We start from the raw sequence: 72,089 nt of genomic DNA on the forward strand, positions 1-72,089 counted from the left end.
ATGATTTCAACAGGTTTCTTATGGAGGATTGACCGTATAATTTAAAACAACAGATATTCCCATTCAAGTCCAACATTCTCTGATGTGTGGACCTCCAACCGTCTTTGTGGTTCGATTTGGAAGTTGAAATGTACATTTTATGACCATTTTAGAACATTTTTCGACCAAAACATGACACCCATGAGAACAAGATTGGATTTGGAGCTCTACATAATTTGTTTTTAAAATCTCACCAAGTTTACTTTTAATGATGTAATGTTGTGAAAACTGACCACAGGTTATTGAGGGTTGTTGTCTAGATTAAACCTCATATGAAGACAGTTTTATCATGTGGAGGTTTTATTCAGGCCTCTGTTTAACTAAATAATCTGTTTATCTTTGGCAGTAGAGAGACCAGACTCTCCCTCTGACAGCGGGAAGAGTCCTTTAGGGGAACCAGACCCAGAGACACCCAAACCAGCCAAACGACATCACTGCTCGCACTGCGGAAAGAGTTTTACTAAGTTACGAAACCTAAAAGAGCATGAGAGGACACACACAGGAGAAAAGCCGTTCCAATGCTCCCAGTGTGGAAACAGTTTTAGTCAGTTAGGGAGCCTGAAAATACACAAGAGAATACACTCTGGAGAGAAGCCTTACCACTGCTCCCATTGTGGATTGACTTTTACCTGGTTAGGGAGCCTGAAGTCACATGAGAGAATACACACAGGAGAAAAGCCCTACCACTGTTCCCACTGTGGAAAGAGTTTTAGGTGGTTAGAAGGCCTGACAAAGCATGAGAGGACACACACAGGAGAAAAGCCCTACCAATGCTCCCACTGTGGAAAGAGTTTTACTCAGTTGGGGAACCTGAAATCACATCAGAGGATACATACACAGGAGAAGAAGACATACCACTGCTCTAATTGTGGAAAGACATTTTCCCGGGCAGAGGACCTGAAATCACATGAGAGAATAGAGAGGCTGTGTTCTGACTTGTGTTTTTGATTGAGAATTTGTGTTTTTGTTCATGCCAAATGAAATCGTAATGTTTATATGAAATCATTTTAAAAAAGAGCTTTACTTTTGTTTTAGTTTTTTCATCTGGAGACCTGATCATGTCTAAAATAAAATAAAATATTTTAAAAAGTGTAAAAAAATAAATCTTATTAGCTTCGATTGATTGGATGCAGAATGTCAACCCTATGATGTTGTTTATTATATTATTTGCAAAATGTAAATTATTATATACATAAGTAGCCTTCCAGAACAGCTCATAGAAACAGGAGCCTTGTCTTGTATGATCCAGAACAAATCAAATCAAAGTTTATTTGTCACGTGCTCAGAATACAACAGGTGTAGTAGACCTTACAGTGAAATGCTGAATACAACAGGTGTAGTAGACCTTACAGTGAAATGCTGAATACAACAGGTGTAGTAGACCTCACAGTGAAATGCTGACTACAACAGGTGTAGTAGACCTTACAGTGAAATGCTGACTACAACAGGTGTATTAGACCTTACAGTGAAATGCTGACTACAACAGGTGTAGTAGACCTCACAGTGAAATGCTGACTACAACAGGTGTAGTAGACCTCACAGTGAAATGCTGACTACAACAGGTGTAGTAGACCTCACAGTGAAATGCTGACTACAACAGGTGTAGTAGACCTCACAGTGAAATGCTGACTACAACAGGTGTAGTAGACATTACAGTGAAATGCTGACTACAACAGGTGTAGTAGACCTTACAGTGAAATGCTGAATACAACAGGTGTAGTAGACCTCACAGTGAAATGCTTACGTACAGGCTCTAAACAACAGTGTGATTTTTAAGTGAAAAATATGTATTAGGTGAACAATAGATAAGTAAAGAAATAAATACAACAGTAAAAAATAACAGTGGCGAGGCTACATACAGGCACTGGTTAGTCGGGCTAATTGAGGTAGTATCATTATGGGGTATTGTGTTGTCATGGGGTATTGTGTCGTCATGGGGTATTGTGTCGTTATGGGGTATTGTGTCATCATGGGGTATTGTGTCATCATGGGGTATTGTGTCATCATGGGGTATTGTGTCGTCATGGGGTATTGTGTCGTCATGGGGTATTGTGTCGTCATGGGGTATTGTGTCGTTATGGGGTATTGTGTCGTCATGGGGTATTGTGTCATCATGGGGTATTGTGTCATTATGGGGTATTGTGTCGTCATGGGGTATTGTGTCGTCATGGGGTATTGTGTCGTCATGGGGTATTGTGTCGTCACGGGGTATTGTGTCGTCACGGGGTATTGTGTCGTCACGGGGTATTGTGTCGTCACGGGGTATTGTGTCGTCACGGGGTATTGTGTCGTCACGGGGTATTGTGTCGTCACGGGGTATTGTGTCATCACGGGGTATTGTGTCATCATGGGGTATTGTGTCATCATGGGGTATGTTGAAACAATGTCGAAATAAACGAGTCTTCATTTTCACACAGTCAGAAACTATAAATAGATGTCTACATTTTACAATCATTTAGTAAAAAGAGATCCTCAAATATCACATTCATTAGTAACTATCCATTGTTTTGCAAAGTTGGTTCCTGTTGAAGTGTTTGGTCCTGTTCGTATTTGGTCCAACAGAAACACTCTGATGATTGGTTGACCCAATAGAACCTTCCACAATTACAGCCAATGGCTGCAAGTTACAGCTGGGGATGAGGAACTGTCTGCAATTGACTTTATGATCTTTGATCAAATGGTTGTTTTTTAATGTTCATGTAGTCGACATGTAGGCGCAAGATGGACACTTTTTATCCCCATAATGCATCACAATTTGAAAAAGTGGTGACTTGAACCCACTGTTCCTAGGCCGTCATTGAAAATAAGAATATGTTCTTAACTGACTTGCCTAATTAAATAAAGGTAAAATAAAAAAAATGGCATTGTTTCTAATGGGAACAAAGTTGTATCGTGCCTCACATAGTTATCATCTTGCTCTTTCAGCACTTCAGCAAATCTTTCTCAAACTTCACTTTTGTGACCCTCCCTTCTCTTTATTTTCAACTCTCCATTTCGCAGATTTTCTTAATAAATTAATAAACAATTATCTGTTTGTTTGATTGAATGACAAAATATTGCTGATGTGAAGTAGTATAATTTTATTTAACAAGGCAAGTCAGTTAAGAACAAATTCTTATTTACAATGACGGCCTACCAAAAAGGCAAAATGCAGGACGGGGGACAGAAAAAATATGTAGGACCAAACACATCACGGCAAGAGAGAAACACAATCCAACAACACAACACTACATAAAGAGAGACCTAAGACGACAACATGGCATGGCAGCAACACATGACAACAACATGACAGCAGCACAAGGCATTGTACAAACATTATTGTGCACAGACAACAGCACAAAGAGGAAGAAGGTCGAGACAACAATACATCAAGCAAAGCAGCCATAACACTGACAATTGACATTATATTGTCAAGACTGGAGTTAAATCCCCAACGAGGTATTAATTTATGAACATTTTATTCATTAAGCAGACTCATATCAAGCCAACAACCCTGGTGTTGCGTGCGCCATGCTTTATCAACTGAGCTACACGGAACTATTCTGTCATATTATTTATTCATAATGTACATATTCACATGTAGCTACAGGTCTGCATTAAACTATTCTACCAGTATATATTCCTAATGTACATATTCACATGTAGCTATAGATCTGCATATACGAATGTTTTGGCTGTAAGAAGTCAGACAAAACATATTTGCTCATCTTTAAATACATAAACAATGTTTTGAATATTTTTCTAAACTGCGTCACCCATTCCAGTCAGCTCACGGCGATGCGCGACCTTCATATGGTGACGTCATATCTAGTGGACCAACACGACACCGGAAGCTGTTTCAACAACACGGATACTGACTCATTCAACCACCCCTTTAGCCTTGTAGCCAACATACAACCGACATTTTTAAAGCTCTTTAGAGCATTTTTTTTGTGTAAATTGATCTCGGTGTTTTTAACACACCGATCTACTATTTAACTTAAACGTAACTTACTTGTTCAATTTACAAATGTGTTGATTACACTTAACCTAAGCTAATCGTCAATCCTAGCTAGCCCACCATGAGCTCTCCAAGCTACTCTCCTCCTGCTAAAGAAGAGGTCTGCTGGACGGAGAAAGAGGGTCTGTGGCTGAACATTGTCGTGAAAGAAGAGGGGGAAGAGGAGGTTTCAGTAAAAGGAGAGGAAGAAGCTTTCAGAATGAAAGAGGAGGAAGAGGAGGCTATCAGTATCACATTGAAAGAAGAGGAAGAACCCTTTGGAGTGGAAGAGGAGGCGATCTTAATAAAAGAGGAGGAAGAAGCTTGGAGAGAAGAAGAGGAGACTGGAGATCTGATTAACACCAGTGAGTACTGTCTTAAAAACACGGCCATAAACTCTGCAGTTGTTGAACTAATGTGTGGTTTTAAAGCCAAAGGGACATTGCACTGAAATGTGCACCTCACCAGAACCCCAAATATAAGCTTGTAAAGCTCCGTTGTGTGTAAACAATGAACATGTAAACAAACACTGTATTTGACTCAACGTGTTTAAAACCATCATTTTGATCTCATGGTGGGTCCTTGCATCCACAGCTCTGTCTATGAATTAGAGATGGTCCGTTTGTTCAAACCCTCAGCTACTCTCCCCTATCTGTTTATTAGGACAGCGGAGATATAAAACGTTTAAGTACCAATAAGGAGTATGGTATTTATGGCTCTACCTTTCTCACTCATTATTATTCATGATTCTTTGATGATTATCCCTAATCATGTTAGCATCCACATTAATATACAAGTGTTCAGAAACATTTTCTATTATTGTGTGACTCGTATGATACGATACATTACTTACTGTTAATTTCTATTGGGTACAACATCATCTGAAACACAACCAAAACAAAACTTATCAATGTGATCGCCTCACTGCACTCAGTCTTCCAATAGGATCCCTGATATAATGTAAACGTTATACATCACCATCTCACCATTAATTTCTGTTGGGAACAACATCATCTGAAACACAACCAAAACAAACTGCAAATGTATCCAACAAGTTTGCTGAGTCACAAGCTTGATGTAGTCATTGTGTTCTAAGAATATGGGACCAAATACTTCAATACACATATAAATGAATTTTGTCCAAATACTTCTGACGCATTCAAATGGGGGCACAAGATACATGAAGTGATGTTATTTCTAAATGGTAAAAAATATATACCCTCAACTAAAAGGTGACGTTCTGTACTGTCTCATATGAAACATTTGATCTCCAATCTAAAATGCTGGAGTATGGAGCCACATTTAACTGTTATCTTCCATGTCCAGATAAATTGGTAGGGGAGTATATTTAGTTTATTTAAGCAATGAAGCCCGTATACCACAGGTATGACAAAACATATATTTTTACTGCTTTAATTACATTGATAACCAGTTTATAACAGCAATAAGGCACCTCGGGGGGTTGTGGTATATGACCAATATACCACGGCTAAGGGATGTTCTTAGGCACAATCCAACTCCCATATTACCTGACTTCTTTACTAACCTATAGGAGTAGGAGTTACCCAATCACAGGGATGGAAAACTCTGGAAATTCCAGCTGCTGCTACAGATTTAGGAAAAACAGCTGAGGCATTCCATGTCATTTCAGCAACTTGAAATGTAATTTGATCTTTGAGGAAATAAAAGCTAGTTGATTTGCCCCTTTTGATTTAGAGGACTCACATAATAGTCAATAAATATAGTGTCCAACATCCAATTAGGACCAAACACTTCTTCTTCCTACCTTTTGAGTGGACATGAGGAATCCAACAACCAGTATATATATTTTTAATAGACAGCAACTATCTTATCTACTTAAATTTGGAATCCAAAGGTCCCACGGTTGCGTAAAGCGTTTTTGGAGAGACAGAAAGAGGAAACCCTCGTCCTCCATTACTACTGTACTACTAATGTTCACAAGAATAAACAGAGAGACGGAAAGGAGAGACCCTCGTCCTCCATTACTACTGTACTACTAATAATCACAAGAATTGGGGTTTTTACATTTAAAAAAAAATATATATATTTCAGACAATGACGGCGAGGAACGTTCATAGAGGAGGAAGGACCGGTGTGTTCCTTTATGGAAAAGAACTCATGTCAAACATCACCCCTGTGCTCCACTACCATCCCTGGTCTCCTTAGTCTGCCACTACCATCCCTGGTCTCCTTAGTCTGTGCCACTACCATCCCTGGTCTCCTTAGTCTGCCACTACCATCCCTGGTCTCCTTAGTCTGTGCCACTACCATCCCTGGTCTCCTTAGTCTGCCACTACCATCCCTGGTCTCCTTAGTCTGCCACTACAATCCCTGGTCTCCTTAGTCTGCCACTACCATCCCTGGGCTCCTTAGTCTGTGCCCCTACCATCACTGGTCTCCTTAGTCTGCCACTACCATCCCTGGTCTCCTTAGTTTGTGCCACTACCATCCCTGGTCTCCTTAGTCTGTGCCACTACCATCCCTGGTCTCCATAGTCTGTGCCACTACCATCCCTGGTCTCCTTAGTTTGTGCCACTACCATCCCTGGTCTCCTTAGTCTGTGCCACTACCATCCCTGGTCTAATTAGTCTACCACTACAATCCCTGGTCTCCTTAGTCTGCCACTACCATCCCTGGTCTCCTTAGTCTGCCACTACCATCCCTGGTCTCCTTAGTCTGTGCCACTACCATCCCTGGTCTCCTTAGTCTGTGCCACTACCATCCCTGGTCTCCTTAGTCTGTTCTCCACTACCATCACTGGTCTCCTTAGTGTGTGCCACTACCATCCCTGGTCTCCTTAGTCTGCCACTACAATCCCTGGTCTCCTTAGTCTGCCACTACCATCCCTGGTCTCCTTAGTCTGCCACTACCATCCCTGGTATCCATAGTCTGTGCCACTACCATCCCTGGTCTCTTTAGTCTGCCACTACCATCCCTGGTCTCCTTAGTCTGTGCCACTACCATCCCTGGTCTCCTTAGTCTGTGCCACTACCATCCCTGGTCTCCTTAGTCTGCCACTACAATCCCTGGTCTCCTTAGTCTGCCACTACCATCCCTGGTCTCCTTAGTCTGCCACTACCATCCCTGGTCTCCTTAGTCTGCCACTACCATCCCTGGTCTCCTTAGTCTGCCACTACCATCCCTGGTCTCCTTAGTCTGCCACTACCATCCCTGGTCTCCTTAGTCTGCCACTACCATCACTGGTCTCCTTAGTCTGTGCTCCACTACCATCCCTGGTCTCCTTAGTCTGTGCCACTACCATCCCTGGTCTCCTTAGTCTGCCACTACCATCCCTGGTCTCCTTAGTCTGCCACTACCATCCCTGGTCTCCTTAGTCTGTGCCACTACCATCCCTGGTCTCCTTAGTCTGTGCCACTACCATCCCTGGTCTCCTTAGTCTGTGCCACTACCATCCCTGGTCTCCTTAGTCTGTGCCACTACCATCCCTGGTCTCCTTAGTCTGCCACTACCATCCCTGGTCTCCTTCGTCTGTGCCACTACCATCCCTGGTCTCCTTAGTCTGTGCCACTACCATCCCTGGTCTCGTTAGTCAGCCACTACCATCCCTGGTCTCCTTAGTCTGTGCCACTACCATCCCTGGTCTCCTTAGTCTACCACTACCATCCCTGGTCTCCTTAGTCTGCCACTACGATCCCTGGTCCTGGTCTCCTTAGTCTGTGCCACTACCATCCCTGGTCTCCTTAGTCTGTTCCACTGCCATCCCTGGTCTCCTTAGTCTGCCACTACCATCCCTGGTCTCCTTAGTCTGTGCCACTACCATCACTGGTCTCCTTAGTCTGCCACTACCATCACTGGTCTCCTTCGTCTGTGCCACTACCATCCCTGGTCTCCTTAGTCTGCCACTACCATCACTGGTCTCCTTCGTCTGTGCCACTACCATCCCTGGTCTCCTTAGTCTGCCACTACCATCACTGGTCTCCTTAGTCTGTGCCACTACCATCCCTGGTATCCATAGTCTGTGCCACTACCATCCCTGGTCTCCTTAGTCTGTGCCACTACCATCCCTGGTCTCCTTAGTCTGTGCCACTACCATCCCTGGGCTCCTTAGTCTGCCACTACAATCCCTGGTCTCCTTAGTCTGCCACTACCATCCCTGGTCTCCTTAGTCTGCCACTACCATCCCTGGTCTCCTTAGTCTGCCACTACCATCCCTGGTCTCCTTAGTCTGCCACTACCATCCCTGGTCTCCTTAGTCTGCCACTACCATCCCTGGTCTCCTTAGTCTGCCACTACCATCCCTGGTCTCCTTAGTCTGCCACTACCATCACTGGTCTCCTTAGTCTGTGCTCCACTACCATCCCTGGTCTCCTTAGTCTGTGCCACTACCATCCCTGGTCTCCTTAGTCTGCCACTACCATCCCTGGTCTCCTTAGTCTGCCACTACCATCCCTGGTCTCCTTAGTCTGCCACTACCATCCCTGGTCTCCTTAGTCTGCCACTACCATCACTGGTCTCCTTAGTCTGTGCTCCACTACCATCCCTGGTCTCCTTAGTCTGTGCCACTACCATCCCTGGTCTCCTTAGTCTGCCACTACCATCCCTGGTCTCCTTAGTCTGTGCCACTACCATCCCTGGTCTCCTTAGTCTGTGCAGCTAGCATCCCTGGTCTCCTTAGTCTGCCACTACCATCCCTGGTCTCCTTAGTCTGCCACTACCATCCCTGGTCTCCTTAGTCTGTGCCACTACCATCCCTGGTCTCCTTAGTCTGTGCCACTACCATCCCTGGTCTCCTTAGTCTGTGCCACTACCATCCCTGGTCTCCTTAGTCTGTGCCACTACCATCCCTGGTCTCCTTAGTCTGCCACTACCATCCCTGGTCTCCTTCGTCTGTGCCACTACCATCCCTGGTCTCCTTAGTCTGTGCCACTACCATCCCTGGTCTCGTTAGTCAGCCACTACCATCCCTGGTCTCCTTAGTCTGTGCCACTACCATCCCTGGTCTCCTTAGTCTACCACTACCATCCCTGGTCTCCTTAGTCTGCCACTACGATCCCTGGTCCTGGTCTCCTTAGTCTGTGCCACTACCATCCCTGGTCTCCTTAGTCTGTTCCACTGCCATCCCTGGTCTCCTTAGTCTGCCACTACCATCCCTGGTCTCCTTAGTCTGTGCTCCACTACCATCCCTGGTCTCCTTAGTCTGTGCCACTACCATCCCTGGTCTCCTTCATCTGTGCCACTACCATCACTGGTCTCCTTAGTCTGTGCTCCACTACCATCCCTGGTCTCCTTAGTCTGTGCCACTACCATCCCTGGTCTCCTTAGTCTGCCACTACCATCCCTGGTCTCCTTAGTCTGTGCCACTACCATCCCTGGTCTCCTTAGTCTGTGCAGCTAGCATCCCTGGTCTCCTTAGTCTGCCACTACCATCCCTGGTCTCCTTAGTCTGCCACTACCATCCCTGGTCTCCTTAGTCTGTGCCACTACCATCCCTGGTCTCCTTAGTCTGTGCCACTACCATCCCTGGTCTCCTTAGTCTGTGCCACTACCATCCCTGGTCTCCTTAGTCTGTGCCACTACCATCCCTGGTCTCCTTAGTCTGCCACTACCATCCCTGGTCTCCTTCGTCTGTGCCACTACCATCCCTGGTCTCCTTAGTCTGTGCCACTACCATCCCTGGTCTCGTTAGTCAGCCACTACCATCCCTGGTCTCCTTAGTCTGTGCCACTACCATCCCTGGTCTCCTTAGTCTACCACTACCATCCCTGGTCTCCTTAGTCTGCCACTACGATCCCTGGTCCTGGTCTCCTTAGTCTGTGCCACTACCATCCCTGGTCTCCTTAGTCTGTTCCACTGCCATCCCTGGTCTCCTTAGTCTGCCACTACCATCCCTGGTCTCCTTAGTCTGTGCCACTACCATCACTGGTCTCCTTAGTCTGCCACTACCATCCCTGGTCTCCTTAGTCTGCCACTACCATCACTGGTCTCCTTAGTCTGCCACTACCATCACTGGTCTCCTTAGTCTGCCACTACCATCACTGGTCTCCTTCGTCTGTGCCACTACCATCCCTGGTCTCCTTAGTCTGCCACTACCATCACTGGTCTCCTTCGTCTGTGCCACTACCATACCTGGTCTCCTTAGTCTGCCACTACCATCACTGGTCTCCTTAGTCTGTGCCACTACCATCACTGGTCTCCTTAGTCTGCCACTACCATCACTGGTCTCCTTCGTCTGTGCCACTACCATCCCTGGTCTCCTTAGTCTGCCACTACCATCCCTGGTCTCCTTAGTCTGCCACTACCATCCCTGGTCTCCTTAGTCTGCCACTACCATCCCTGGGCTCCTTAGTCTGCCACTACCATCCCTGGTCTCCTTAGTCTGCCACTACCATCCCTGGTCTCCTTAGTCTGCCACTACCATCCCTGGTCTCCTTAGTCTGCCACTACCATCCCTGGTCTCCTTAGTCTGTGCCACTACCATCCCTGGTCTCCTTAGTCTGCCACTACCATCCCTGGTCTCCTTAGTCTGTGCCACTACCATCCCTGGTCTCCTTAGTCTGCCACTACCATCCCTGGTCTCCTTAGTCTGTGCCACTACCATCCCTGGTCTCCTTAGTCTGTGCCACTACCATCCCTGGTCTCCTTAGTCTGTGCCACTACCATCCCTGGTCTCCTTAGTCTGTGCCACTACCATCCCTGGTCTCCTTAGTCTGTGCCACTACCATCCCTGGTCTCCTTAGTCTGCCACTACCATCCCTGGTCTCCTTAGTCTGTGCCACTACCAACCCTGGTCTCCTTAGTCTGCCACTACCATCCCTGGTCTCCTTAGTCTGTGCCACTACCATCCCTGGTCTCCTTCATCTGTGCCACTACCATCCCTGGTCTCCTTCATCTGTGCCACTACCATCCCTGGTCTCCTTAGTCTGCCACTACCATCCCTGGTCTCCTTAGTCTGTGCCACTACCATCCCTGGTCTCCTTCATCTGTGCCACTACCATCCCTGGTCTCCTTCATCTGTGCCACTACCATCCCTGGTCTCCTTAGTCTGCCACTACCATCCCTGGTCTCCATAGTCTGTGCCACTACCATCCCTGGTCTCCTTAGTCTGCCACTACCATCCCTGGTCTCCTTAGTCTGTGCCACTACCATCCCTGGTGTCCTTAGTCTGTGCCACTACGATCCCTGGTCTCCTTAGTCTACCACTACCATCCCTGGTGTCCTTAGTCTCAACAGATTCACAGTAAACCCCAGACACACTTCTTCAGGTACCAACAGATTCACAGTAAACCCCAGACAAACATCTTCAGGTACCAACAGATTCACAGTAAACCCCAGACAAACATCTTCAGGTACCTGCAGATTCACAGTAAACCCCAGACAAACATCTTCAGGTACCTGCAGATTCACAGTAAACCCCAGACAAACATCTTCAGCTACCAACAGATTCACAGTAAACCCCAGACACACATCTTCAGCTACCAACAGATTCACAGTAAACCACAGACACACATCTTCAGGTACCAATAGATTCACAGTAAACCCCAGACACACTTCTTCAGGTACCAACAGATTCACAGTAAACCCCAGACACACATCTTCATGGACCAATAGATTCACAGTAAACCCCAGACACACTTCTTCAGGTACCTGCAGATTCACAGTAAACCCCAGACAAACATCTTCAGGTACCAACAGATTCACAGTAAACCCCAGACAAACATCTTCAGGTACCAACAGATTCACAGTAAACCCCAGACACACATCTTCAGGTACCAACAGATTCACAGTAAACCCCAGACAAACATCTTCAGGTACCAACAGATTCACAGTAAACCCCAGACAAACATCTTCAGGTACCTGCAGATTCACAGTAAACCCCAGACACACATCTTCAGGTACCAACAGATTCACAGTAAACCCCAGACAAACATCTTCAGGTACCAACAGATTCACAGTAAACCCCAGACAAACATCTTCAGGTACCTGCAGATTCACAGTAATCCCCAGACAAACATCTTCAGGTACCTGCAGATTCACAGTAAACCCCAGACACACATCTTCAGGTACCTGCAGATTCACAGTAAACCCCAGACAAACATCTTCAGGTACCAACAGATTCACAGTAAACCCCAGACAAACATCTTCAGGTACCTGCAGATTCACAGTAAACCCCAGACAAACATCTTCAGGTACCTGCAGATTCACAGTAAACCCCAGACACACTTCTTCAGCTACCAACAGATTCACAGTAAACCCCAGACACACATCTTCAGGTACCAACAGATTCACAGTAAACCCCAGACACACATCTTCAGGTACCAACAGATTCACAGTAAACCCCAGACACACATCTTCAGGTACCAACAGATTCACAGTAAACCCCAGACAAACATCTTCAGGTACCAACAGATTCACAGTAAACCCCAGACACACATCTTCAGGTACCAACAGATTCACAGTAAACCCCAGATACACATCTTCAGGTACCAACAGATTCACAGTAAACCCCAGACACACATCTTCAGGTACCAACAGATTCACAGTAAACCCCAGACACACTTCTTCAGGTACCAACAGATTCACAGTAAACCCCAGACAAACATCTTCAGGTACCAACAGATTCACAGTAAACCCCAGACAAACATCTTCAGGTACCGACAGATTCACAGTAAACCCCAGACACACTTCTTCAGGTACCGACAGATTCACAGTAAACCATTTACATACATTTACATTTAAGTCATTTAGCAGACGCTCTTATCCAGAGCGACTTACAAATTGGTGAATTCACCTTCTGACATCCAGTGGAACAGCCACTTTACAATAGTGCATCTAAATCATTAAGGGGGGGTGGTGAGAAGGATTACTTTATCCTATCCTAGGTATTCCTTGAAGAGGTGGGGTTTCAGGTGTCTCCGGAAGGTGGTGATTAACTCCGCTGTCCTGGCGTCGTGAGGGAGTTTGTTCCACCATTGGGGGGCCAGAGCAGCGAACAGTTTTGACTGGGCTGAGCGGGAACTGTACTTCCTCAATGGTAGGGAGGCGAGCAGGCCAGAGGTGGATGAACGCAGTGTCCTTGTTTGGGTGTAGGGCCTGATCAGAGCCTGGAGGTACTGCGGTGCCGTTCCCCTCACAGCTCCGTAGGCAAGCACCATGGTCTTGTAGCGGATGCGAGCTTCAACTGGAAGCCAGTGGAGAGAGCGGAGGAGCGGGGTGACGTGAGAGAACTTGGGAAGGTTGAACACCAGACGGGCTGCGGCGTTCTGGATGAGTTGTAGGGGTTTAATGGCACAGGCAGGGAGCCCAGCCAACAGCGAGTTGCAGTAATCCAGACGGGAGATGACAAGTGCCTGGATTAGGACCTGCGCCGCTTCCTGTGTGAGGCAGGGTCGTACTCTGCGGATGTTGTAGAGCATGAACCTACAGGAACGGGCCACCGCCATGATGTTGGTTGAGAACGACAGGGTGTTGTCCAGGATCACGCCAAGGTTCTTAGCGCTCTGGGAGGAGGACACAATGGAGTTGTCAACCGTGATGGCGAGATCATGGAACGGGCAGTCCTTCCCGGGAGGAAGAGCAGCTCCGTCTTGCCGAGGTTCAGCTTGAGGTGGTGATCCGTCATCCACACTGATATGTCTGCCAGACATGCAGAGATGCGATTCGCCACCTGGTCATCAGAAGGGGGAAAGGAGAAGATTAATTGTGTGTCGTCTGCATAGCAATGATAGGAGAGACCATGTGAGGTTATGACAGAGCCAAGTGACTTGGTGTATAGCGAGAATAGGAGAGGGCCTAGAACAGAGCCCTGGGGGACACCAGTGGTGAGAGCGCGTGGCGAGGAGACAGATTCTCGCCACGCCACCTGGTAGGAGCGACCTGTCAGGTAGGACGCAATCCAAGCGTGGGCCGCGCCGGAGATGCCCAACTCGGAGAGGGTGGAGAGGAGGATCTGATGGTTCACAGTATCGAAGGCAGCCGATAGGTCTAGAAGGATGAGAGCAGAGGAGAGAGAGTTAGCTTTAGCAGTGCGGAGCGCCTCCGTGATGCAGAGAAGAGCAGTCTCAGTTGAATGACTAGTCTTGAAACCTGACTGATTTGGATCAAGAAGGTCATTCTGAGAGAGATAGCGGGAGAGCTGGCCAAGGACGGCACGTTCAAGAGTTTTGGAGAGAAAAGAAAGAAGGGATACTGGTCTGTAGTTGTTGACATCGGAGGGATCGAGTGTAGGTTTTTTCAGAAGGGGTGCAACTCTCGCTCTCTTGAAGACGGAAGGGACGTAGCCAGCGGTCAGGGATGAGTTGATGAGCGAGGTGAGGTAAGGGAGAAGGTCCCCGGAAATGGTCTGGAGGAGAGAGGAGGGGATAGGGTCGAGCGGGCAGGTTGTTGGGCGGCCGGCCGTCACAAGAAGCGAGATTTCATCTGGAGAGAGAGGGGAGAAAGAGGTCAGAGCACAGGGTAGGACAGTGTGAGCAGAACCAGCGGTGTCGTTTGACTTAGCAAACGAGGATCGGATGTCGTCGACCTTCTTTTCAAAATGGTTGACGAAGTCATCTGCAGAGGGGGGGGAGGGGGAGGAGGATTCAGGAGGGAGGAGAAGGTGGCAAAGAGCTTCCTAGGGTTAGAGGCAGATGCTTGGAATTTAGAGTGGTAGAAAGTGGCTTTAGCAGCAGAGACAGAGGAGGAAAATGTAGAGAGGAGGGAGTGAAAGGATGCCAGGTCCGCAGGGAGGCGAGTTTTCCTCCATTTCCGCTCGGCTGCCCGGAGCTCTGTTCTGTGAGCTCGCAATGAGTCATCGAGCCACGGAGCGGGAGGGGAGGACCGAGCCGGCCTGGAGGATAGGGGACATAGAGAGTCAAAGGATGCAGAAAGGGAAGAGAGGAGGGTTGAGGAGGCAGAGTCAGGAGAAAGGTTGGAGAAGGTATGAGCAGAGGGAAGAGATGATAGGATGGAAGAGGAAAGAGTAGCGGGGGAGAGAGAGCGAAGGTTGGGACGGCGCGATACCATCCGAGTAGGGGCAGTGTGGGAAGTGTTGGATGAGAGCGAGAGGGAAAAGGATACAAGGTAGTGGTCGGAGACTTGGAGGGGAGTTGCAGTGAGGTTAGTGGAAGAACAGCATCTAGTAAAGATGAGGTCGAGCGTATTGCCTGCCTTGTGAGTAGGGGGAAGGTGAGAGGGTGAGGTCAAAAGAGGAGAGGAGTGGAAAGAAGGAGGCAGAGAGGAATGAGTCAAAGGTAGACGTGGGGAGGTTAAAGTCGCCCAGGACTGTGAGAGGTGAGCCGTCCTCAGGAAAGGAGCTTATCAAGGCATCAAGCTCATTGATGAACTCTCCGAGGGAACCTGGAGGGCGATAAATGATAAGAATGTTAAGCTTGAAAGGGCTGGTAACTGTGACAGCATGGAATTCAAAGGAGGCGATAGATAGATGGGTAAGGGGAGAGAGAGAGAATGACCACTTGGGAGAGATGAGGATCCCGGTGCCACCACCCCGCTGACCAGAAGCTCTCGGGGTGTGCGAGAACACGTGGGCGGACGAAGAGAGAGCAGTAGGAGTAGCAGTGTTATCTGTGGTGATCCATGTTTCCGTCAGTGCCAGGAAGTCGAGGGACTGGAGGGAGGCATAGGCTGAGATGAACTCTGCCTTGTTGGCCGCAGATCGGCAGTTCCAGAGGCTACCGGAGACCAGGAACTCCACGTGGGTCGTGCGCGCTGGGACCACCAGATTAGGTGGCCGCGGCCACGCGGTGTGGAGCGTTTGTATGGTCTGTGCAGAGAGGAGAGAACAGGGATAGATAGACACATAGTTAACAGGGTACAGAAGAGGCTACGCTAATGCAAAGGAGATTGGAATGACAAGTGGACTACACGTCTCGAATGTTCAGAAAGTTAAGCTTACGTAGCAAGAATCTTATTGACTAAAATGATTGAAATGATACAGTACTGCTGGAGTAGGCTAGCTGGTAGTGGCTGCGATGTTGACACTACACTAATCAAGTCGTTCCGTCGAGTGTAATAGTTTCTACAGTGCTGCTATTCGGGGGCTAGCTGGCTAGCTAGCAAGGTTGATTGCGTTCCGTTACTTTAAAAGAACGACCACAGCTGGCTGGCTAACCTAGAAAATCGCTCTAGGCTACACAATTGTCTTAGATACAAAGACGGCTATGTAGCTAGCTAGCTACGATCAAACAAAACAAACCGTTGTACTGTAATAGTTACTACAGTGCTGCTATTCGGGGGCTAGCTGGCTAGCTACGTTAGAAGAACGACAATAGCTGGCCAGCTAACCTAGAAAATCGCTCTAGGCTACACAATTGTCGTAGATACAAAGACGGCTATGTAGCTAGCTAGCTACGATCAAACAAAACAAACCGTTGTACTGTAATAGTTACTACAGTGCTGCTATTCGGGGGCTAGCTGGCTAGCTACGTTAGAAGAACGACAATAGCTGGCCAGCTAACCTAGAAAATCGCTCTAGACTACACAATTGTCTTAGATACAAAGACGGCTATGTAGCTGGCTAGCTACGATCAAACAAATCAAACCGTTGTACTGTAATGAAGTGAAATGAAAATGTGATACTACCTGTGGAGCGACGCGGAATGATGACCGGGTAGTTGGAGTTCAATTCGGTAGAGGTTGGCTAGCTGTTGGCTAGCTAGCTAGCAGCATATCCTACGTTAAGGACGACAAATAGCTGGCTAGCTAACCTCGGTAAATTAAGATAATCACTCTAAGTCTACACACTCTAAACTGCACAATTATCTTGGATACGAAGACAACTATGTAGCTAGCTGACACTACGCTAATCGAGTCGTTCCCAGACACACTTCTTCAGGTACCAACAGATTCACAGTAAACCCCAGACAAACATCTTCAGGTACCAACAGATTCACAGTAAACCCCAGACACACATCTTCAGGTACCGACAGATTCACAGTAAACCCCAGACACACTTCTTCAGGTACCTGCAGATTCACAGTAAACCCCAGACAAACATCTTCAGGTACCGACAGATTCACAGTAAACCCCAGACACACTTCTTCAGGTACCTGCAGATTCACAGTAAACCCCAGACAAACATCTTCAGGTACCTGCAGATTCACAGTAAACCCCAGACACACATCTTCAGGTACCGACAGATTCACAGTAAACCCCAGACAAACATCTTCAGGTACCTGCAGATTCACAGTAAACCCCAGATACACATCTTCATGGACCAATAGATTCACAGTAAACCCCAGATACACATCTTCATGGACCAATAGATTCACAGTAAACCCCAGACAAACATCTTCAGGTACCAACAGATTCACAGTAAACCCCAGACACACATCTTCAGGTACCAACAGATTCACAGTTAACCCCAGACAAACATCTTCATGGACCAATAGATTCACAGTAAACCACAGACACACATCTTCAGGTACCAATAGATTCACAGTAAACCCCAGACAAACATCTTCAGGTACCAACAGATTCACAGTAAACCCCAGACACACATCTTCAGGTACCAACAGATTCACAGTTAACCCCAGACAAACATCTTCATGGACCAATAGATTCACAGTAAACCCCAGACAAACATCTTCAGGTACCAACAGATTCACAGTAAACCCCAGACACACATCTTCAGGTACCAACAGATTCACAGTTAACCCCAGACAAACATCTTCATGGACCAATAGATTCACAGTAAACCCCAGACAAACATCTTCAGGTACCAACAGATTCACAGTAAACCCCAGACAAACATCTTCAGGTACCTGCAGATTCACAGTAAACCCCAGACACACTTCTTCAGGTACCTGCAGATTCACAGTTAACCCCAGACAAACATCTTCAGGTACCTGCAGATTCACAGTTAACCCCAGACAAACATCTTCATGGACCAATAGATTCACAGTAAACCCCAGACAAACATCTTCAGGTACCTGCAGATTCACAGTAAACCACAGACACACTTCTTCAGGTACCTGCAGATTCCTAACTTTACAAGAAAGATATTCCCCTCTTTCCCATCACTCCCACCCACCAGCTGGCTTGATGAATGTCTGAACCTGGATCCCTATGTAAAGGGACACATTTCTATGCTGTATGACATTATTCAGAATATTGCATTCCCCCCACTTCTGACCAATGGAAAGCGTTGAGGGAGGGTTTGGAAGAGAGATTTCCGATATCACCTTGCATCCTGAATACACTTCATCCTCAATCTGCAGTAGACCGGTTACTACAGTTTAAAGTATTCTGCAGTAGACACGGGTTACTACAGTTTAAAGTATTCTGCAGTAGACAGGTTACTACAGTTTAAAGTATTCTGCAGTAGACAGGTTACTACAGTTTAAAGTATTCTGCAGTAGACAGGTTACTACAGTTTAAAGTATTCTGCAGGAGTATTCTGCATTAGACACAGGTAACTACAGTTTAAAGTATTCTACAGTAGACACAGGTTACTGCAGTTTAAAGTATTCTACATTAGACACGGGTTACTGCAGTTTAAAATATTCTACAGTAGACAGGTTACTGCAGTTTAAAATATTCTACAGTAGACAGGTTACTGCAGTTTAAAGTATTCTACAGTAGACACGGGTTACTGCAGTTTAAAGTATTCTACAGTAGACAGGTTACTGCAGTTTAAAGTGTTCTACAGTAGACACGGGTTACTGCAGTTTAAAGTATTCTGCAGGAGTATTCTGCATTAGACACGGGTTACTGCCGTTTAAAGTATTCTACAGTAGACACGGGTTACTGTAGTTTAAAGTATTCTACAGTAGACACGGGTTACTGCAGTTTAAAGTATTCTACAGTAGACACGGGTTACTGCAGTTTAAAGTATTCTGCAGGAGTATTCTGCATTAGACACGGGTTACTGCCGTTTAAAGTATTCTGCATTAGATTCTACTGGTCATGTCTGACACTAGTTCCATTCTACTACTCTACTGGTCATGTCTGACACTAGTTCCTTCTGTTACTCTACTGGTCATGTCTGACACTAGTTCCTTCTGTTACTCTACTGGTCATGTCTGACACAAGTTCCTTCTGTTACTCTACTGGTCATGTCTGACACTAGTTCCTTCTGTTACTCTACTGGTCATGTCTGACACTAGTTCCATTCTGTTCCTCTACTGGTCATGTCTGACACTAATTCCATTCTGTTCCTCTACTGGTCATGTCTGACACTAGTTCCTTCTGTTACTCTACTGGTCATGTCTGACACTAGTTCCTTCTGTTACTCTACTGGTCATGTCTGACACTAGTTCCTTCTGTTACTCTACTGGTCATGTCTGACACTAGTTCCATTCTGTTCCTCTACTGGTCATGTCTGACACTAGTTCCTTCTGTTACTCTACTGGTCATGTCTGACACAAGTTCCATTCTGTTCCTCTACTGGTCATGTCTGACACTAGTTCCATTCTGTTCCTCTACTGGTCATGTCTGACACTAGTTCCATTCTGTTCCTCTACTGGTCATGTCTGACACTAGTTCCTTCTGTTACTCTACTGGTCATGTCTGACACTAGTTCCATTCTGTTCCTCTACTGGTCATGTCTGACACTAGTTCATTCTGTTCCTCTACTGGTCATGTCTGACACTAGTTCCATTCTGTTCCTCTACTGGTCATGTCTGACACTAATTCCATTCTGTTCCTCTACTGGTCATGTCTGACACTAGTTCCTTCTGTTACTCTACTGGTCATGTCTGACACTAGTTCCATTCTGTTCCTCTACTGGTCATGTCTGACACTAGTTCATTCTGTTCCTCTACTGGTCATGTCTGACACTAGTTCATTCTTCCCCTCGTTCTTTGAGACTGTCTCATGCACTAAGGAGATTTCCCCAGATACCTCTGTCGCTATTTTCTGGGTAGCACCTGACGGGCTCACTCTCTGTAACACCCAATCAGAGGCCATAGCCTTCTCATCCCTCCAAGCGTATTATTATTTTTAAGTGGAAGTCGGGTACCCAGCCTTCGCATGTTCACTGGGTCAGTGATGTTATGTCTTATATCTTAAACTTGAGAAGCTCAAATATTCCATCCGTGGCTTCTCTTGTCAAGCAGCGATTTCTTAAGTACTTTGAGACCTTACTTTAACCTCTGCTCTGAGATCTTAATATAGCCTCTGCTCTGAGATCTTAATATAGCCTCTGCAACTCCCCATATCCTTCCATTGTTTATATGTACATCCAGATACTAACAGTGTTTGCTTAAAAGTGCTCGGTCTTCTTTTTCCTGTAGTCCGCAATCATCTCCTTTGTCTTGATCACGTTGAGGGAGAGGTTGTTGTTCTGGCACCACACGGCCAGGTCTCTGATCTCCTCCCTATAGTCTGTCTCATCATTGTCGGTGATCAGGCCTACCACTGTTGTGTCATCGGCAAACTTAATGATGGTGTTGGAGTCGTGCCTGGCCGTGCAGTCATGAGTGAACATGGAGTACAGGAGGGGACTGAGCACGTACCCCTGAGGGGCCCCTGTGTTGAGGATCAGTGTGGCGGATATGCCACTGTGATTTATTTGTATCCTTTATTTTATCAGGTATGTTTACTGAGAACACATTTACAGCAACGACCTAGGGAGTAGTTACAGGGGAGAGGAGGTGAATGAGCCAATTGGAAGTTGGGGATGATTAGGTTGGCCATGATGGTATGAAGGCCAGGCTGGGAATTTAGCCAGGACACCGGGGTTAACTACTCTACTCTTAAGATAAGTGCAATGGGATCTTTAGTGACCACATAGAGTCAGGAAGTCCCATCCAAAAGACTGTCCCCAATCACTGCCCTGGGGAATTGGGATAATATTTTTAGACAAGAGGAAAGACTGCCTCCTACTGGTCCTCCAACACCACTTCCAGCAGCACCTGATCTCCCATCCAGGTACCGAGCAGGACCAACCCTGCTTAGCTTCAGAGGCAAATCAGCAGTGGTATGCAGCGTGGTATGCTGCTGGTTAACATGCTCCTTTGTTGAGTGATCTAGTCCAGATTTAGCCTCATAGGAAGACAGTTGTATTATGTGGAGGTTTCATTCAGGTCTCTGTTAAACTAAATCTGTTTGTCTTTGGCAGGAGAGAGACCAAACTCTCATGATGACAGCGGGAATAGTCCTTCAGGGGAACCAGACCCGGCGACACCCAAACCAACGAGACGACATCAGTGCTCCCACTGTGGAAAGAGTTTTCCTTGGTTAAAGGCCCTGAAGCAGCATAAGAAAAAACACTCTGGAGAGAAGCCTTATCGCTGTTCTCAATGTGGAATGACTTTTACCTGGGCAGGAAGCCTATGGGGGCATAAGAGAATACACTCTGGAGAGAAGCCTTACCACTGCTCCCACTGTGGAAAGAGTTTTAGGAAGTTAGGTGACCTGAAGGCGCATGAGAGGACACACACAGGAGAAAAGCCCTACCAATGCTCCCAGTGTGGAAATAGTTTTAGCAAGCTGGGGAACCTAAAACAGCATAAAAGAACACACACAGGAGAAAAGCCCTACCAATGCTCCCAGTGTGGAAAGAGTTTTAGCCATTCGGGGAGCCTTAAAGACCATGAGAGGAGACACAGACAAGAAAAACCCTACCATTGCTCCCTGTGTGGAAAGAGTTTTATCAAGTTAGGGGCCCTGAATCGGCATGAGAGGACACACACTGGAGGGGATAAAACATACCACTGCTCCCTGTGTGAAAAGAGTTTTAACAGGTTAAGACATCTGAATAAGCATGAAATAATACATACACAGGAGGAGAAGACATACCACTGCTCTCATTGTGGAAAGACATTTTCCCAGTCAGAGGACCTGAAATCACATGAGAGAATAGAGAGGCTCTGTTCTGACTTGTGCTTTTAACTGAGAATTTGTGTTTTTTGTTTCATGCCACATTAAATCATATTGTTTATGATTTAAACTGTCTATATAATACATAACTGTACTATAACACACACAGGAGAGAAAACCTTCCACTGTTCTCATTTGCTTTTGACTGAGAATTAAGTGTTTTTTTTTGTTTGTTTTTGAACCCACTGATGGGTTTAGATTTTTAAACTTTAAATATCGTTAATCATCCGTTTTACGTTGACATAAGGGGTGCCATAGTCTGGTTTCTACAATAGAAGTTAATGGTTATGAGGGATGTATAGAGAGAAGGAACAGTTTATCGCCCGCATCACTTAACTTCCTGCCTAGCAACAAAGATGTCATGTCTAGAGAGAAGGACGAGACTCCACCCAGATTGGGGTATATATATATATATATACACACTACCACTGGTGGAAGTATGTCTTTGTCTTTGTCTGTTCAGCCATTCGATCCTTTGGGTGATTAAAGTTGGTTGGCACTATTGTTGTGTCCGTCAATTTCTTACTCTGATATTTAGAACCAAACACCACAAATCATATTGTTTTATGAATTCTTACAACAACAAAAAATAGGCCTGTTTTAGTTTTTTCATCAATGACATTAATATTCAGACCCTTTGCTTTGAAACTCGAAATTAAGCTCAAGTGCATCCTGTTTCCATTGATCATCCTTGAGATGTTTCTTCAACTTGATTGGAGTCCACCTGTGGTAAATTCAATTGATTGGACATGATTTGGAAAGACACACACCTGTCTATATACAGGTTTCACAGTTGACAGTCCATGTCAGAGCAAAAACCATAGAGCACCGAGATTCTGTCGAGATCTGGGGAAGGGTTGTGATCCTGGGCACCAAAAATGTCTGCTACATTGAAGGCCTCCAAGTACATAGTGGCCTCCATCTTAAATTGAAGACTCTTAACTAGAGCTGGTCGCCTGGCCAAACTGAGCAATCGGGGGAGACGAGCCTTGGTCAGGGAGGTGACCTAGAACACGATGATCACTCTGACAGAGCTCCTCTGTGAAGATGGAAGAATCTTCCAGAAGGACAACCATCTCTGAAACCGAGATAGGCCTAAATGCCAAGTGTCATGTCTGGAGGAAACCTGGCACTGTCCCTACGGTGAAGCATGGTGGTGGCAATATCATGCTGTCTGGATTTTTTTCATTGGCAGGGAGACTAGTCAGGATCGAGGCAAAGATGAACTGAGAAAAGTACAGAGAGATCCTTGATGAAAACCTGCTCCAGAGCGATCAGGACCTCAGACTGGGGCGAAGGTTCACCTTCCAACAGGACAACGACACTAAGCACACAGCCAAGATAACGCAGGACTGGCTTTGGGATAAATCTCTGAATGTCCTTGACTGGCTCAGCAAGAGCCCGGACTTGAACCCGATCTAACATCTTTGAAGAGATCTGAAAATAGCTGTGCAGCGACGCTCCCCATCCAACCTGACAGAGCTTGAGAGGATCTGCAGAGAAGAATGGGAGAAACTCCCCAAATACAGGTGTGTCAAGCTTGTAGCATCATACCTAAGAAGACTTGAGGCTGTAATCGCTGCCAAAGGTGCTTCAACAAAGTACTGAGTAAAGGGTCTAAATACTTATGATAATGTGATATTTCAGGTTTTTTTTATATACATTTACAAATATTTCTTAAAACCTGTTTTTGCTTTGTCATTAGGGGGTATTGTACGTAGATTGATGAGAACAAAAACAATTTAATTTATTTTAGAATAAGGCTGTAACGTAACAAAATGTTGAAAAAGTCAAGGGTTCTGAATACTTTCTGAATGCACTGTGTCTATATTAGGGACGCACGATATATCGGTAAGCATATCGGAATCGGCTGATTATAGCTAACAATGCCAACATCGGCCCGATGTCTAGTTTAACGCCAATGTGCAAAACCGATGTCAAAGCTGACGCGCATACCTATATAAAGTAGGAAGATGACATAATGTATTTAGTCAGCCACCAATTGTGCAAGTTCTCCCACTTAAAAAGATGAGAGAGGCCTGTAATTTTCATCATTGGTACACTTCAACTATGACAGACAAAATGAGAGAGAAAAAATCCAGAAAATCACATTGTAGGATTTTTAATTTATTTATTTGCACAGCATTCCTAACCTAGCCCACAATGTCTGCTGTGTGGATCGATTTTAAAGTTGTGCTGCTATTATTTCCTGAGGAGGGGAGAAAGTGAAATCTTTTCAATACCACAATGACTCATTTGAAAGTGCATCACCCCCAGGTGTTCTGCGACGACTTAGAACAAAAGCAGAAAAAAAACTAAGTTCACATTTCAAACAACTAAACAAGTTCAAGTCCAGCAGTCATTTGAAAGGGTAAGAAAATTTCAGTCTGGAAACACAAAGGTGAAATCCACTAACGCCAAGATAACGGAATTCATTGCCCTTGAAAATCAACCGATCTGCACCGGTCGAGCACTTCGAAACCCCAGTACACACTACCAAGTAGAAGCTATTTTTCAGATGTTGCCCTACAGTCTCAGAGTTGTTGAAACTCACATCCATGAGCTACTTGCAATGGGTGTCACTGTTATTAGCTTCACGACTGACATTTGGACCAGCGATGTCAGCCCCATGAGCATGCTGAGTCTGAGAGCACAGTTGATCGACGAGGATTTCGTACTTAGGAAAGCCGTATTGCATGCTCAAGAATGTGCTGGTTCTCATTCCAATGCTGCCATTTCAATGGCATTTGAGAACATGTTAGAAACTTTGAAACATGAACACATTCTAACAACTGTTTGGAGAAATAAGCTCCTCAACTGTGTCTGCAGCAGACATGATACGCGCTGAAACACTCAACAAAACTGCCGACCGTGGGGTTTTATTTATTTAAAAAAATATATATATATGTAACCTTTTTTTAACATTTTTTACTAGGTGTAATGGATGTGAAACGGCTAGCTAGTTAGCGGTGCTGCGAGCTAAATAGCAACACATGACAACACAGCATGGTAGCAACACAACATGGCAACAGCAGGACATGGTACAAACATTATTGGGCACAGACAACAGCACATAGGGCAAGAAGGTTGAGACAACAATACATCAAGCAAAGCAGCCATAACAAAGGTAGAGGATTAAAACTTGTAAAAGTGCTCAACTAGAAGCTGTGAATAAGCGATTCGGCGGTATTCTCTATGAGCCTCTACTGTGTCGCGGCCGTGCTCAATGTTAGGTACAAGACCCGCTACTTCTTTATTAACAGGCATTCTCTCTGAGCCGCTTTACTGTGTTGCCACCATGCTCGATACTAGTGTAACAGTATAATTTTAGACCTCACCCATACCCGGGCGTGAACCAGGGACCCTCTGCACACATCAACAACAGTCACCCCTGGAAGCGTCGTTACCCGTCACTCCACAAACCATTACTTCAAGGTCTCAGAGCAAGTGACGTCACCGATTGAAACGCTATTTAGGGCACACCACCGGTAACTTGCTAGCCATTTCACATCCGTTACACTAGGTACACTAGGACCCGCTACTTCTTTAACGGGCATTCTCTCTGAGCCTTTTTACTGTGTCGCCGCCGTGCTCGATGCTACAAGGACCACTAATTCAATACAGACAAGAAACAGGGTTTACATTAAATGTTACAGACACAGCTGGACAAGATGAAAACGGACACAGTGACAGTGGGCAAGGAGGAAGAGAGGCCACGGACTGACAGAGCTGGACAAGATGGAAACGGACACAGTGATCGTGCTCTCCAAGGAAGAGAGGCCACGGACTGACAGAGCTGGACAACATGGAAACGGACACAGTGACAGTGTGCACCGAGGAAGAGGACACGGACAGACAGAGCTGAAACTTCACTGCTTGACATGTATGATGAAATCCTGATTGAGAATGAAATGACTGAACAAATGAACCACGAAACAACACATAAGTGAAAGAAATAGGTTTTGATTATGTTTTACTGGTAATGGGAATAACGTTTTGGTCAGTGTGTGTGTGTGTTTCAACTATTTAACTGTAGTAGAATGCTTAAAAGGCCGCAAAAACGTTTAATATCGGTTATCGGTGTTTGTCAAAAATGTAATATCGGTGCATCCCTATTATATATGTTATTTTGTAGTTTTTGTCTTCATTATTATTCTACAATGTAGAAAATAGTAAAAATAAAGAAAAACCCTTGAATGAGTAGATGTGTCCAAACTTTTGACTGGTACTGTATATGTGGGTATCTATCTATTCTAATACCATGTATATAGCTAGAGGCTCATTTGAATAGCATTGTTAAAATCAACTGTTTATTTGACTGATTGTGTAGTAGATGTAAAGTTTATTTTAAATGAATCAAAAACTAATAAATTAACATATGTTTCTCTTTGTACGCTTCAATATAAAATGTAAACTATTGAAAGAAATGAAAAATAAATCAAATATTTTCTTCAAATGCGTTACCCGGTCTTTCAGTCAATGCTGCCAGTGTGACGTAAAATCTGGTGGACATGACAGCTTCTTCACAACAACAAGGATGTCACTAGTTACTACAGCCAGAAAGGTTAAGTAATTGTCTTGAGAGTCTAGCCTCCCAAAATACATGAAACAACACAAGTATGAAGTGACTATCATTATGGTACTCTTTATTGTGAATAAGAAAAACTGCTAAATTTAAACAGCAAAACCAAGGGTATTTATATTTATTATGGATCCCCATTAGCTGTTGCCAAGGCAGCAAAAGGCTATCGAGCTAGCAGTCATCAACCAGAGGGAGCTAAAAGGCTAGATACACTTATTTTGCTTTCACAACAAAAACGTATTTTGTTAACTAGTCATTACAGACTATTGTGAAATGGTAGAACCTGCTGTAGCCAACTAGCTAACCATGTGATTGTTTCTCTGTGACCAAAACATGACGTTTTATTTTGCTGATATGGGAATGAATACACAAGCAGCATATCAAACTGGGGTAATGTTTTAGGTTACATCCGGATATGACGTTAAAAAAACACCACTGTGTATAGCAGATGTAAAATATGTTTTGATTGTTTTCTCATTAAAAATCTGCACTAATCAATAAACTTCCCCACTCTAGGCCGCAGATGGCGATGAGCGTCTTTCGGGCGTCGCTACCAGCGTGACGTGTAATCTAGTGGACGGAACGGGAAGTTTCTTCAACAACTGCAGCTTGTCAGACACCTCCGTAGCTTGTTAGCCAATATAGCCGAAACGTATGAGCTCTTAAGACTGTTTCGGTGTATATTGGTCCCTGTGTTTAAAACATAATTATTTCGTATAGCTAGTTTCACCATTTAATTAAATATATACGTTGTTAAGTTAGTAGCTAGCTGGATTGCTGAATTAGCTTAGAACCAGGCTAGTCGTTAATGCTAACTAGCTAACATCTCCGACCATGAGTTCACTAAGCTACTCTCCTCCTGATAAAGAAGAGGAGGTCTACTGGACGGAGAAAGAAGCTCTGGGACTGAACATTGTCGTGAAAGAAGAGGAGGGGGATATTACAGTAAAAGGAGAGGAAGAAGCTTTCAGAATGCAAGAGGAGGTAGAAGAGGCCATCAGTATCACATTAAAAGAAGAGGATGATGTTACAGTGAAAGAAGAGAAAGAACATGTTGGAGTGAAATATGAAGAGGGGATAGAGGCTGTCACAGTAGAAGAAGAGGAGGTAGAAGCTTTCAGAATTAAAAAGGAGGAAGAGGAGGAGGATGTTATAGTGAAAGAAGAGAAAGAACCTTTTGAAGAGGAAGAGGAGGCTGAAGATCTGATTAACACCCGTGAGTACTGTCTTAAAAGCAGGGCCACAAACTGCCCTTGTTGAATTAATATATCGTTTTAATATCTGGCTCTGGGCCTCGCCATTGATTCTGGGAGAATATAACTTGTAAATGTCCACTGAATTTAGTTCAACTGTTGTACTCTATACGAATGCAAAATATAAGCTTGTTTTACTCTCATTGTTTGTAAACAATGTAACTGTAAATTAACACTGTATATCCTCAAAACATGGAGGCAGTTTCATTTGTATCTATTAAGGATCTCTTTTTAGGTTGTGCTAAGGCAGCAGCTACTCTTCCTGGGTTTTATTATGGATCCCCATTAGTTCCTACCAAGGCAGCAGCTACTCTTCCTGGGTTTTATTATGGATCCCCATTAGGTCCTACCAAGGCAACAGCTACTCTTCCTATGGTTTATTATGGATCCCCATTTGTTCCTGCCAAGGCAGCAGCTACTCTTCCTGGGATTTATTATGGATCCCCATTTGTTCCTGCCAAGGCAGCAGCTACTCTTCCTGGGGTTTATTATGGATCCCCATTGGTTCCTGCCAAGGCAGCAGCTACTCTTCCTGGGGTCCAGCAACATTAAGGCAGTTATATATGATTTTAAAAAAAATATTACATGACATTACATTTCATAACGCTTTTCACAACAAATTAAGTGTGTTCCATCAGGCCACTACTCTACCACCACATATCTACAGTACATGTGTAGGTGTGTAGGTGTGCGTCTTCTCATATGTATGTCTATGTGGTTCTTCTTTGTCCACACTGTTCCATAAGGTGTCGTTTTTTTTAAACCAAATCTGATTCTACTGTACTTGTACTTGCTTCAGTTACCTGGTGTGGAATATAGTTCCATGTAGTCATGGCTCTGTGTAGTACTGTGGAATATAGTTCCATGTAGTCATGGCTCTGTGTAGTACTGTGGAATATAGTTCCATGTAGTCATGGCTCTGTGTAGTACTGTGGAATATAGTTCCATGTAGTCATGGCTCTGTGTAGTACTGTGGAATATAGTTCCATGTAGTCATGGCTCTATGTAGTACTGTGGAATATAGTTCCATGTAGTCATGGCTCTGTGTAGTACTGTGGAATAGAGTTCCATGTGGTCATGGCTCTATGTAGTACTGTGCTTCTCCCATAGTCTGTTCTGTACTTGGGGACTGTGAAGAGACCTCTGGTGGCATGTCTTGTGGGGTGGACATGGGTGTCTGAGCTGTGTGCCAGTAGTTCAAGCAGACAGCTCGGTGCATTCAGCTTGTCAACACCTCTCACAAATACAAGCAGTGATGCATCTCTCCTCTACTTTGAGCCAGGAGAGATTGACATGCATATCATTGTTAGCTCTCTGTGTACATCCAAGGGCCAGTTGTGCTGCTCTGTTCTGAGCCTATTTAAATTTTCCTAAGTCCCTCTTTGTGTCACCTGACCACACGACTGAACAGTAGTCCAGGTGTGACAAAACTAGAGCCTGTAGGACCTGCCTTGTTGATAGTGTTGTTAAGAAGGTAGAAACTAGGGCCTGTAGGACCTGCCTTGTTGATAGTGCTGTTAAGAAGGTAGAAACTAGGGCCTGTAGGACCTGTCTTGTGGATAGTGCTGTTAAGAAGGTAGAAACTAGGGCCTGTAGGACCTGCCTTGTTGATAGTGTTGTTAAGAAGGTAGAAACTAGGGCCTGTAGGACCTGCCTTGTTGATGGTGTTGTTAAGAAGGTAGGAACTAGGGCCTGTAGGACCTGCCTTGTTGATAGTGTTGTTAAGAAGGTAGAAACTAGGGCCTGTAGGACCTGCCTTGTTGATAGTGCTGTTAAGAAGGTAGAAACTAGGGCCTGTAGGACCTGCCTTGTTGATAGTGTTGTTTAAGAAGACAGAGCAGCCCTTCATTTGTTATACTTCTCCCCATCCTAGCTACTGTTGTTTCAACATGTTGTGACCATGACCGTTTACACACCAGGGATACTGATAACCTGAACCAGGTTGCAGGCACTGGTTGCAGTTTTGAGGTTTTTTTTTCTTGAGTGGGCAGCTTGTTGATATTGAAATATTGAAGTCAGTATTGAAATCACCAAGAAAATATATCTCTCTTATTGATATTACATACATTATCAAGCATTGTCAGCCAGTAAAATACTACTTGGTTCTAAATATTCCTATGTTTCAAAAGTAAATTGAATTGCTAAAATATACATAACTATCACCAGTAAAATTATTAAACAAAGCAGATGGCATCGTTTTCTTGTTTTACAATTGGACAGATAGTCAGGGGACACACTCCAACACTCAGACATCATGTACAGATAGTCAGGGGACACACTCCAACACTCAGACATCATGTACAGATAGTCAGGGCACACACTCCAACACTCAGACATAATTTACAGATAGTCAGGGGCACACTCCAACACTCAGACATAATTTACAGATAGTCAGGGGCACACTCCAACACTCAGACATCATTTACAGATAGTCAGGGGACACACTCCAACACTCAGACATAATTTACAGATAGTCAGGGGCACACTCCAACACTCAGACATCATTTACAGATAGTCAGGGGACACACTCCAACACTCAGACATCATTTACAAACGAAGCATGTGTTTAGTGAGTCCTCCAGATCAGAGGCAGGAGGGATGCCCACGTGTTCTCTTGATAAGTGTGTGAATTGGACCACTCTCCTGGCCTGCTAAGCGTTCAAAATTTAACGAGTACTTTTGGGTGTGAGTGGAAAATGTATGTAGTAAAAAGTACATTGTTATCTTTAGGAATGTAGTGAAGTAAAATTTGTGAAAAATATAAATAGTCAAGTACAGATATCCCCAAAAAGTACTTAAGTAGTACTTTAAAGTAATAATAATAATAATGTACATTTGCTGAAGCATTATGACAACTCAGCGACACAATGGTAGGGATTAAATGAGCTGGGCTTGGGTCATTGATACGTTATTGTACATAATGGCTCCGTGGAGGATGGCTGTCGTTTTACGGGCTCCTAACCAACTGTGCTATTTTGTAATTTTTCAAAAAGTTATCTTTTTTTATGGTTCACATGGGGAAAAGGAAAGAGGAGTCTGAGGATCATAATGACACAGACCCTAGATATAATTTAAATAGAGACAGTGGTACACAATGACACAGCCCCTAGATATAATTTAAATAGAGACAGTGGTACACAATGACACAGCCCCTAGATATAATTTAAATAGAGATGATGGTACACAATGACACAGCCCCTAGATATAATTTAAATAGAGACAGTGGTACACAATGACACAGCCCCCAGATATAATTTAAATAGAGACAGTGGTACACAATGACACAGCCCCTAGATATAATTTAAATAGAGATGATGGTACACAATGACACAGCCCCTAGATATAATTTAAGTAGAGACAGTGGTACACAATGACACAGCCCCTAGATATAATTTAAATAGAGACAGTGGTACGCAATGACACAGCCCCTCAGTATAATTTAAATAGAGACAGTGGTACACAATGACACAGCTCCTCAATATAATTTAAATAGAGACAGTGGTACACAATGACACAGCCCCTCAATATAATTTAAATAGACATAGTGGTACACAATGACACAGGCCCTAGATATAATTTACATAGACATAGTGGTACACAATGACACAGTGCCCAGATATAATTTAAATAGAGACAGTGGTACACAATGACACAGCCCCTCAATATAATTTAAATAGAGACAGTGGTACACAATGACACAGCCCCTAGATATAATTTAAATAGAGACAGTGGTACACAATGACACAGCCCCTAGATATAATTTAAATAGAGACAGTGGTACACAATGACACAGCCCCTAGATATAATTTAAATAGAGACAGTGGTACACAATGACACAGCCCCTAGATATAATTTAAATAGAGACAGTGGTACACAATGACACAGCCCCTAGATATAATTTAAATAGAGACAGTGGTACACAATGACACAGCCCCTAGATATAATTTAAATAGACATAGTGGTACACAATGACACAGCTCCTCAATATAATTTAAATAGAGACAGTGGTACACAATGACACAGCCCCTCAATATAATTTAAATAGAGACAGTGGTACACAATGACACAGCCATAGATATAATTTAAATAGAGACAGTGGTACAAAATGACACAGCCCCTAGATATAAATAAATAATCCACAATATGATTAAAATGAGTTATGACATCGTAGATCCAAAAATATGTTCTCAATTAATATCATCAATAGAATATCAAAAACCTGTTCCTAGAAAAGCATCATAGTGATCTACAGTGCATTCGGAAAGTATTCAGACCCCTTGACTTTTTCCACATTTTGTTACGTTACAGCCTTATTTTATAAATGTATCCTATATGACTAGTATATTTATCCATTAGGTCTATTACATGTATCCTATACTGACTAGTCTAATACATGTATCCTATATGACTAGTCTATTTATCCATTAGGTCTATTACATGTATCCTATACTGACTAGTCTATTACATGTATCCTATACTGACTAGTCTATTACATGTATCCTATACTGACTAGTCTATTACATGTATCCTATACTGACTAGTCTATTACATGTATCCTATACTGACTAGTCTAATACATGTATCCTATACTGACTAGTCTATTTATCCATTAGGTCTACAACCATGAAGTTTAATAGTGTTTTTATTGGCCTATAAATCACAACAGCCACTCTTTATTTGTTATTGAGGGATCTATTCTGGATTAAACCTCATAGGAAGACAGTTTTATCATGTGGTGGTTTCATTCAGGTCTCAGTTTCACTCAATACTCTGTCTTTGACAGGAGAGGGACCAGACTCTCACTCTGACAGCAGGAAGAGTCCTTCAGGGGAACCAGACCCAGAGACGCCCAAACCAGCAAGACCACACCACTGCTCCCACTGTGGAAAGAGTTTTACCCGGTTCTGGAACCTAAAACAGCATGAGACGATGCACACAGGAGAAAAGCCTTTTCAATGTTCCCAGTGTGGAAAGAGTTTTACCTGGTTAAGGGCCCTGAATAGGCATGAAGAAATACATACAGCAGGGAGGAAGACCCACCAATGCTCCCAGTGTGGAAAGAGTTTTACTCAGTTAGGAAGCCTGAAAATACATGAGAGAATTCATACAGGAGAGAAGCCTTACCCCTGCTCCCTGTGTGGAAAGAATTTTACCATGTTAGGCAATCTTAAAAAACATGAGAAAATACACTCAGGAGAGAAGCCTTACCACTGTTCCCTGTGTGGAAAGAGTTTTACCCAGATAGGGAGTCTGAAAACACATGAGAGAATGCACACAGGAGAGAAGCCTTATTACTGCTCCCAGTGTGGCAAGTATTTTTCTCATTTAGAGACCCTGAAAATACATAAGAGAATACATACAGGAGAGAAGCCTCACCACTGCTCCCTGTGTGGAAAGAGTTTGACCACTTTGGGCAATCTAAAAGAGCATGAGAGGACACACACGGGAGAAAAGCCTTTTAAGTGTTCCCTCTGTGGAAAGAGTTTTACCCATTTAGCGAGCCTGAAAAGGCATAAAGGAATACACACAGGAGAAAAGCCTTACCAATTCTCCCAGTGAGGAAAGAGATTTTCACGATTACAGGACCTTACATGACATGAGAGGACACACCTGACCACTGCTCCCAATGTGGAAAGACTTTTACCTTGTTAGGGATCCTGAAAACATTGAGACACAGGAGAAAAGATCTACCACTGTTATCAGTGTGGAATAAGATTTACCCGGTTCTAGAACCTGAAATAATTCATATAAATACACAGGAGGAGAAGACATACCACTGCTCCCATTGTGGAAAGACATTTCCCAGTCAGAGGACCTGAAAACACATGAGAGAATAGAGAGGCTGTGTTCTGACTTAAGTTTTTGACTGAGAATTTGGGGTTTTGTTTAAAACCACATTATTAAATCGTATTCAGAAAAGGTTTACAGGAATTGGTTTAAAAAGGTTTACAGGAATTGGTTTAAAAAGGTTTACAGGAATTGGTTTAAAAAGGTTTACAGGAATTGGTTTAAAAAGGTTTACAGGAGAGGCCTGGGAATTCCTGTAAACCTTTTATGAGTTATGATTTAATGTGGTATTATATATATATATATATATACACTGCTCAAAAAAATAACGAGAACACTTAAACAACACAAAGTAACTCCAAGTCAATCACACTTCTGTGAAATCAAACTGTCCACTTTGGAAGCAACACTGATTGACAATAAATTTCACATGCTGTTGTGCAAATGGAATATACAACAGGTGGAAATTATAGGCAATTAGCAAGACATCCCCCAATAAAGTAGTGGTTCTACAGGTGGTGACCACAGACCACTTCTCAGTTCCTATGCTTCCTGGCTGATGTTTTGGTCACTTTTGAATGCTGGCGGTGCTTTCACTCTAGTGGTAGCATGAGACGGAGTCTACAACCCACACAAGTGGCTCAGGTAGTGCAGCTCATCCAGGATGGCACATCAATGCGAGCTGTGGCAAGAAGGTTTGCTGTGTCTGTCAGCGTAGTGTCCAGCGCATGGAGGCGCTACCAGGAGACAGGCCAGTACATCAGGAGATGTGGAGGAGGCCGTAGGAGGGCAACAACCCAGCAGCAGGACCGCTTTCTCCGCCCTGGTTGCAAGGATGAGCAGGAGGAGCACTGCCAGAGCCCTGCAAAATTACCTCCAGCAGGCCACAAATGTGCATGTGTCTACTCAAATGGTCAGAAACAGATTCCATGAGGGTGGTATGAGGGCCCGACGTCCACAGGTGGGGGTTGTGCTTACAACTCAACACCGTGCAGGACGTTTGGCATTTGCCAGAGAACACCAAGATTGGAAAATTCGCCACTGGCGCCCTGTGCTCTTCACAGATGAAAGCAGGTTCACACTGAGCACATGTGACAGACGTGACAGTCTGGAGACGCCGTGGAGAACGTTCTGCTGCCTGCAACATCCTCCAGCGTGACCGGTTTGGCAGTGGGTCAGTCTTGGTGTGGGGTGGCATTTCTTTGGGGGGCCACACAGCCCTCCATGTGCTCGCCAGAGGTAGCCTGACTGCCATTAGGTACCCGAGATGAGATCCTCAGATCCCTTGTGAGATCATATGCTGGTGTGGTTGGCCCTGGGTTCCTCCTAATGCAAGACAATGCTAGACCTCATGTAGTTGGAGTGTGTCAGCAGTTTCTGCAAGAGGAAGGCATTGATGCCTTGGACTGGCCCGCCCATTCCCCAGACCTGAATCCAATTGAGCACATCTGGGACATCATGTCTCGCTTCATCCACCTACGCCACGTTGCACCACAGACTGTCTAGGAGTTGTAGGGAGGTCATACAGGCACGTGGAGGCCACACACACTACTGAGCCTCATTTTGACTGGTTTTAAGGACATTACATCAATGTTGGATCAGCCTGTAGTGTGGTTTTCCACTTTAATTTTGAGTGTGACTCCAAATCAGACCTCCATGGGTTGATAAATTTGATTTCCATTGATCATTTTTGTGTGATTTTGTTGTCAGCACATTCAACTATGTAAAGAAAAAAGTATTTAATTCATTCAGATCTAGGGTGTGTTATTTTAGTGTTCCCTTTATTTTTTTTGAGCAGTGTATATAGTTTTTTGTTGTTTTTGTGGTTGCCTGTTTTGCATGTTATTTTGGCATTAATATGCATCACATCAGTTTGCAAACAATGTTTAAAAAAATGAATTAATAAATATTGCGTTAATAAAGCCGCATACAAACTTTTTTTGCTTTCTTGAGTAAGGCAGCTCCAAAGTGCAGGTGTTTCAGCCTAGCTCAGTGCTTTCTGTGGTGGTGGAGCAAGAAAATACGGAGCGAAGGGGTTGGTAATGTTCTCTAATTGCGCCGTAAGATGGCGCCGGAGCAGAAGGCAGACGCCCCCAACTGATTGTTTTTTTTGTTTGTTTATCTGCGTTGTATGTAACTTAGTAAAAAAAAAATTGTACATAATGTTGCCGCTAACGTCTCTTATGACCGAAAATAACTTCTAGACATCAGGACCTCGGTGACTCACCACGGCAGAATCATTCTTCTTCTTTCACCACTCTGACGAGCCCGAGGCGGAGGGTATATGGCTCCCCCGGGAACAGGCCCCGACCCCAGTGATCTGCTTGAAGAGGAGACGGAGAAAGAGAGGCCTGAGGGCGGGCTGCCTTCTGAATAGTCAGAGGCGATCGAGAGAGAAAAAACACTCCCCTCAATTCTGCTAGCAAACGTGCAATCTTTGGACAATAAAATGGACAAGTTATTGCGAAGATTAAACGACCAACGGGACATTAAAAACTGTCACATCTTATGCTTCACGGAGTCGTGGCTGAACTACGACAATATCAATATACAGCTCGCTGGTTATATGCTGCTGTACCGGAAGGTTAGAACAGCAGCGTCTGGCAAGACAAGGGGTGGAGGTCTATGTATTTCTGTAAGGAAGTCTCGAGCTATTGAATTATTACTATACTATTGCCTGAAGTAGAGTTTCTCATGATAAGCTGTAGACCACACTATCTACCTAGAGAGTTTATCTGCATTTTTCGTAGCTGTTTACATACCACCACAGACTGAGGCTGGCACTAAGACCACATTGCCTGAAGTAGAGTTTCTCATGATAAGCTGCAGACCACATTACAAGAGAGTTTATCTATATTCTTTGTAGCCGTTCACATAGCCGTTCACATACCACCACAGTTAGAGGCTGGCACCAAGATAGCATTGAATGAGCTGTATTCTGCCATAAGCAAACAAGAAAATGCTCACCCAGAGGCGGCGCTCCTAGTGGCCGGGGACTTTAATGAAGGGAAACTTAAATCAGTTTTACCAAATTTCTATCAGCATGTTAAATGTGCAATCAGACGGAAAAGAACTCTGGACCATCTTTACTCCAGAGATGCATACAAAGCTCTCCCTCACCCTCCATTTGGTAAAATCTGACCATAATTCCATCCTCTTGATTCCTGCTTACAAGCAAAAATTTAAGAGGGAAGCACCAGTGACTAGATCAATAAAATAGTGGTCAGATGAAGCAGATGACTGTTTTGCTAGCAAAGACTGGAATATGTTCCGGGATTCCTCCAATGGCATTGAGGAGTACACCACATCAGTCACTGGCTTCATCAAAAAGTGCATTGATGATGTCGTCCCCACAGTGACCGTATGTATATACCCCAACCAGAAAACATGGATTGCAGGCAGCATCCGCACTGAGTGAAAGGCTAGAGCTGCCACTTTCAAGGAGCTCTAACCCGGAAGCTTCTAAGAAATCCTGCTATGCCCTCTGATTAACCATCAAACAGGCAATATGTCAATACTGGCCTAAGGTCGAGTCGTACAACACTGGCTCCGACACTCGTCGGATGTGGCAGGGCCTGCAAACCATTACAGACTACAAAGGGAAGCACAGCCGAGAGCTGTCCAGTGACACGAGCCTACCGGACGAGCTAAACTACTTCTATGCTCGCTTCGAGGCAAATAACACTAAAAAATGCATGAGAGCACCTGCTGTACCGGAAGACTTTTACGTCACTACATTCCTAAAGAAAATAATGTACTTTTTACTCCATACATTTTCCCTGACACCCAAAAGTTGCAGGACAGGAAAAGGGTCCAATTCACGCACTTATCAAGAGAACACGTGGTCCCTACTGCCTCTGATCTGGCACAAATGCATAATTTATATAGCCCCTGGCTATCTGTGCATTTGAAAAACAAGAAAATGGTGCTGTCTGCTTTGCGTAATATAAGGAATTTGAAGTGATTTATACTTTCACTTTTGATAGTTAAGTATATTTAGCACCAAATATTTTTAGACTTTTCTCATGATTGTAGACTTTTACTCAAGTAGTATTTTACTTTTGAAAGTCTGAAGTTTTACTCAAGTATCACAATTGGGTACTTTTTCCATCACTGCCATTTTATCATTTTGAAGTGTCATTCAGGTCTTTCTGTTTCACTAAATACTCTGTCTTTGGCAGGAGAGAGACCAGACTCTCACTTTGACAGCGGGAAGAGTCCTTCAGGGGAACCAGACCCAAAGAAGAGTCCTCCAGGGGAACCAGACCCAGAGACATCCAAACCAGCAGGACAACACCACTGTTCCCTCTGTGGAAAGAGTTTTACTAAGCTACAGAACCTAAGAGTGCATGAGAGGACACACAGAGGAGAAAAGCCTTTCCACTGCTCTCAGTGTGGAAAGAGGTTTACCCGTTTAGAGAACCTGAAACAGCATGATAGAATACACAGAGGGGAGAAGCCTTACCATTGTTCCCATTGTGGAAAGCGCTTTAGGTCGTTAGGCACCCTGACAACGCATGAGAGAATACACACAGGAGAGGTGCCTTACCACTATTCCCACTGTGGAGAGAGTTTTAGGTGGTCAGGGAGCCTGAAAACACATGAAAGGACACACACACAAGAAAAGCCCTACCAATGCTCCCTGTGTGGAAAGAGATTTACAGAGTTCGGGTCCCTGAAAATACACAATAGAATACACACAGGAGAGAAGCCTTATTACTGCTCCCAATGTGGAATAAATTTTACCTGGTTGGCGAGCCTGAAAACACATGAGAGAATACATACAGGAGAAAGGTCTTACCACTGTTCCTACTGTGGAAAGAGCTTTAGTGGGTTAGTGAACCTGAAACAGCATGAGAGAGTGCACACGGGAGAGAAGCCATACCTGTGTGGAAAGCATTTTACCCATTTGGGGAACCTAAAAGAGCATGATAGGACACACACAGAAGAAAAGCCTTACCAATGCGCTCTGTGCGGAAAGAGTTTTACCAAGTTAGTTGGCCTGAATAAGCATGACAGGACACACACACGAGGAGATACGACCTACCACTGCTCCCAGTGTGGAAAGACATTTTCCCAGTCAGAGGACCTGAAAACACATGAGAGAATAGAGAGGCTGTGTTCTGACTTGTGCTTTTGACCTGAGAAGTTGTGTTTTTGTTTATGCCACATGAAAGCTTACTTAAACATAGGCTTACAGTGACAAGAAAAAGTGCAATTGACACAATCCCTTTGACCTCATGGCTTGTGTTTTGCACCGTCAACTGTAAGACCTTTATATAGACAATCAAGTTGTAGAAACATCTCCAGGATGATAAATGGAAACAGGTTGCATTTAAACTCAATTTTGAGTCTCATAGCAAAGGGGTCTGAATACTTACAGTACCAGTCAAAAGTTTGGACACACCTACTCGTTGCAGGGTTTTTGTTTATTTTTTAAACTATTTTCTACATTGTAGAATAATAGTGAAGACATCAAAACTATGAAATTACACATATGGAATCATGTAGTAACCAAAAAACTAAACTAATCAAAATATATTTTATATTTCAGATTCTTCAAAGTAGCCACCCTTTGCCTTGATGACAGCTTTGCACACTCTTGGTATTGTTGGTAGAGAGGTAATTCTGTAGTTGTATCTAGCCAGACTAGAAGGGTTCATGTAGATTGTTGGTAGAGAGGTCGTTCTGTAGTTGTATCTAGCCAGACTAGAAGGGTTCATGTAGATTGTTGGTAGAGAGGTCGTTCTGTAGTTGTATCTAGCCAGACTAGAAGGGTTCATGTAGATTGTTGGTAGAGAGGTAGTTATGTAGTTGTATCTAGCCAGACGAGAAGGGTTCATGTGGATTGTTGGTAGAGAGGTCGTTCTATAGTTGTATCTCGTCTGACTAGAAGGGTTCATGTAGATTGTTGGTAGAGAGGTCGTTCTGTAGTTGTATCTCGTCAGACTAGAAGGGTTCATGTAGATTGTTGGTAGAGAGGTAGTTGTATCTAGCCAGACTAGAAGGGTTCATGCAAATTGTTGGTAGAGAGGTTGTTCTTTGCATTTCGACTTTGAAATATATATTACATAATTGAATACAGTGAAGTTCAAATGCGTCTTCGATTCTCTATTAGGTGTAGTCTAATCTAGTCTATCCAAATATACCTTATGTACAGAAAACCAGCGTGACATGTAATCTAATAGACGGGACACTTCTTCAATAACAGCAGCTAGTCAACCACCTCGATAGCATGCAACTGACATTATATTGTCACGACTGGCGTTGTGTGCGCCAAGCTCTACCAACTGAACAACAGGAAACTATTCTCACCTCATGTATCCTCGTGTATTCATATGTAGCTACAGGTCTGCATTAAACTATTCTAACAGTATATATATTCATAATGTACATATCCACATGTAGCTACAGGTCTGCATTAAACTACTCTAACAGTATATATTCATAATGTACATATTCACATGTAGCTACAGGTCTGCATTAAACTACTCTAACAGTATATATTCATAATGTACATATTAACATGTAGCTACAGGTCTGCATTAAACTATTCTACCAGTATATATATTCATAATGTACATATTCACATGTAGCTATAGATCTGCATAGACGAAAGTATTGGCTGTAAAGAAGTCAGACAAAACATATTTGCTCATCTTTAAATGAATAAACAATGTAGTGACTATTTTTCTAAACTGCGTTATCCATTCCAGTCAGCTGACGGCGATATGCGACCTTCATGTGGGACGTCATATCTAGTGGCCCACACGACACCGGAAGCTGTTTCACCAACACGGATACTGACTCATTCAACCACCTCTTTAGCCTTGTAGCCAACATACAACCGAAAACATTAAAGCGCTTTAGACCATTTTTGTGTATATTGATCGCGGAGTTTTTAACACAATACTCTTTTCGTATCTGCTATTTAACTTAAAGTAATTTGCTTGTTAAATGTACAAATGTGTTGATTATACCGAGTCTAGCACTAAGCTTATCGTTAATGCTAGCTAGCCCGACCATGAACTCACTGAACGACTACCCTCCTGTTAAAGAAGAGGCGGTCTGCTGGACGGAGAAAGAAGCTCAGGGGCTGAACATTGTCCTGAAAGAAGAGAAGGGGGATATTACAGTGAAAGAAGAGAAAGAACATTTTAGAGTGAAGGAGGAAGAGGAGACTGAAGATCTGATTAACACCAGTGAGTACTGTCTTAAAAACACGGCCAGAAACTCTGTCGTTGTTGTTTTAAAGCCAAAGGGACATTGCACTGAAATGTGCACCTCACCAGAACCCCAAATATAAGCTTGTAAAGCTCCGTTGTGTGTAAACAATGAAAATGTAAACAAACACCTTATTTGACTCAAAACGGTTTTAAAACAATAATTTTGATCTCATGGTGGGTCCTTGCGTCCACAGCTCTGTCTATGAATTAGAGATGTTCCATTTGTTCAAACCCTCAGCTACTCTCCCCTATCTGTTTATTAGGACAGCGGAGATATGTAACGTTTAAGTACCAATAAGGCGTATGGTATTTATGGCTCTACCTTTCTCACTCATTATTATTCATGATTCTTTGATGATTATCCCTAATCATGTTAGCATCCACATTAATATACAAGTGTTCAGAAACATTTTCTATTCTTGTTTGACTTCTATGACACACTACATTATTTACCGTTGTTAGGTTCTAATTCTCAGAGTTAAAACTCAATGGAAAAAACTGAACCAGAGGGTCAATCCAGCTGGATTAGACAAAAATCCTCCTGCACATCTGTACAAACATCATATCTTTACTTCACTTTACTGCAATTTACTGCACTTTACGTCACTTTACTGGACACTAAATAATATGGGCCATACACTTTTCTTCCTCCCTTAACATGGCCTGACCTTGACCCCCCCCCCCCTTCATCACTAATCCATGGCTCTCTCCCCTTATCAATGTCTGCCACATGTGATCTCTTCCCTGCACTCAGTCTTCCAATAGGATCCCTGATATAATGTAAATGTTATACATCACCCTCTCTCCCCTTATCAATGTGATCGCCTCCCTGCACTCAGTCTTCCAATAGGATCCCTGATATAATGTAAACGTGATACATCACCCTCTCTCCCCTTATCAATGTGATCGCCTCCCTGCACTCAGTCTTCCAATAGGATCCCTGATATAATGTAAACGTTATACATCACCCTCTCTCCCCTTATCAATGTGATCTCTTCCCTGCACTCAGTCTTCCAATAGGATCCCTGATATAATATAAACGTTATACATCACCCTCTCTCCCCTTATCAATGTGATCTCTTCCCTGCACTCAGTCTTCCAATAGGATCACTGATATAATATAAACGTTATACATCACCCTCTCTCCCCTTATCAATGTGATCGCCTCCCTGCACTCAGTCTTCCAATAGGATCCCTGATATAATATAAACGTTATACATCACCCTCTCTCCCCTTATCAATGTGATCGCCTCCCTGCACTCAGTCTTCCAATAGCATCCCTGATATAATATAAACGTTATACATCACCCTCTCTCCCCTTATCAATGTGATCTCTTCCCTGCACTCAGTCTTCCAATAGGATCCCTGATATAATATAAACGTTATACATCACCATCTCACCCCTCATGTTCATGAATAAGTATCTTTCATATTCTCAGACCCCAACACAATTAATTTCTGTTAGGAACAACATCATCTGAAACACAACCAAAACAAACTGCATATGTATCCAACAAGTTTGCTGAGTCACAAGCTTGATGTAGTCATTGTGTTCTAGGAATATGGGATCAAATACTTTAATACACATATAAGTGAATTTTGTCCAAATACTTCTGAGGCATTCAAATGTAGGGACTAGATATTTTATTTCTAAATGGTAAAACTGATATGTATGAATATACCCTCAACTAAAAGGTGACGTTCTGTTCCTTTGTCTCATATGAAACATTTGATCTCAAATCTAAAATGCTGGAGTATAGAGCCACATTAAACTGTTATCTTTCCTGTCCAGATACATATGTAGGGTAATAGTTTAAGCAGTAAAGCCCGTATACCACAGGTATGACAACCTGATCAATAATACCACAGGTATGACAACCTGATCAATAATACCACAGGTATGACAACCTGATCAATAATACCACAGGTATGACAACCTGATCAATAATACCACAGGTATGACAACCTGATCAATAATACCACAGGTATGACAACCTGATCAATAATACCACAGGAATGACAACCTGATCAATAATACCACAGGTATGACAACCTGATCAATAATACCACAGGAATGACAACCTGATCAATAATACCACAGGAATGACAACCTGATCAATAATACCACAGGAATGACAACCTGATCAATAATACCACAGGAATGACAACCTGATCAATAATACCACAGGAATGACAACCTGATCAATAATACCACAGGTATGACAACCTGATCAATAATACCACAGGTATGACAACCTGATCAATAATACCACAGGTATGACAACCTGATCTACATGAATGGAGCTTAGATAGCCGTTAGATGCAGTTTCCAGTATACAGTATCAGTCCACACCACCCCACCAACCAGGAATGGTCTTAACTAATCCAGACCCCACCAACCAGGAATGGTTTTAACTAATCCAGACCCCACCAACCAGGAATGGTTTTAACTAATCCAGACCCCACCAACCAGGAATGGTTTTAACTAATCCAGACCCCACCAACCAGGAATGGTTTTAACTAATCCAGACCCCACCAACCAGGAATGGTTTTAACTAATCCAGACCCCACCAACCAGGAATGGTTTTAACTAATCCAGACCCCACCAACCAGGAATGGTTTTAACTAATCCAGACCCCACCAACCAGGAATGGTCTTAACTAATCCAGACCCCACCAACCAGGAATGGTCTTAACTAATCCAGACCCCACCAACCAGGAATGGTCTTAACTAATCCAGACCCCACCAACCAGGAATGGTTTTAACTAATCCAGACCCCACCAACCAGGAATGGTTTTAACTAATCCAGACCCCACCAACCAGGAATGGTTTTAACTAATCCAGACCCCAACAACCAGGAATGGTTTTAACTAATCCAGACCCCAACAACCAGGAATGGTTTTAACTAATCCAGACCCCACCAACCAGGAATGGTCTTAACTAATCCAGACCCCACCAACCAGGAATGGTCTTAACTAATCCAGACCCCACCAACCAGGAATGGTTTTAACTAATCCAGACCCCAACAACCAGGAATGGTTTTAACTAATCCAGACCCCAACAACCAGGAATGGTTTTAACTAATCCAGACCCCAACAACCAGGAATGGTTTTAACTAATCCAGACCCCAACAACCAGGAATGGTCTTAACTAATCCAGACCCCAACAACCAGGAATGGTTTTAACTAATCCAGACCCCACCAACCAGGAATGGTTTTAACTAATCCAGACCCCAACAACCAGGAATGGTCTTAACTAATCCAGATCACTTCTTTGAAAGGAATAATCCACACGCCAGAGAAGGACTAAATTGCTTTCATGGAGGACTGAATCGGAGGACAATATATTTTAATCGTGAGAAAAAAGCTATTGGTTTTCTACCCAAAGTTGGAAAGAAATTGTTGTGATCCATTTAATAAACACAGCAACATTTATAAAAAAAACTTAATAGCAGGAACAGCGGCATCTAGTGGGCAAAACCCAAAGTGGGTAAATGTCAGTCCTGTAGGTGAAATTAAGATTGTAACAATGACACTCCATTATATATATAAATCATTATTTAGACGTATTGAGGGAAAATCAAGGATGAAAAAAATGGCAGAGTAAATTCACGAGGTGATTGGGGGACTAAACCTGATAGTATAACAGTAGTAGTGATGGTCTTTATTTAAATTCATGAGGTGATTGGGGGACTAAACCTGATAGTATAACAGTAGTAGCGATGGTCTTCCTTTGAATTCATGAGGTGATTGGGGGACTAAACCTGATAGTATAACAGTAGTAGTGATGGTCTTCCTTTGAATTCATGAGGTGATTGGGGGACTAAACCTGATAGTATAACAGTAGTAGTGATGGTCTTTATTTAAATTCATGAGGTGATTGGGGGACTAAACCTGATAGTATAACAGTAGTAGTGATGGTCTTTATTTAAATTCATGAGGTGATTGGGGGACTAAACCTGATAGTATAACAGTAGTAGTGATGGTCTTTATTTAAATTCATGAGGTGATTGGGGGACTAAACCTGATAGTATGACAATAGTAGTAATTAATGTATTATATACAACACATTTCATTACAAAGACAATCTCAGACTGTAAAAACTGCCAAAACTAACAAAACACATGTAGAGATCAGGCAGGTCTTGGTGATGGTCTTGCACAGCTTCATATGATGTGTGTTGTTCAGTCAGGCTGTTCAGAAAGGCTGGGCAGTAGTTTAAATGGAGGGAGCAGCGATGTCACAGAGGGGCAGCGATGTCACAGAGGGGGCAGCGATGTCACAGAGGGAGCCAGTTTTATCATGTAGAAGTTTTCTTCAGGTCTCTATTAAATATTTAACTAAATAATCTGTTTGTCTTTGGCAGGAGAGAGACCAGACTCTCACTCTGACAGCGGAAAGAGTCCTTCAGTGGGACCAGACCCAGAGACACCCAAACCAGCGAGACGACATCACTGGTCCCAACGTGAAATGAGATTCTCCCTCTCAGGGGACCTAAAACGGCATGAGAAAAAACACACAGGAGAAAAGCCTTTCCAATGTTCCCAGTGTGGAAAGAGTTTTACCTGTTTAGGGAATCTAAATCAGCATAAGAAGATACACGCAGCGGGAAAGCCTTACCACTGTTCCCAGTGTGAAAAGAGTTTTGCCTGGTTAAGGAGCCTGAAGAAGCATGAGAAGATACACGCAGGGGAAAAGCCTTTCCAATACCAAGGGACCAGCCAACCTTTTGATACAGGATGCAGTGGTGAGTATCAGAACTGTCACCAGTGATAAAACAAGTGGTGCTGTATGGTAGATGGCATCCAAATGTTTAAGGGTAGTGACTGCTGCATTCTGGTAAACGATGTCACCATAATCAAGAACTGACAGGAACAGTTGACTGTACAATCTGATTTCTGCTGTTTAGGGAGAGGCAAGATCTAAAAAAAAAAAAAAAAAAAAAGAAGCCCGGTTTAAATCAGAGCTTTTTAACTATCTCATCCATATGTTAAAAAAACATGAAGTCTTTGTCAATTCAAATGCCCAGATATTTATCGGAACCCGATCGATGGGAAAAACCATCCAGTGAATAAATATATCGTCCATCTGAAACATCCTGAACTACAGAACAACATGTATTTAGTCTTGTCCACATTACAGTACAAGTTTTAATCCAACCAGGGCGTTCTGTTAGGTAACAAGGTCAGATAGCAGCTCTAACATAGGCTGGCCAACAGTTGGGTCAATGGCAAGTTGAAGTTGGAAGTTTACATACACCTTCGCCAAATACATTTAAACTCAGTTTTTCTCAATTATTGACGTTTAATCCTAGTAAAAATTCACTGTTTTAGGTCAGTTAGGATCACCACTTTATTTTTAAGAATGTGAAATGTCAGAATAATAGTAGAGAGAGTGATTTATATGAGCTTTTATTTCTTTCATCACATTTCCAGTGGGTCAGAAGTTTTACATACACTCAATTAGTATTCGGTAGCATTGCCTTTAAATTGTTTAACTTGGGTCAAACTTTTTGGGTAGCCTTCCACAAGCTTCCCACAATAGGTTGGGTGAATTTTGGCCCATTCCTCCTGACAGAGCTGGTGTAACTGAGTCGGGTTTGTAGGCCTCCTTGCTCGCTCACGCTTTGTCAGTTTTGCCCACATTCTATGGAATTGAGGTCAGGGCTTTGTGATGGCCACTCCAATACCTTGACTTTGTTGTCCTTAAGCCATTTTGCCACAACTTTGGAAGTATGCTTGGGGCAATTGTCCATTTGGAAGACCCATTTGCGACCAAGCTTTAACTTCCTGACTGATATCTTGATATCTTTTTCTTTCCTCATGATGTCATCTATTTTGTGAAGTGCACCAGTCCCTCCTGCCGCAAAGCCCCCCCCACAACATGATGCTGCCACCCCCGTGCTTCACGGTTGGGATGGTGTTCTTCGGCTTGCAAGCCTCCCCCTTTTCCTCCAAACATAACGATGGTCATTATGGCCAAACAGTTCTATTATTGTTTCATCAGACCAGAGGACATTTCTCCAAAAAGTACGATCTTTGTCCCCATGTGCAGTTGCAAACCGTAGTCTGGCTTTTTTATGGCCGTTTTGGAGCAGTGGCTTCTTCCTTGCTGAGCGGCCTTTCAGGTTATGTCGATATAGGACTCGTTTTATTGTGGATATAGATACTTTTGTACCTGTTTCCTCCAGAATCTTCACAAGGTCCTTTGCTGTTGTTTTGGGATTGATTTGCTCTTTTCGCACCAAAGTATGTTCATCTCTAGGAGACAGAACGCATCTCCTTCCTGAGCGGTATGACGGCTGAGTGCTCCCATGGTGTTTATACTTGCGTACTATTGTTTGTACAGATGAACGTGGTACCGTCAGGCATTTGGAAATTGCTCCCAAGGATGAACCAGACTTGTGGAGGTCCACAATTTTTTTCTGAGACCTTGGCTGATTTCTTTTGATTTTCCCATGATGTCAAGCAAAGAGGCACTGAGTTTGAAGGCAGGCCTTGAAATACATCCACATGTACACCTCCAATTGACTCAAATGATGTCAATTTGCCTATCAGAAGCTTCTAAAGCCATGACATCATTTTCTGGAATATTCCAAGCTGTTTAAAGGCACAGTCAACTTAGTGTATGTAAACTTCTGACCCACTTGAATTGTGATACAGTGAATTATAAGTGAAATAATCTGTCTGTAAATATTCGTTGGGAAAAAATTACTTGCATCATGCACAAAGTAGATGTCCAAAACTATAGTTTGTTAACAAGGAATGTGTGGAGTGGTTGAAAAAAACGAGTTTTAATGACTCCAGTCTAAGTGAATGTAAAACTTCCCCACTTCAACTGTAGGTGTCGTCTGCATACAGATGACTATACAAGTTACAACAGATGGACCAGTGTTATTTACTGTTGTAAAGTATTCAGATCCCTTGGACTTTTTTCACACATTTTGTTACGTTTCAGCCTTGTTCTAAACATGGATTAAATTAAATGTTTTTCCTCATCAATCTACACACAATACCCCATAATGACATCACAATACTCCATAATGACATCACAATACCCCATAATGACATCACAATACCCCATAATGACAAAGAGAAACCCCATGTTATGGTCAACAGTGTTGAGGGCCTTGGAAGGGTCTGGAAATAAGGCAGCACAATGATGTCTGTGATCTAAGCCTGTGCTGCCCAACCCTCTTCCTGGAGATCTACTGTCCTGTAGGTTTTCACTCCAACCCTCTTCCAGGAGATCTACTGTCCTGTGGGTTTTCAGCCCAACCCTCTTCCTGGAGATCTACTGTCCTGTAGGTTTTCAGTCCAACCCTCTTCCAGGAGATCTACTGTCCTGTAGGTTTTCACTCCAACCCTCTTCCTGGAGATCTACTGTCCTGTAGGTTTTCAGTCCAACCCTCTTCCAGGAGATCTACTGTCCTGTAGGTTTTCACTCCAACCCTCTTCCTGGAGATCTACTGTCCTGTAGGTTTTCAGTCCAACCCTCTTCCTGGAGATCTACTGTCCTGTAGGTTTTCAGTCCAACCCTCTTCCTGGAGATCTACTGTCCTGTAGGTTCAGTCCAACCCTCTTCCTGGAGATCTACTGTGTTGTTAAAGCCACCAAGTCTTTTTAACACCAGAACCACTGGGCCTCAAGGGGACCCCTCCTTGAAGTTAATGGGAAGCCTCTCTGTTAGTGAGCATTTCTCCTTTGCCAAGATAATCCATCCACCTGACAGGTGTGGCATATCAAGAAGCTGATTAAACAGCATGATCAACCCCCCCCCCCCCCCCAGACTGTCAAAACTAACAAAACCCATGTAGAGATCTGGCAGGTCTTGGAGATGGTCTTCCACAGCTTCAGATGATAAGGTGTTGTTCAGTCAGGCAGTTCAGAAAGGCTGGGCAGTAGTTTAAAAGGAGGGAGCAGCGATGTCACAGAGGGAGCAGCGATGTCACAGAGGGAGCAGCGATGTCACAGAGGGGGCAGCGATGTCACAGAGGGGGCAGCGATGTCACAGAGGGAGCAGCGATGTCACAGAGGGAGCAGCGATGTCACAGAGGGAGCAGCGATGTCACAGAGGGAGCAGCGATGTCACAGAGGGAGCAGCGATGTCACAGAGGGAGCAGCGATGTCACAGAGGGAGCAGCATCAGTCAGTTACTCAGACCGGAGCTCTTCACCAGGCTCCTACTCGACATGGAGCCAGTTTTATCATGTAGAAGTTTTATTCTGGTCTCTATTAAGTATTTAACTAAATAATCTGTTTGTCTTTGGCAGGTGAGAGACCAGACTCTCACTCTGACAGTGGGAAGAGTCCTTCAGGGGAACCAGGCCCAGTGACACCCAAACCAGCGAGACGACACCACTGCTCCTACTGTGGAAAAAGTTTCACCCGATTACTACACCTGAAATCACATGAGAGAATACATACAGGAGAAAAGCCCAACCACTGTTCCCGGTGTGAAAAGAGTTTTAGGTGGTTAACGACTCTGAAACTCCATGAGAGGACACACACACACGAAAAGCTCTATCACTGCTCCCTGTGTGAAATGAGTTTTACCAAGTTAGAGGCCCTGAATGTGCATGACAGGACACACATAGGAGGGGATAAGCCCTACCGCTGCTCCCTGTGTGGACAGAGATTTAACCGGTTAAGACATCTGAATAAGCATGAAAGAATACATACACAGGAGGAGAAGACATGCCACTGCTCTCATTGTGGAAAGACATTTTCCCAGTCAGAGGACCTGAAAACACATGAGAGAATAGAGAGGCTGTGTTCTGACTTGTGTTTTTGACCTGAGAAGTTGTGTGTTTTTTTTGTTTCTGCCAAATGAAATCATTATTGAAATAGACCTACTTTTTTGTCTTAGTTTTCATCTGGAGACTGACATGACTCTCCTGTGAGGATCCAAGGGTTTCTAACATACTCTGTTACACGGAATCATGGCTCTCTCTCTCTCCAGATATACTGTTGCCATGACTCCTGTGAGGATCCGAGGATCAGGTTACAGTGGATCAGCATTCAATAGAGGGAGGGAGGGATATGGGGGTTTTATGACACCTCACCATCGATTGTAAATTGTAGGCAGACTATTCCTTTTGGGGTCTAATTTGGGCGACTGGAATGTCTCTTTGTTACCGAGAGATTCTTAGACGACCCCAAAAAACTTCAACATCAAACAATGGACACTGGGACAATATATTCCAACATCCGAATGTTGGGAACGATGAGAGATGGAATATGGAAAATGTAATGTCTATTTTGTGATGTCATTAAAATTGTTATAAATAGGTTTTAATGAAAGCATTAACTTCAAGAGCTTTCGCACTGTGTATATCAGGTTTACATTCTTTACGTTGTGTAGAAAATATCAAGGATAAAGAGAATGTTTTTGTGATGATGGGATTGTGATTTTAGTACTCTAACGAGATAGTAATTCTGATACCTTGCCTCGTAACTAGCCACGCCCCAGGGAGCCCGGAGAACGGGTCAGAATGACGAAAAATGCCTCAGTTTTTCCCCGGTATAAAAATATTGAGTTAAGAATGATCATATCAGACTAGGAGAACCACAAGCTGTAGCTGAGGTCTACGATTAGTCACGACCCCCCCCCACACACACACACAGCGCAAAACACAACACACGAAGAAGACAACGGAACCTCTTAACAATCAATGCTACGGTTAATTAGCTGTTCTTAATGTCCTCAGGACATCTTTCAGAATGAGTGCAAAGTAATCAGACAACTAAAAAGAAGGACATTGTGACATTTTATGGACAGATCAGAGCCTTACACCTGAGAACGACCAGAGAAGGCCAGCCGAAATAAGGAACCTCCTCATCAAGTGGGAACCCGGCCCATGAAGGGCCCAACAGAGAGAAGGGCCCAACTAAACCCTCCTCATCAAGCGGGAACCCGGCCCACGATGGGCCCAACAGAGGGAAGGCCCAACTGAACCCTCCTAATCAAGCGGGAACCCGGCCCACGAAGGGCCCAACTGAACCCTTCTAATCAAGCGGGAACCCGGCCCACGAAGGGCCCAACTGAACCCTTCTAATCAAGCGGGAACCCGGCCCACGAAGGGACCAACAGAGAGAAGGCCCAACTGAACCCTCCTCATCAAGCGGGAACCCGGCCCACGAAGGGCCCAACAGTGATACCCGACAGAGACCTTCAGCGCGTAAATACATGCGTTACTTCTTACCCAGACGATCGGAAGCTTGGGGCAAGATATTAAGGGCTATACTGTGAGTATAGTTCCCAAATGTATCCAAGTGTTGCGTCTCTTTCTTTCTCTAACTCTCCATCTTGTGTAACAAGTGTCATATTGTGTTAGTCCGCTAGGGACTTGTTGTCGTCGTATTAAGTTTCCAATCAATAACCTATACCGTGTTTGTGTATCCTATGTTATCATTTAGTTTGTTAGTAAATAAATAATCAAATCAATTTGTGTGGTACGGAAATGATCAGTGAGACTTTGTACCGATTTCAAGAAGTCAACAACGTTCACAATGATACTGGTATGAGGAAATTATTAAATTAGTTACTGTTATGATATCTATATATTCTTGAGATAATTCGGGAGACGGTAACTCATTAAACAACTGTTCCCGTGGTGCCCCAAATTCCTAATGAGTTAATTGTTTCATGATTAATATAATTGAGTATCAATTCAATATAGTTTGATCAAATAAATAACAGTCATCAGATTAATGATAGTAACGTCACAGCAAATGATGAATACAATAGAGTTTGTGTTTTGATTACCAACTTTAATGTGTTGGCATACAAGTATAAACCCTCTGTTGTTCATTATATTCTGGGGATATTGCTCTATAATAGATGAATGGAGTTTTTGCATTTCTTAAACCTCTTGAATTTAATGTTTGACACAGCACACTGCAGTTTTATTTCACCCTGACTGCCATTTTGTTTCACGAGGGGCAGTCATGACATCATACAATACCTTCGGAAAGTATTCAGACCCCCAAGACATTTTTCCACATTTTGTTACCTTACAACCTTATAGAGTATACCTATGTATCACCTCTTCAACCCAGAGAGAGTATACCTATTTATCACCTCTTCAACCCAGAGAGAGAGTATACCTATTTATCACCTCTTCAACCCAGAGAGAGAGAGAGTATACCTATGTATCACCTCTACAACCCACAGAGAGAGAGTATACCTATTTATCACCTCTTCAACCCAGAGAGAGAGAGTATACCTATTTATCACCTCTTCAACCCAGAGAGAGAGAGTATACCTATTTATCACCTCTTCAACCCAGAGAGAGAGTATACCTATTTATCACCTCTTCAACCCAGAGAGAGAGTATACCTATTTATCACCTCTTCAACCCAGAGAGAGAGTATACCTATTTATCACCTCTTCAACCCAGAGAGAGAGTATACCTATTTATCACCTCTACAACCCAGAGAGAGAGAGTAAACCTATTTATCACCTCTTCAACCCAGAGAGAGAGAGAGTATACCTATTTATCACCTCATCAACCCAGAGAGAGTATACCTATTTATCACCTCTTCAACCCAGAGAGAGAGTATACCTATTTATCACCTCTACAACCCAGAGCGAGAGAGAGTATACCTATGTATCACCTCTTCAACCCAGAGAGAGAGAGAGTATACATATTTATCACCTCTTCAACCCAAAGAGAGAGTATACCTATTTCTTCAACCCAGAGAGAGAGAGAGAGAGAGAGTATACCTATTTATCACCTCTTCAACCCAGAGAGAGAGAGTATACCTATTTATCACCTCATCAACCCAGAGAGAGAGAGTATACCTATTTATCACCTCTTCAACCCAGAGAGAGTATACCTATTTATCACCTCTTCAACCCAGAGAGAGTATACCTATTTATCACCTCTTCAACCCAGAGAGAGAGTATACCTATTTATCACCTCTACAACCCAGAGAGAGAGAGTATACCTATGTATCACCTCTTCAACCCAGAGAGAGAGAGAGTATACATATTTATCACCTCTTCAACCCAGAGAGAGAGAATACCTATTTATCACCTCTTCAACCCAGAGAGAGAGTATACCTATTTATCACCTCTTCAACCCAGAGAGAGAGAGTATACCTATTTATCACCTCTTCAACCCAGAGAGAGTATACCTATTTATCACATCATCAACCCAGAGAGAGAGAGTATACATATTTATCACCTCTTCAACCCAGAGAGAGAGTATACCTATTTATCACCTCTTCAACCCAGAGAGAGAGTATACCTATTCATCACCTCTTCAACCCAGAGAGAGAGAGTATACCTATTTATCACCTCTTCAACCCAGAGAGAGAGTATATCTATTTATCACCTCTTCAACCCAGAGAGAGTATACCTATTTATCACCTCTTCAACCCAGAGAGAGAGTATACCTATTTATCACCTCTACAACCCAGAGAGAGAGAGAGTATACCTATGTATCACCTCTTCAACCCAGAGAGAGAGAGTATACATATTTATCACCTCTTCAACCCAAAGAGAGAGTATACCTATTTCTTTAACCCAGAGAGAGAGGGAATACCTATTTATCACCTCATCAACAGAGAGAGAGAGTATACCTATTTATCACCTCTTCAACCCAGAGAGAGAGTATACCTATTTATCACCTCTACAACCCAGAGAGAGAGAGTATACCTATGTATCACCTCTTCAACCCAGAGAGAGAGAGTATATCTATTTATCACCTCTTCAACCCAGAGAGAGAGTATACCTATTTATCACCTCTTCAACCCAGAGAGAGAGAGTATATCTATTTATCACCTCTTCAACCCAGAGAGAGTATACCTATTTATCACCTCTTCAACCCAGAGAGAGAGTATACCTATTTATCACCTCTACAACCCAGAGAGAGAGAGAGTATACCTATGTATCACCTCTTCAACCCAGAGAGAGAGAGTATACATATTTATCACCTCTTCAACCCAGAGAGAGAGTATACCTATTTATCACCTCTTCAACCCAGAGAGAGAGTATACCTATTTATCACCTCTTCAACCCAGAGAGAGAGAGTATACCTATTTATCACCTCTTCAACCCAGAGAGAGTATACCTATTTATCACCTCATCAACCCAGAGAGAGAGAGAGTATACCTATTTATCACCTCTTCAACCCAGAGAGAGAGTATACCTATTTATCACCTCTTCGACCCAGAGAGAGAGAGTATACCTATTTATCACCTCTACAACACAGAGAGAGAGAAAGAGTATACCTATTTATCACCTCTACAACACAGAGAGAGAGAGAGAGTATACCTATTTATCACCTCTACAACCCAGAGAGAGTATACCTATTTATCACCTCTACAACCCAGAGAGAGAGTATACCTATTTATCACCTCTTCAACCCAGAGAGAGAGAGTATACCTATTTATCACCTCTTCAACCCAGAGAGAGTATACCTATTTATCACCTCTTCAACCCAGAGAGAGAGAGTATACCTATTTATCACCTCATCAACCCAGAGAGAGAGAGAGAGTATACCTATTTATCACCTCTTCAACCCAGAGAGAGAGAGTATACCTATTTATCACCTCTTCAACCCAGAGAGAGAGTATACCTATGTATCACCTATTCAACCCAGAGAGAGAGTATACCTATTTATCACCTCTTCAACCCAGAGAGAGAGTATACCTATTTATCACCTCATCAACACAGAGAAAGGGTATACCTATTTATCACCTCTTCAACCCAGAGAGAGAGAGTATACCTATTTATCACCTCTACAACCCAGAGAGAGAGAGTATACCTATTTATCACCTCTACAACCCAGAGAGAGAGAGTATACCTATTTATCACCTCTTCAACCCAGAGAGAGAGAGTATACCTATTTATCACCTCTTCAACCCAGAGAGAGAGTATACCTATTTATCACCTCTTCAACCCACAGAGAGAGTATACCTATGTATCACCTCTTCAACCCAAAGAGAGAGTATACCTATGTATCACCTCTTCAACCCAGAGAGGGAGAGTATACCTATTTATCACCTCTTCAACCCAGAGAGAGAGAGAGTATACCTATTTATCACCTCTTCAACCCAGAGAGAGAGAGTATACCTATTTATCACCTCTTCAACCCAGAGAGAGAGAGTATACCTATTTATCACCTCTTCAACCCAGAGAGAGAGAGTATACCTATTTATCACGTCTTCAACCCAGAGAGAGAGAGAGTATACCTATTTATCACCTCTTCAACCCAGAGAGAGAGTATACCTATTTATCACCTCATCAACCCAGAGAGAGTATACCTATTTATCACCTCTTCAACCCAGAGAGAGAGTATACCTATTTATCACCTCTTCAACCCAGAGAGAGAGTACACCTATTTATCACCTCATCAACCCAGAGAGAGAGAGAGAGTATACCTGTTTATCACCTCTTCAACCCAGAGAGAGAGTATACCTATTTATCACCTCATCAACCCAGAGAGAGAGAGTATACCTATTTATCACCTCATCAACCCAGAGAGAGAGAGTATACCTATTTATCACCTCATCAACCCAGAGAGAGTATACCTATTTATCACCTCTACAACCCAGAGAGAGAGAGAGTATACCTATGTATCACCTCTTCAACCCAGAGAGAGAGAGTATACATATTTATCACCTCTTCAACCCAAAGAGAGAGTATACCTATTTCTTCAACCCAGAGAGAGAGTATACCTATTTATCACCTCATCAACCCAGAGAGAGAGTATACCTATTTATCACCTCATCAACCCAGAGAGAGAGTATACCTATTTATCACCTCTTCAACCCAGAGAGAGAGAGTATACCTATTTATCACCTCATCAACACAGAGAAAGGGTATACCTATTTATCACCTCTTCAACCCAGAGAGAGAGTATACCTATTTATCACCTCATCAACCCAGAGAGAGAGAGTATACCTATTTATCACCTCTTCAACCCAGAGAGAGAGTATACCTATTTATCACCTCTTCAACCCAGAGAGAGAGAGAGTATACCTATTTATCACCTCTTCAACCCAGAGAGAGAGTATACCTATTTATCACCTCTTCAACCCAGAGAGAGAGTATGCCTATTTATCACCTCTTCAACCCAGAGAGAGTATACCTATTTATCACCTCTTCAACCCAGAGAGAGTATACCTATTTATCACCTCTACAACACAGAGAGAGAGAGAGTATACCTATTTATCACCTCTACAACCCAGAGAGAGAGAGAGTATACCTATTTATCACCTCTACAACCCAGAGAGAGAGTATACCTATTTATCACCTCTTCAACCCAGAGAGAGAGTATACCTATTTATCACCTCTTCAACCCAGAGAGAGTATACCTATTTATCACCTCTTCAACCCAGAGAGAGAGAGAGTATACCTATTTATCACCTCTTCAACCCAGAGAGAGAGAATACCTATTTATCACCTCTTCAACCCAGAGAGAGAGTATACCTATTTATCACCTCTTCAACCCAGAGAGAGAGAGTATACCTATTTATCACCTCTTCAACCCAGAGAGTATACCTATTTATCACATCATCAACCCAGAGAGAGAGAGAGTATACATATTTATCACCTCTTCAACCCAGAGAGAGAGTATACCTATTTATCACCTCTTCAACCCAGAGAGAGAGTATACCTATTCATCACCTCTTCAACCCAGAGAGAGAGAGTATACCTATTTATCACCTCTTCAACCCAGAGAGAGAGAGTATATCTATTTATCACCTCTTCAACCCAGAGAGAGAGTATACCTATTTATCACCTCTACAACCCAGAGAGAGAGAGAGTATACCTATGTATCACCTCTTCAACCCAGAGAGAGAGAGAGTATACATATTTATCACCTCTTCAACCCAGAGAGAGAGAATACCTATTTATCACCTCTTCAACCCAGAGAGAGAGTATACCTATTTATCACCTCTTCAACCCAGAGAGAGAGAGAGTATACCTATTTATCACCTCTTCAACCCAGAGAGAGAGTATACCTATTTATCACATCATCAACCCAGAGAGAGAGAGAGTATACATATTTATCACCTCTTCAACCCAGAGAGAGAGTATACCTATTTATCACCTCTTCAACCCAGAGAGAGAGTATACCTATTCATCACCTCTTCAACCCAGAGAGAGAGAGTATACCTATTTATCACCTCTTCAACCCAGAGAGAGAGAGTATATCTATTTATCACCTCTTCAACCCAGAGAGAGTATACCTATTTATCACCTCTTCAACCCAGAGAGAGAGTATACCTATTTATCACCTCTACAACCCAGAGAGAGAGAGAGTATACCTATGTATCACCTCTTCAACCCAGAGAGAGAGAGAGTATACATATTTATCACCTCTTCAACCCAAAGAGAGAGTATACCTATTTCTTTAACCCAGAGAGAGAGGGAATACCTATTTATCACCTCATCAACACAGAGAGAGAGAGTATACCTATTTATCACCTCTTCAACCCAGAGAGAGAGTATACCTATTTATCACCTCTACAACCCAGAGAGAGAGAGAGTATACCTATGTATCACCTCTTCAACCCAGAGAGAGAGAGAGTATATCTATTTATCACCTCTTCAACCCAGAGAGAGAGTATACCTATTTATCACCTCTTCAACCCAGAGAGAGAGAGTATATCTATTTATCACCTCTTCAACCCAGAGAGAGTATACCTATTTATCACCTCTTCAACCCAGAGAGAGAGTATACCTATTTATCACCTCTACAACCCAGAGAGAGAGAGAGTATACCTATGTATCACCTCTTCAACCCAGAGAGAGAGAGAGTATACATATTTATCACCTCTTCAACCCAGAGAGAGAGTATACCTATTTATCACCTCTTCAACCCAGAGAGAGAGTATACCTATTTATCACCTCTTCAACCCAGAGAGAGAGAGTATACCTATTTATCACCTCTTCAACCCAGAGAGAGTATACCTATTTATCACCTCATCAACCCAGAGAGAGAGAGTATACCTATTTATCACCTCTTCAACCCAGAGAGAGAGTATACCTATTTATCACCTCTTCGACCCAGAGAGAGAGAGTATACCTATTTATCACCTCTACAACACAGAGAGAGAGAAAGAGTATACCTATTTATCACCTCTACAACACCAGAGAGAGAGAGTATACCTATTTATCACCTCTACAACCCAGAGAGAGTATACCTATTTATCACCTCTACAACCCAGAGAGAGAGTATACCTATTTATCACCTCTTCAACCCAGAGAGAGAGAGTATACCTATTTATCACCTCTTCAACCCAGAGAGAGTATACCTATTTATCACCTCTTCAACCCAGAGAGAGAGAGTATACCTATTTATCACCTCATCAACCCAGAGAGAGAGAGAGAGTATACCTATTTATCACCTCTTCAACCCAGAGAGAGAGAGTATACCTATTTATCACCTCTTCAACCCAGAGAGAGAGAGTATACCTATGTATCACCTATTCAACCCAGAGAGAGAGTATACCTATTTATCACCTCTTCAACCCAGAGAGAGAGTATACCTATTTATCACCTCATCAACACAGAGAAAGGGTATACCTATTTATCACCTCTTCAACCCAGAGAGAGAGAGTATACCTATTTATCACCTCTACAACCCAGAGAGAGAGAGTATACCTATTTATCACCTCTACAACCCAGAGAGAGAGTATACCTATTTATCACCTCTTCAACCCAGAGAGAGAGAGTATACCTATTTATCACCTCTTCAACCCAGAGAGAGAGTATACCTATTTATCACCTCTTCAACCCACAGAGAGAGTATACCTATGTATCACCTCTTCAACCCAAAAGAGAGTATACCTATGTATCACCTCTTCAACCCAGAGAGGGAGAGTATACCTATTTATCACCTCTTCAACCCAGAGAGAGAGAGTATACCTATTTATCACCTCTTCAACCCAGAGAGAGAGAGTATACCTATTTATCACCTCTTCAACCCAGAGAGAGAGAGTATACCTATTTATCACCTCTTCAACCCAGAGAGAGAGAGTATACCTATTTATCACGTCTTCAACCCAGAGAGAGAGAGAGTATACCTATTTATCACCTCTTCAACCCAGAGAGAGAGTATACCTATTTATCACCTCATCAACCCAGAGAGAGTATACCTATTTATCACCTCTTCAACCCAGAGAGAGAGTATACCTATTTATCACCTCTTCAACCCAGAGAGAGAGTACACCTATTTATCACCTCATCAACCCAGAGAGAGAGAGAGAGAGAGTATACCTGTTTATCACCTCTTCAACCCAGAGAGAGAGTATACCTATTTATCACCTCATCAACCCAGAGAGAGAGAGTATACCTATTTATCACCTCATCAACCCAGAGAGAGAGAGTATACCTATTTATCACCTCATCAACCCAGAGAGAGTATACCTATTTATCACCTCTACAACCCAGAGAGAGAGAGAGTATACCTATGTATCACCTCTTCAACCCAGAGAGAGAGAGTATACATATTTATCACCTCTTCAACCCAAAGAGAGAGTATACCTATTTCTTCAACCCAGAGAGAGAGTATACCTATTTATCACCTCATCAACCCAGAGAGAGAGAGTATACCTATTTATCACCTCATCAACCCAGAGAGAGAGAGTATACCTATTTATCACCTCTTCAACCCAGAGAGAGAGAGTATACCTATTTATCACCTCATCAACACAGAGAAAGGGTATACCTATTTATCACCTCTTCAACCCAGAGAGAGAGTATACCTATTTATCACCTCATCAACCCAGAGAGAGAGAGTATACCTATTTATCACCTCTTCAACCCAGAGAGAGAGAGTATACCTATTTATCACCTCTTCAACCCAGAGAGAGAGAGAGTATACCTATTTATCACCTCTTCAACCCAGAGAGAGAGAGTATACCTATTTATCACCTCTTCAACCCAGAGAGAGAGAGTATGCCTATTTATCACCTCTTCAACCCAGAGAGAGAGTATACCTATTTATCACCTCTTCAACCCAGAGAGAGTATACCTATTTATCACCTCTACAACACAGAGAGAGAGAGTATACCTATTTATCACCTCTACAACCCAGAGAGAGAGAGAGTATACCTATTTATCACCTCTACAACCCAGAGAGAGAGTATACCTATTTATCACCTCTTCAACCCAGAGAGAGAGTATACCTATTTATCACCTCTTCAACCCAGAGAGAGAGAGTATACCTATTTATCACCTCTTCAACCCAGAGAGAGAGTATACCTATTTATCACCTCTTCAACCCAGAGAGAGAGAGTATACCTATTTATCACCTCTTCAACCCAGAGAGAGAGAGTATACCTATTTATCACCTCTTCAACCCAGAGAGAGTATACCTATTTATCACCTCTTCAACCCAGAGAGAGAGAGTATACCTATTTATCACCTCTTCAACCCAGAGGCAGAGAGTATACCTATTTATCACCTCTTCAACCCAGAGAGAGTATACCTATTTATCTCCCTCTTCAACCCAGAGAGAGAGAGTATACATATTTATCACCTCTTCAACCCAGAGAGAGTATACCTATTTATCACCTCATCAACCCAGAGAGAGAGAGTATACCTATTTATCACCTCTTCAACCCAGAGAGAGAGAGTATACCTATTTATCACCTCTTCAACCCAGAGAGAGAGTATACCTATTTATCACCTCTTCAACCCAGAGAGAGAGAGAGAGTATACCTATTTATCACCTCTTCAACCCAGAGAGAGAGAGAGAGTATACCTATTTATCACCTCTACAACACAGAGAGAGAGAGAGTATACCTATTTATCACCTCTTCAACCCAGAGAGAGAGAGAGAGTATACCTATTTATCACCTCTACAACACAGAGAGAGAGAGTATACCTATTTATCACCTCTTCAACCCAGAGAGAGAGAGAGTATACCTATTTATCACCTCTTCAACCCAGAGAGAGAGTATACCTATTTATCACCTCTTCAACCCAGAGAGAGAGAGAGTATACCTATTTATCACCTCTTCAACCCAGAGAGAGAGAGTATACCTATTTATCACCTCATCAACCCAGAGAGAGAGTATACCTATTTATCACCTCTTCAACCCAGAGAGAGAGAGTATACCTATTTATCACCTCATCAACACAGAGAAAGGGTATACCTATTTATCACCTCTTCAACCCATAGAGAGAGTATACCTATTTATCACCTCATCAACCCAGAGAGAGAGAGTATACCTATTTATCACCTCTTCAACCCAGAGAGAGAGAGTATACCTATTTATCACCTCTTCAACCCAGAGAGAGAGAGTATACCTATTTATCACCTCTTCAACCCAGAGAGAGAGTATACCTATTTATCACCTCTTCAACCCAGAGAGAGAGTGTATACCTATTTATCACCTCTTCAACCCAGAGAGAGAGAGTATACCTATTTATCACCTCTTCAACCCAGAGAGAGTATACCTATTTATCACCTCTACAACACAGAGAGAGAGAGAGTATACCTATTTATCACCTCTACAACCCAGAGAGAGAGAGGGTATACCTATTTATCACCTCTACAACCCAGAGAGAGAGTATACCTATTTATCACCTCTTCAAACCAGAGAGAGAGTATACCTATTTATCACCTCTTCAACCCAGAGAGAGAGAGTATACCTATTTATCACCTCTTCAACCCAGAGAGAGAGTATACCTATTTATCACCTCTTCAACCCAGAGAGAGAGAGTATACCTATTTATCACCTCTTCAACCCAGAGGCAGAGAGTATACCTATTTATCACCTCTTCAACCCAGAGAGAGTATACCTATTTATCTCCCTCTTCAACCCAGAGAGAGAGAGTATACATATTTATCACCTCTTCAACCCAGAGAGAGTATACCTATTTATCACCTCATCAACCCAGAGAGAGAGAGTATACCTATTTATCACCTCTTCAACCCAGAGAGAGTATACCTATTTATCACCTCTTCAACCCAGAGAGAGTATACCTATTTATCACCTCTACAACACAGAGAGAGTATACCTATTTATCACCTCTTCAACCCAGAGAGAGAGTATACCTATTTATCACCTCTACAACCCAGAGAGAGAGTATACCTATTTATCACCTCTACAACCCAGAGAGAGAGAGTATACCTATGTATCACCTCTTCAACCCAGAGAGAGAGAGTATACATATTTATCACCTCTTCAACCCAAAGAGAGAGTATACCTATTTCTTCAACCCAGAGAGAGAGTATACCTATTTATCACCTCATCAACCCAGAGAGAGAGAGTATACCTATTTATCACCTCATCAACCCAGAGAGAGAGAGTATACCTATTTATCACCTCTTCAACCCAGAGAGAGAGTATACCTATTTATCACCTCATCAACACAGAGAAAGGGTATACCTATTTATCACCTCTTCAACCCAGAGAGAGAGTATACCTATTTATCACCTCATCAACCCAGAGAGAGAGAGTATACCTATTTATCACCTCTTCAACCCAGAGAGAGAGAGTATACCTATTTATCACCTCTTCAACCCAGAGAGAGAGAGAGAGTATGCCTATTTATCACCTCTTCAACCCAGAGAGAGAGAGTATACCTATTTATCACCTCTTCAACCCAGAGAGAGTATACCTATTTATCACCTCTACAACACAGAGAGAGAGAGAGTATACCTATTTATCACCTCTACAACCCAGAGAGAGAGAGAGTATACCTATTTATCACCTCTACAACCCAGAGAGAGAGTATACCTATTTATCACCTCTTCAACCCAGAGAGAGAGTATACCTATTTATCACCTCTTCAACCCAGAGAGAGAGTATACCTATTTATCACCTCTTCAACCCAGAGAGAGAGTATACCTATTTATCACCTCTTCAACCCAGAGAGAGAGAGTATACCTATTTATCACCTCTTCAACCCAGAGAGAGAGAGTATACCTATTTATCACCTCTTCAACCCAGAGAGAGTATACCTATTTATCACCTCTTCAACCCAGAGAGAGAGTATACCTATTTATCACCTCTTCAACCCAGAGGCAGAGAGTATACCTATTTATCACCTCTTCAACCCAGAGAGAGTATACCTATTTATCTCCCTCTTCAACCCAGAGAGAGAGTATACATATTTATCACCTCTTCAACCCAGAGAGAGTATACCTATTTATCACCTCATCAACCCAGAGAGAGAGTATACCTATTTATCACCTCTTCAACCCAGAGAGAGAGTATACCTATGTATCACCTATTCAACCCAGAGAGAGAGTATACCTATTTATCACCTCTTCAACCCAGAGAGAGTATACCTATTTATCACCTCATCAACACAGAGAAAGGGTATACCTATTTATCACCTCTTCAACCCAGAGAGAGAGAGTATACCTATTTATCACCTCTACAACCCAGAGATAGAGTATACCTATTTATCACCTCTACAACCCAGAGAGAGAGAGTATACCTATTTATCACCTCTTAAACCCAGAGAGAGAGAGTATACCTATTTATCACCTCTTCAACCCAGAGAGAGAGTATACCTATTTATCACCTCTTCAACCCACAGAGAGTATACCTATGTATCACCTCTTCAACCCAAAGAGAGAGTATACCTATGTATCACCTCTTCAACCCAGAGAGGGAGAGTATACCTATTTATCACCTCTTCAACCCAGAGAGAGAGAGTATACCTATTTATCACCTCTTCAACCCAGAGAGAGAGTATACCTATTTATCACCTCTTCAACCCAGAGAGAGAGAGTATACCTATTTATCACCTCTTCAACCAGAGAGAGAGAGTATACCTATTTATCACGTCTTCAACCCTATACCTATTTATCACCTCTTCAACCCAGAGAGAGAGTATACCTATTTATCACCTCATCAACCCAGAGAGAGTATACCTATTTATCACCTCTTCAACCCAGAGAGAGAGAGTATACCTATTTATCACCTCATCAACCCAGAGAGAGAGTACACCTATTTATCACCTCATCAACCCAGAGAGAGAGAGAGAGAGAGTATACCTGTTTATCACCTCTTCAACCCAGAGAGAGAGTATACCTATTTATCACCTCATCAACCCAGAGAGAGAGTACACCTATTTATCACCTCATCAACCCAGAGAGAGAGAGTATACCTATTTATCACCTCATCAACCCAGAGAGAGTATACCTATTTATCACCTCTACAACCCAGAGAGAGAGAGTATACCTATGTATCACCTCTTCAACCCAGAGAGAGAGAGTATACATATTTATCACCTCTTCAACCCAAAGAGAGAGTATACCTATTTCTTCAACCCAGAGAGAGAGTATACCTATTTATCACCTCATCAACCCAGAGAGAGAGAGTATACCTATTTATCACCTCATCAACCCAGAGAGAGAGTATACCTATTTATCACCTCTTCAACCCAGAGAGAGTATACCTATTTATCACCTCATCAACACAGAGAAAGGGTATACCTATTTATCACCTCTTCAACCCAGAGAGAGAGTATACCTATTTATCACCTCATCAACCCAGAGAGAGAGAGTATACCTATTTATCACCTCTTCAACCCAGAGAGAGAGAGTATACCTATTTATCACCTCTTCAACCCAGAGAGAGAGAGTATACCTATTTATCACCTCTTCAACCCAGAGAGAGAGAGTATACCTATTTATCACCTCTTCAACCCAGAGAGAGAGTATGCCTATTTATCACCTCTTCAACCCAGAGAGAGGAGTATACCTATTTATCACCTCTTCAACCCAGAGAGAGTATACCTATTTATCACCTCTACAACACAGAGAGAGAGAGTATACCTATTTATCACCTCTACAACCCAGAGAGAGAGAGAGTATACCTATGTATCACCTCTACAACCCAGAGAGAGAGAGTATACCTATTTATCACCTCTTCAACCCAGAGAGAGTATACCTATTTATCACCTCTTCAACCCAGAGAGAGAGTATACCTATTTATCACCTCTTCAACCCAGAGAGAGTATACCTATTTATCACCTCTTCAACCCAGAGAGAGAGAGTATACCTATTTATCACCTCTTCAACCCAGAGAGAGAGTATACCTATTTATCACCTCTTCAACCCAGAGAGAGAGTATACCTATTTATCACCTCTTCAACCCAGAGAGAGAGTATACCTATTTATCACCTCTTCAACCCAGAGGCAGAGAGTATACCTATTTATCACCTCTTCAACCCAGAGAGAGTATACCTATTTATCTCCCTCTTCAACCCAGAGAGAGAGTATACATATTTATCACCTCTTCAACCCAGAGAGAGTATACCTATTTATCACCTCATCAACCCAGAGAGAGAGAGTATACCTATTTATCACCTCTTCAACCCAGAGAGAGAGAGTATACCTATTTATCACCTCTTCAACCCAGAGAGAGAGTATACCTATTTATCACCTCTTCAACCCAGAGAGAGAGAGAGAGTATACCTATTTATCACCTCTTCAACCCAGAGAGAGAGAGTATACCTATTTATCACCTCTACAACACAGAGAGAGAGAGTATACCTATTTATCACCTCTTCAACCCAGAGAGAGAGAGAGTATACCTATTTATCACCTCTTCAACCCAGAGAGAGAGAGTATACCTATTTATCACCTCTTCAACCCAGAGAGAGAGTATACCTATTTATCACCTCTTCAACCCAGAGAGAGAGAGTATACCTATTTATCACCTCTTCAACCCAGAGAGAGAGAGTATACCTATTTATCACCTCTTCAACCCAGAGAGAGAGTATACCTATTTATCACCTCTTCAACCCAGAGAGAGAGAGTATACCTATTTATCACCTCTTCAACCCAGAGGCAGAGAGTATACCTATTTATCACCTCTTCAACCCAGAGAGAGTATACCTATTTATCTCCCTCTTCAACCCAGAGAGAGAGAGTATACATATTTATCACCTCTTCAACCCAGAGAGAGTATACCTATTTATCACCTCATCAACCCAGAGAGAGAGAGTATACCTATTTATCACCTCTTCAACCCAGAGAGAGAGAGTATACCTATGTATCACCTATTCAACCCAGAGAGAGAGTATACCTATTTATCACCTCTTCAACCCAGAGAGAGAGTATACCTATTTATCACCTCATCAACACAGAGAAAGGGTATACCTATTTATCACCTCTTCAACCCAGAGAGAGAGAGTATACCTATTTATCACCTCTACAACCCAGAGAGAGAGAGTATACCTATTTATCACCTCTACAACCCAGAGAGAGAGTATACCTATTTATCACCTCTTCAACCCAGAGAGAGAGTATACCTATTTATCACCTCTTCAACCCAGAGAGAGAGTATACCTATTTATCACCTCTTCAACCCACAGAGAGAGTATACCTATGTATCACCTCTTCAACCCAAAGAGAGAGTATACCTATGTATCACCTCTTCAACCCAGAGAGGGAGAGTATACCTATTTATCACCTCTTCAACCCAGAGAGAGAGAGAGTATACCTATTTATCACCTCTTCAACCCAGAGAGAGAGTATACCTATTTATCACCTCTTCAACCCAGAGAGAGAGTATACCTATTTATCACCTCTTCAACCCAGAGAGAGAGTATACCTATTTATCACATCTTCAACCCAGAGAGAGAGAGAGTATACCTATTTATCACCTCTTCAACCCAGAGAGAGAGTATACCTATTTATCACCTCATCAACCCAGAGAGAGTATACCTATTTATCACCTCTTCAACCCAGAGAGAGTATACCTATTTATCACCTCTTCAACCCAGAGAGAGAGTACACCTATTTATCACCTCATCAACCCAGAGAGAGAGAGAGAGTATACCTGTTTATCACCTCTTCAACCCAGAGAGAGTATACCTATTTATCACCTCATCAACCCAGAGAGAGAGTATACCTATTTATCACCTCATCAACCCAGAGAGAGAGTATACCTATTTATCACCTCATCAACCCAGAGAGAGTATACCTATTTATCACCTCTACAACCCAGAGAGAGAGAGAGTATACCTATGTATCACCTCTTCAACCCAGAGAGAGAGTATACATATTTATCACCTCTTCAACCCAAAGAGAGAGTATACCTATTTCTTCAACCCAGAGAGAGAGTATACCTATTTATCACCTCATCAACCCAGAGAGAGAGAGTATACCTATTTATCACCTCATCAACCCAGAGAGAGAGAGTATACCTATTTATCACCTCTTCAACCCAGAGAGAGAGAGTATACCTATTTATCACCTCATCAACACAGAGAAAGGGTATACCTATTTATCACCTCTTCAACCCAGAGAGAGAGTATACCTATTTATCACCTCATCAACCCAGAGAGAGAGAGTATACCTATTTATCACCTCTTCAACCCAGAGAGAGAGAGTATACCTATTTATCACCTCTTCAACCCAGAGAGAGAGAGAGTATACCTATTTATCACCTCTTCAACCCAGAGAGAGAGAGTATACCTATTTATCACCTCTTCAACCCAGAGAGAGAGAGTATGCCTATTTATCACCTCTTCAACCCAGAGAGAGAGAGTATACCTATTTATCACCTCTTCAACCCAGAGAGAGTATACCTATTTATCACCTCTACAACACAGAGAGAGAGAGAGTATACCTATTTATCACCTCTACAACCCAGAGAGAGAGAGTATACCTATTTATCACCTCTACAACCCAGAGAGAGAGTATACCTATTTATCACCTCTTCAACCCAGAGAGAGAGTATACCTATTTATCACCTCTTCAACCCAGAGAGAGAGTATACCTATTTATCACCTCTTCAACCCAGAGAGAGAGTATACCTATTTATCACCTCTTCAACCCAGAGAGAGAGAGTATACCTATTTATCACCTCTTCAACCCAGAGAGAGAGAGTATACCTATTTATCACCTCTTCAACCCAGAGAGAGAGTATACCTATTTATCACCTCTTCAACCCAGAGAGAGAGTATACCTATTTATCACCTCTTCAACCCAGAGGCAGAGAGTATACCTATTTATCACCTCTTCAACCCAGAGAGAGTATACCTATTTATCTCCCTCTTCAACCCAGAGAGAGAGTATACATATTTATCACCTCTTCAACCCAGAGAGAGTATACCTATTTATCACCTCATCAACCCAGAGAGAGAGAGTATACCTATTTATCACCTCTTCAACCCAGAGAGAGAGAGTATACCTATTTATCACCTCTTCAACCCAGAGAGAGAGTATACCTATTTATCACCTCTTCAACCCAGAGAGAGAGAGTATACCTATTTATCACCTCTTCAACCCAGAGAGAGAGAGAGAGAGTATACCTATTTATCACCTCTACAACACAGAGAGAGAGAGAGTATACCTATTTATCACCTCTTCAACCCAGAGAGAGAGAGAGTATACCTATTTATCACCTCTACAACACAGAGAGAGAGAGTATACCTATTTATCACCTCTTCAACCCAGAGAGAGAGAGTATACCTATTTATCACCTCTTCAACCCAGAGAGAGAGTATACCTATTTATCACCTCTTCAACCCAGAGAGAGAGAGAGTATACCTATTTATCACCTCTTCAACCCAGAGAGAGAGAGTATACCTATTTATCACCTCTTCAACCCAGAGAGAGAGTATACCTATTTATCACCTCTTCAACCCAGAGAGAGAGAGTATACCTATTTATCACCTCATCAACACAGAGAAAGGGTATACCTATTTATCACCTCTTCAACCCATAGAGAGAGTATACCTATTTATCACCTCATCAACCCAGAGAGAGAGAGTATACCTATTTATCACCTCTTCAACCCAGAGAGAGAGAGTATACCTATTTATCACCTCTTCAACCCAGAGAGAGAGAGAGTATACCTATTTATCACCTCTTCAACCCAGAGAGAGAGTATACCTATTTATCACCTCTTCAACCCAGAGAGAGAGTGTATACCTATTTATCACCTCTTCAACCCAGAGAGAGAGAGTATACCTATTTATCACCTCTTCAACCCAGAGAGAGTATACCTATTTATCACCTCTACAACACAGAGAGAGAGAGTATACCTATTTATCACCTCTACAACCCAGAGAGAGAGAGGGTATACCTATTTATCACCTCTACAACCCAGAGAGAGAGTATACCTATTTATCACCTCTTCAAACCAGAGAGAGAGTATACCTATTTATCACCTCTTCAACCCAGAGAGAGAGTATACCTATTTATCACCTCTTCAACCCAGAGAGAGTATACCTATTTATCACCTCTTCAACCCAGAGAGAGAGAGTATACCTATTTATCACCTCTTCAACCCAGAGGCAGAGAGTATACCTATTTATCACCTCTTCAACCCAGAGAGAGTATACCTATTTATCTCCCTCTTCAACCCAGAGAGAGAGAGTATACATATTTATCACCTCTTCAACCCAGAGAGAGTATACCTATTTATCACCTCATCAACCCAGAGAGAGAGAGTATACCTATTTATCACCTCTTCAACCCAGAGAGAGAGAGTATACCTATTTATCACCTCTTCAACCCAGAGAGAGAGTATACCTATTTATCACCTCTACAACACAGAGAGAGAGAGTATACCTATTTATCACCTCTTCAACCCAGAGAGAGAGAGTATACCTATTTATCACCTCTACAACCCAGAGAGAGAGTATACCTATTTATCACCTCTACAACCCAGAGAGAGAGAGTATACCTATGTATCACCTCTTCAACCCAGAGAGAGAGTATACATATTTATCACCTCTTCAACCCAAAGAGAGAGTATACCTATTTCTTCAACCCAGAGAGAGAGTATACCTATTTATCACCTCATCAACCCAGAGAGAGAGAGTATACCTATTTATCACCTCATCAACCCAGAGAGAGAGTATACCTATTTATCACCTCTTCAACCCAGAGAGAGAGAGTATACCTATTTATCACCTCATCAACACAGAGAAAGGGTATACCTATTTATCACCTCTTCAACCCAGAGAGAGAGTATACCTATTTATCACCTCATCAACCCAGAGAGAGAGAGTATACCTATTTATCACCTCTTCAACCCAGAGAGAGAGAGTATACCTATTTATCACCTCTTCAACCCAGAGAGAGAGAGAGAGTATGCCTATTTATCACCTCTTCAACCCAGAGAGAGAGAGTATACCTATTTATCACCTCTTCAACCCAGAGAGAGTATACCTATTTATCACCTCTACAACACAGAGAGAGAGAGAGTATACCTATTTATCACCTCTACAACCCAGAGAGAGAGAGAGTATACCTATTTATCACCTCTACAACCCAGAGAGAGAGTATACCTATTTATCACCTCTTCAACCCAGAGAGAGAGTATACCTATTTATCACCTCTTCAACCCAGAGAGAGAGAGTATACCTATTTATCACCTCTTCAACCCAGAGAGAGAGTATACCTATTTATCACCTCATCAACCCAGAGAGAGTATACCTATTTATCACCTCTACAACCCAGAGAGAGAGAGAGTATACCTATGTATCACCTCTTCAACCCAGAGAGAGAGAGTATACATATTTATCACCTCTTCAACCCAAAGAGAGAGTATACCTATTTCTTCAACCCAGAGAGAGAGTATACCTATTTATCACCTCATCAACCCAGAGAGAGAGAGTATACCTATTTATCACCTCATCAACCCAGAGAGAGAGAGTATACCTATTTATCACCTCTTCAACCCAGAGAGAGAGTATACCTATTTATCACCTCATCAACACAGAGAAAGGGTATACCTATTTATCACCTCTTCAACCCAGAGAGAGAGTATACCTATTTATCACCTCATCAACCCAGAGAGAGAGTATACCTATTTATCACCTCTTCAACCCAGAGAGAGAGAGTATACCTATTTATCACCTCTTCAACCCAGAGAGAGAGAGAGTATACCTATTTATCACCTCTTCAACCCAGAGAGAGAGTATACCTATTTATCACCTCTTCAACCCAGAGAGAGAGTATGCCTATTTATCACCTCTTCAACCCAGAGAGAGAGAGTATACCTATTTATCACCTCTTCAACCCAGAGAGAGTATACCTATTTATCACCTCTACAACACAGAGAGAGAGAGAGTATACCTATTTATCACCTCTACAACCCAGAGAGAGAGAGTATACCTATTTATCACCTCTACAACCCAGAGAGAGAGTATACCTATTTATCACCTCTTCAACCCAGAGAGAGTATACCTATTTATCACCTCTTCAACCCAGAGAGAGAGTATACCTATTTATCACCTCTTCAACCCAGAGAGAGTATACCTATTTATCACCTCTTCAACCCAGAGAGAGTATACCTATTTATCACCTCTTCAACCCAGAGAGAGAGAGTATACCTATTTATCACCTCTTCAACCCAGAGAGAGAGTATACCTATTTATCACCTCTTCAACCCAGAGAGAGAGTATAACTATTTATCACCTCTTCAACCCAGAGGCAGAGAGTATACCTATTTATCACCTCTTCAACCCAGAGAGAGTATACCTATTTATCTCCCTCTTCAACCCAGAGAGAGAGAGTATACATATTTATCACCTCTTCAACCCAGAGAGAGTATACCTATTTATCACCTCATCAACCCAGAGAGAGAGAGTATACCTATTTATCACCTCTTCAACCCAGAGAGAGAGAGTATACCTATTTATCACCTCTTCAACCCAGAGAGAGAGTATACCTATTTATCACCTCTTCAACCCAGAGAGAGAGAGAGAGTATACCTATTTATCACCTCTTCAACCCAGAGAGAGAGAGAGAGAGTATACCTATTTATCACCTCTACAACACAGAGAGAGAGAGTATACCTATTTATCACCTCTTCAACCCAGAGAGAGTATACCTATTTATCACCTCTACAACACAGAGAGAGAGAGTATACCTATTTATCACCTCTTCAACCCAGAGAGAGAGAGAGAGTATACCTATTTATCACCTCTTCAACCCAGAGAGAGAGAGTATACCTATTTATCACCTCTTCAACCCAGAGAGAGAGAGAGAGTATACCTATTTATCACCTCTTCAACCCAGAGAGAGAGAGTATACCTATTTATCACCTCATCAACCCAGAGAGAGAGAGTATACCTATTTATCACCTCTTCAACCCAGAGAGAGAGTATACCTATTTATCACCTCATCAACACAGAGAAAGGGTATACCTATTTATCACCTCTTCAACCCATAGAGAGAGTATACCTATTTATCACCTCATCAACCCAGAGAGAGAGAGTATACCTATTTATCACCTCTTCAACCCAGAGAGAGAGAGTATACCTATTTATCACCTCTTCAACCCAGAGAGAGAGAGTATACCTATTTATCACCTCTTCAACCCAGAGAGAGAGAGTATACCTATTTATCACCTCTTCAACCCAGAGAGAGAGTGTATACCTATTTATCACCTCTTCAACCCAGAGAGAGAGAGTATACCTATTTATCACCTCTTCAACCCAGAGAGAGTATACCTATTTATCACCTCTACAACA

General features: G+C 42.8%; 4 protein-coding genes across 5 annotated transcripts in view; all 4 read left to right on the top strand.

Annotated features, from left to right (window-relative positions):
- LOC135531260 (zinc finger protein 239-like) overlaps positions 1-1,122 on the top strand; it is a 7,881-nt gene extending 6,759 nt beyond the window's left edge. Inside the window, exon 2 of one of the 2 annotated variants that reach the window (XM_064959385.1) lies at positions 389-1,122. In XM_064959385.1, the coding sequence (XP_064815457.1) occupies positions 389-987 (599 nt within the window). In that variant the 3' untranslated portion in view covers positions 988-1,122. Of the gene's footprint in view, positions 1-385 lie in introns of both variants that reach the window. The other variant, XM_064959384.1, reaches the window with a different exon arrangement.
- A 2,785-nt stretch (positions 1,123-3,907) lies between these two features.
- On the top strand, positions 3,908-22,319 carry LOC135531261 (zinc finger protein 239-like). The gene is made up of 2 exons (XM_064959386.1): positions 3,908-4,383; positions 21,057-22,319. The coding sequence occupies exons 1-2, from the start codon at positions 4,101-4,103 to the stop codon at positions 21,827-21,829; spliced, it is 1,056 nt and encodes a 351-aa protein (XP_064815458.1). The 5' UTR covers positions 3,908-4,100; the 3' UTR covers positions 21,830-22,319.
- A 4,695-nt stretch (positions 22,320-27,014) lies between these two features.
- Positions 27,015-35,365, top strand: LOC135531262 (zinc finger protein 239-like). Its single transcript, XM_064959387.1, has 2 exons — positions 27,015-27,615; positions 32,436-35,365. The coding sequence occupies exons 1-2, from the start codon at positions 27,234-27,236 to the stop codon at positions 33,209-33,211; spliced, it is 1,158 nt and encodes a 385-aa protein (XP_064815459.1). The 5' UTR covers positions 27,015-27,233; the 3' UTR covers positions 33,212-35,365.
- Positions 35,366-40,279: 4,914 nt separating this feature from the next.
- Positions 40,280-51,104, top strand: LOC135531264 (zinc finger protein 79-like). The gene is made up of 3 exons (XM_064959388.1): positions 40,280-40,641; positions 45,031-45,411; positions 48,937-51,104. Exons 1-3 carry the CDS (start codon positions 40,446-40,448, stop codon positions 49,455-49,457), a joined length of 1,098 nt encoding a protein of 365 aa, XP_064815460.1. The 5' UTR covers positions 40,280-40,445; the 3' UTR covers positions 49,458-51,104.
- Positions 51,105-72,089: the final 20,985 nt, after the last annotated feature.

Source organism: Oncorhynchus masou, unplaced genomic scaffold (assembly GCF_036934945.1).
Source record: "Oncorhynchus masou masou isolate Uvic2021 unplaced genomic scaffold, UVic_Omas_1.1 unplaced_scaffold_1568, whole genome shotgun sequence".
Lineage (NCBI taxonomy): Eukaryota > Metazoa > Chordata > Actinopteri > Salmoniformes > Salmonidae > Oncorhynchus > Oncorhynchus masou.

Excerpts from the sequence above, each read along its gene's own strand:
- LOC135531261 (XM_064959386.1), top strand. The coding sequence starts at position 4,101 with ATGAGCTCTCCAAGCTACTCTCCTCCTGCTAAAGAAGAGGTCTGCTGG. Across the intron at positions 4,384-21,056 it reads TGGAGATCTGATTAACACCA|GAGAGAGACCAAACTCTCAT; the intron begins GTGAGTACTGTC and ends TGTCTTTGGCAG.
- LOC135531264 (XM_064959388.1), top strand. The coding sequence starts at position 40,446 with ATGCTAGCTAGCCCGACCATGAACTCACTGAACGACTACCCTCCTGTT. Across the intron at positions 40,642-45,030 it reads TGAAGATCTGATTAACACCA|GAGAGAGACCAGACTCTCAC; the intron begins GTGAGTACTGTC and ends TGTCTTTGGCAG. Across the intron at positions 45,412-48,936 it reads TTTTGATACAGGATGCAGTG|GTGAGAGACCAGACTCTCAC; the intron begins GTGAGTATCAGA and ends TGTCTTTGGCAG.
- LOC135531262 (XM_064959387.1), top strand. The coding sequence starts at position 27,234 with ATGAGTTCACTAAGCTACTCTCCTCCTGATAAAGAAGAGGAGGTCTAC. Across the intron at positions 27,616-32,435 it reads TGAAGATCTGATTAACACCC|GAGAGGGACCAGACTCTCAC; the intron begins GTGAGTACTGTC and ends TGTCTTTGACAG.